The 72,089-nt window shown below is 43.7% G+C and overlaps 2 protein-coding genes and 1 long non-coding RNA gene across 3 annotated transcripts in view; all 3 read left to right on the top strand.

Moving 5' to 3' along the window:
• The window catches only part of CXCL14 (C-X-C motif chemokine ligand 14), a 12,583-nt gene extending 9,994 nt beyond the window's left edge, over positions 1-2,589 (top strand). Inside the window, exon 4 of the mRNA XM_006116033.5 lies at positions 1,452-2,589. Coding sequence (XP_006116095.1) covers positions 1,452-1,467 — 16 coding nt within the window. The 3' untranslated portion in view covers positions 1,468-2,589. The remainder of the gene's footprint in view (positions 1-1,451) is intronic.
• A 15,438-nt stretch (positions 2,590-18,027) lies between these two features.
• Positions 18,028-27,547, top strand: LOC142818736 (uncharacterized). The gene is made up of 3 exons (XR_012896371.2): positions 18,028-18,970; positions 24,128-24,508; positions 26,357-27,547. It is a non-coding gene; the product is annotated as an uncharacterized LOC142818736 (long non-coding RNA).
• Positions 27,548-38,910: 11,363 nt separating this feature from the next.
• NEUROG1 (neurogenin 1) lies at positions 38,911-41,655 on the top strand. The gene is made up of 2 exons (XM_075900002.2): positions 38,911-39,183; positions 39,473-41,655. The coding sequence occupies exon 2, from the start codon at positions 39,474-39,476 to the stop codon at positions 40,113-40,115; it is 642 nt and encodes a 213-aa protein (XP_075756117.1). The 5' UTR covers positions 38,911-39,183; position 39,473; the 3' UTR covers positions 40,116-41,655.
• Positions 41,656-72,089: the final 30,434 nt, after the last annotated feature.

Here is a 72,089-nt window from a genome sequence, read left to right on the forward strand (position 1 = left end):
AAGCTTTCATGGGCAAAGAGCCACTTTGTCAGATGCATGAATCAACACCACTTAAGAGGTGCCCTCCAGGAGGATCTCCAGAGAGTCATGATGCTTAGAGTGGCTCTGAATCTCCCTTGGAAATTTTTGAAAATTTTTTTAAAAAAAACCTTTCCTTTTGGCTACAATTTTCCATGGAATTTCCCATGTTTTCTGCCAAAAAAAAAAAATCAAAATCTATAGATTTGTTGGGAAAGTTTTGGATTTGAGCTGAAATATTTTGACAAAAAAATCAATGTTTCCATGACAGTAGACAAAAAAGATCATTGTGATACTTTTCCATCCAGGAACAGTTTGGATGGAAACATTTCCCCCAGTAGTCTGCAGAGCTTGCCTGGGAATAATCTGGCCATGAGGTAGATGTAAACTACAACTCCCAGGAGCAGCAGGGTTTAGTGAGCCCATCCACAAGAGTCGTAGAAAGAAGCAGCAGGAGCAGATGAACTTCTCAGCAACCAAGACCCTGATTTACTCCAATCTTCTCTTGTAATAAAAATGTAGGGAAGAGACAAAATGTTGGATGCTTGGAACCCAACCCCATTGCCGTCAAAGTCAGAGAGGGTTTTTCTAGTGACTTCACTGGGAACTAGACTAAGGCTCCAGCATGTTTTTTTCATGAGGTCTCAGTGGTTTTTAAAAGTCAAATGTAGTGTAAGAATGAACTCCTGCTTTGCCAAAATATCTCTGGGGCTAATTTTAATCATGCCACTGCAGATTGTTTTAATCTGTGGAGATAGCATGCCTGGAATGTTTTAGCAATATTACAGAGGGAAAGTTAAGTAATTCTTCTTTTAATATTTAAATTAGTAACTTATTTTCACATATTAACTTGTACTTTTCCCTTGGCAAAAACACTTTGTTGGGAATAACATCTCTAATTTCAAATGTCCTTTCAGTAGTAGATTTAACTTCTATTGGTGTATTTCGGTAAGGAAGTAGGGTGAAAAACTGAGGACTATATTCTGCTTTCAGTTGTGCTGATACAATTGATTCTGCTGAAGTTAGTAGCATTCTTCCTGATTTTCACCAGTGTAAACTAGTGCAGAATTTGGCTTCTGTTTAATCACCAGGGTCCATGTATAAACTACATGGAAGACGGACGCTGCCACCGTCGATCTTCTGGGGTTCGATTTAGTGGGTCTAGTGAAGACCTGCTAAATTTAACTGAGAGGACACCTCCATCAGTACCAATGGAGTAAGGGAAGCCGATAGGAGCATTTGCTCCCGTAAACCTCATGCTGTGTGGACGGGGATTTAAGATACATCGACTCCAGCTATGTAATTAACGCAGTTGGAGTTGCGTATCTTAGGTCAACCTTCCATGTTAGTGTAAACCAGGTCCATGAGAGTGGGGAAGGTATTAACTGCAATCAAAATGATTTAAATATCTAGCTCTCTGTTTTTATTTTCAGGGTTTATGAAGAATAAGAGGAAAACTCTTGGTAAAAGGAATGGAATTGCTTGGCTGACTTAAGGAATGGACTCTGCAAAGAATATTTCTCTCACACAGGCATAAGACACAAATTCTATATTATTATAAAGCACTTTTTATCAAGGGTCAGTTTTTACATTTTATAGCTCTGTGCAGAAGGCTCCCAGATTTGTCTCTTGCACGCTTCAAATTTCACACCTGCCTGCTTTATACGGAGATGGTGAAAACTCATGCTTTTTCATTTTAAATAAATGCTTTTTTTTATTCATTCATACATCACTATGATTGCAATCGGGCTTTATAAGCTCATTAAACAAACAATATTTGTACTGGTATTATATAACAGTGTCGCTTATCCTTTTGTATTGGGAAAGCTTCAGTGGTGTGCTTAGGGTTTCTAGTAATATCGTCCAACTATGGTAGAAGCTGCACAATGCAGGAACTGACAACTTGCTGTGTAACATGCCACTGAAGTGTAGTGGCATAGATAGCTGCAGAGATGAGGTTCCCTAGTGGCTCAGAAAATAGCTACATGCATCACTTTGTTCTTTAATGAATTGAGGTCTTGCTGAAAAGTGAAATGTATTACATCCCCTCGCTTCATTTTTTTACATACACTAGAAAACACTTCTAGAGCAGTTTTATTACTAAGAATGTGTTTAATGTCTTTTTTCACCTGTGGTTTTTTTTTGTGAGAAGTCTGTAGTTTCATCACTTTTCAGATACTTTACTTTTCAAGAATAGGGTGTATGAGCTTGTAGATTTGTAGCAGAAATCTTTGAAAGGTACCTTTCTATGAAATATCCGAGAGGGCAAACTTATAACAAATATGTATGTTTTAGTCACACAATGCAACATATTCATTATTTTGAATGTAATACATAAATATTAAGCAGTGCATTCCTCTTTTTAAGAATAAAATAACAGAACTACCTTTCCATGTGTAAATATACTACAGGGAGTCTCCCTATATTATCTTTCTGTATAACGTATTGTATTGCTAAATTATCATATACTATTTAAATGTTTGGACTATTTAGAAAGTTGCATGCAGATTTCCTATTTCTTTCTAAGACAAATGGAAAAATAAGTAATAAAATATATTTAAAAATGCCAAAGGCTGTTTTTCATCTTCATTAAGACATGAAACTTAACCCATTTGTGATGATTCTTATCCTGGTTGCGTTAATCCTGAAAGAGTTTAGGACAAAGAAGCAGTGAATATCCCAGGAATGTCATTTACTATAGCCAATTGAATTCTCAGTTACCTCAACAGAAGTTGTACTGGACCTTAATCTAGAGAACCTGCTTATATGAAAATGATGTAAATTCCCAGTGCAGTGAATGCCTTTGTATCATAATACTAGGGATTGCAGGATAAAGTACCTAAGTTCCAGTAATAGTGTACAGAAGAAAATAAAATACAGGGCTTCTTTCTAATAGAAAAGTAGAAAGTCACATGCCACTGAAGGTTGATGACAGTGATATTTGTGATACCTACAAAATATCAACCGTCCGCAGAACAGCCTAATGTTTTATTACACATTTATTACAAATATTGCTTGATTTGTTCATTTATTTATTTAAACCAATAGGACTCACACATGCAAGGTGAGTATGATTTAATTCAATAGGCAACCTATAACCTCTGTATTTCCTGACTTCAGGAGTGAAAGCCCTCATCATTGAAATCAAGGGACAGGACTTCACCCAGGGTACATCTACACTGCATGGCTATTTCAGCATACCGGTATCCCGAAATAGCTACCCCGTGTCTACACAAGCCGCCCATTATTTCAAAATATTTTTCAAAATAATGGGCATGCTATTTCGCCATCCTGGTAAAACTCATTGCACGAGGGATAAGGGATGGCTCAAAATAGTGTGTTATTTTGAAATTTGGTGCTGTGTAGACACGCCATATTTCAAAATAAGATATTTTGAAATAGCGCAAATTGCATATCTTATTTTCAGTTTAGGGTGCTGTATAGATGCAACCCCAGGTGGTTAAAGCTGTTCACATTAATGTAAACATTTGCATGTAATATGTCCATCTTCATTCAATACATACTGTAAGAAGAAGCACGTATATAAAAAATGAACAGACTAGTATAGCAGACAACCTGAATACATTAGCATGGCTAACAATGTCTATGTGATTTGAGGACTTGAATTATTATTATTTTAAGTCAATTATAGAGCTTATATATTTAATTAACAGCATTGTGAGCTGGCATCCTCTATTGAAAATACCATTATTGCCTGAGCAAATGCAATGGATATTTACCTTGCCATCTTTCTAATTTCATCAATGTGCCCTACCACTAAACCATCTGACTTTGTGTAAAACTGGTGCAAACAGATATAGTTTCAATGGCACTGGGAATTTTTCTATGGGTATGTAGAAAAACAGCTGCCCCACATCTGGCTCAGGCCATGTCCCATACATTGGCAGCTAAGAGGAAACCAGATCTACTCATAATCAAGCTGCACTGTAGTGCTGGGAGCTGGAGTGCAGAGTGAGGTCTGATCCACTGCCTGGAATGTTCTCCGCAGTAGATGAAAAATCATCGTAGCTGGCTTGTATGTGAAATAAAATGGGCTGTTGACCAGCTTAGGCAACTTGTCACTGACACTCCATCCAGCCACAGACACCACAGCATGTTCAGAAGTGCAGCTACAGTTCATGATGATGACAATCCAAGCATCTGGTTCTCCAGACCTTGCCCTGACATGTAACTTTATTTGTAGACTTAGGCCTAGTGTACACTAGACCTGGACAGTCGGCTTAAGGTACGCAACTCCAGCTACATAAAATACATAGCTGGAGTTGGTTTACCTTAAGCCGAGCTTGGCAGCGTCCGCACTGCGGGAGGCCAATGAGAGCAAATGCTCCCGTCTGCTCCCTTACTCCTTGTGACTGCAAGGAATACAGGCGACAGCTGGAGCTGCCCCCAGCAATTGATTTACAAGACCCGCTAGGTCAAACGCCAGAATGTCAATCTCTGGCATGCCAAGTGTAGACATACACCCAGAAAGCATAGGCAAGAGAACTAGAGGTGCAGGGCAGCCTCCTGCACCCCCACATTTTACATGCGTCCCAGCTGTTGGGCCCACACCCAGAGTCCCAGGTATCCGCTGACACCTTGTCAACAGGGCTCTGCTTCTGCCACTGAGCTGGGCATTATGGCTTCCTGCCCTGTGCCCGGATTCTGGCTGACACCCCATGCCCAGGGTTCCCCTGCTGGCCTCACAGCTGTACCCAGGACTCCACTCCCGGCCCTGCACCTGCCCCCAGCTGTGGTACCAACTGTGGCCCTCTTATCCTTGTCTGAGTCCCCCCCTCCTGGAGACATGACAGGGCCCAGCTGCAGGAGAAGAGAGGTGGCTTTCAGCACCCACATCATTAAAAATGTTCCCATGCCACTGTAAAAGAATGTGTGCTTTAAATGGCCTCCGTTACATTAAACTGAGTAACGATGGAAATCTCACAATAAAAACCTTAGGCTACATCTACATGACAGCTTATGTTGTCATGACGTACATCAATGCAGGGGTGTGAAAAAGCCACTCCCCTGAGCGACAAGCAGCACGATGACATAAGTGCTTGTGTGCACAGCACTATGGCAATGAGAGAGCTTTTACCACCAAAGTGGCTTCTGCTATTCGTGGAGGTGGTTTGATTATGCTAATGAAAGAGCTCTCTCCCAAACCAGGGTGGCAACAGATGTCACCAGGCACTGCCTGGAGCAGCAGGGGCGGGGCCTCAGCCAACCAGCCTTCAGTACTGCTTGAACCAGGCCACATATGACTCCAGCAATAATTTAAAGGACCCACAATTCCGGCCACTGCTCCTGCTGGTATCATAGAATCATAGAATACTAGGACTGGAACGGACCTCGAGAGGTCATCGAGCCCAGTCCCCTGCCCCCATGGCAGGACCAAATACTGTCTAGACCATCCCTGCTAGACATTTATCCAACCTACTCTTAAATATCTCCAGAGATGGGGATTCCAATTTATTCCAGTGTTTAATGACCCTGACAGTTAGGAACTTTTTCCTAATGTCCAACCTAAACCTCTCTTGCTGCAGTTTAAGCCCATTGCTTCTTGTTCTATCCTCAGAGGCCAAGATGAACAAGCTTTCTCCCTCCTCCTTATGACACCCTTTTAGATACCTGAAAACGGCTATCATGTCCCCCCTCAATCTTCTCTTTTCTAAACTAAACTAAACAAACTGGTAGTTACAGTGGTGGCCTGGAGCCCCAGATCCTTATAAATCAGCGGGCCCTGGGGCAACAGCTCTCTTTGTCCCCTGGCTCCATCGGTGGCCCTGCTCCCATCAGCATTGTCTTTGACAGACACGCTGCAATGACTCCATGCTGTACACGTGGACAGACGCCTGGATCCTTGTTCTCTCTGGGAATCTCTGTATCTCAGCGGAACAGTTGTTTCCACACAGAGCAGCAAGGCTGACAATGAAGCTTCACTGTGGTGGATTAGAGTCTCGTCTTCGTACTGTAGCTGTCGACAAGACAAGTTTTCCAGAATCTGGGCTAAATGCACAGCAGACGTAACCTCACCATACACTGTTCAGCGCAAAGAATATGCATAATCTGGATGGTAACTTCACAATAACTGTCACGTCAGCTGTCGTTTAGACACATCCAAATCACAGGGTGTTTTTAAATAGTCTCCCTTTCTATTCTTTCTTCTCGGCATCTAACAGGACTCAGCATAGATCGTGCATAACTCTCTTCCAGAAATGTATCAATATTCAAGAGGCAAAAGAGGCAGCCTGGGACTCCTGGACAATGCCACTACCTTGGCAGCGGCCAGAGTCCCATACTCTTTAAACCACCGCTGGTGCCCAGGGCAGCATGTGCCAGGCAGCACTGAAGGGCTGACTGGGGGAGGTTAGCCCTCAATGCTGCCCCTTCTGCCTGAGCCCCTCCTCCCCCGGGGGGCTGATGCTGCCCCAACCATCTTACCCAAGGTCCAGGCCCTTCTGTTGGCAGCCCTGTCTATATCAAATCACCAAGCAATGCCAGTTTTAGGCAAAGGACTTGGTCCGTTTCAGAGAGAATAAAATAGTTGGATGCTTCCACTTCCAAGTTCAGCAGAGAAGGGTGTCTGCGCTCAGTGCAGCATAGAACGAATGAGAGAATGGTCTCATCGTGTGCTGCACAGACTAAAGGAAGATGCTTCTCTTTCTCAAATCTCCTTTGGGCATGTAACTACCCTTATGACTTAGTCCACATGCTTTCAACGGGAGACCTTCCTCTCCACGCCAATGATAATCGCTTTCTACAAAAACTGTGTGATTTACCCAGTGCCGTTCATAATCCAAATGCAAACCAATTCTTTTTAAACACAGCCCCATGGAATTTGCCAAGGAAATTGCCAAGGAAATGACTGGTCATGAAAAGTCCTATGAATGTCTGGGGCTTAAAGTCCTCTCTCCATCCACAGAACAGGTCGATGTGGTTATATGCAGTATACTGTTATAAGGCTGTGTCAGTCCCAGGATATTAAAGAGAGAAGGTGGGTGAGGGATCATCTTTTATTGGGCTACCTTCTGTTGATGAGAAAGATGCTTTTGACACACACAGAGCTCTTTGGGAAATGGCATTTTTACTGACAATTCTATACCTTACAAAGACTTGTGTCAAACTAGCTTATGGAAAATTCCTCTAGCTTCTGTTATCTAGCACAGACTCGCCTTTTGCTTAAAAAAAAGAGATTGTTTGTTTGTTTGTTACTAGAAGCTCCCTTGAGAGTATTATTTGAATGATAGGGGAAAAGATTTGTGAGCTTGAACTAGTTTTGCAAGCCCCGGAAATCACATCTGTCATTTCCAGAGTTCGTAAGGCCTCCCAGGCTATGGCGTATGTCCATCTGTCCAAGTTAGCCTGCACTCATCATAAGAAATACTGTCTGTTAGTCACTAGAAACGCCAGCTAGTTCCCAGCCACTGAAACACTCCTTGTTGACATTTACAAAGAATAAAAATCAGGCCATTTAAAGCGGTTACATCCCCTGCTTTACTGGTCCAGTCTCCACTGCAGCGTTGTCCTCTCCTGTGCATGAAAGTACACAAACACAATCTGAATCCTCTGAAACGTATAGATTTGTAACTAATTTATCATCCATTGCTCCCAGGGATGACATCCTGGCCCCAACTGAATTCATGGCAAAAACTGCCATTAACTACAATGGGATCAAGGTTTCCCTGTTGACTTTAATGGGATTTCACAGGGTAATTAAAGGCAAGGTATAACCCATAGCACCTTTAGGAAACAAAATACCAATTGTGGGTAATGTTCATTTGAGAGCCACATCGTTCTGTTTTGGGAAGCCAAAGGGCACCTGCTGCATAAGCCACAGTAGGAAAACAATCTATAAAAATATAAAAATCAGGAAGGCTGAATGTGAAAACATTTGATTCTCCTTTATCAGAACGTGGTCCTGCAACTTCCATAGAGTCTGCTGTAAATTCTGACACCAACAGTGGTTGGAAAAACTTAAAAAACAACAAATAGTCTAGTAGCAGCTTAAACACTAACAAAACTTGTAGATGATATCATGAGCTTTTGTGGGTGAATGGAGTATTAAAAGTTCAGTTCCAAAATAAATAGGGGATGTATGGGGAGAAGGAAGGGAAAAAATAGTGAATTAAGAGTGTTCATGTTACATGAGCTGATAGAGAAGGGGCAAATAGTTCTTAAGTACCCATTGTTTGGTTTTTTAAGTCATTAGGATGTGGGAGGTAGTTTGCTAGCCAGTTAAAGTCTTTATTCATACCTTTGTGATGGGTCCCAAACCTATAAATAAAGTTAAGTTCCAACACTTTGCTGTGTATTTGGCTTGTGGAATTGGCCGGGAACAACACGGTGACTTTGAGATACATTAATGAGTGCCCAGGCAGGTTAAAGAGTTCTCCAACACGTTTCTGTGTGTTGCCTTTTCGGATATCCAATTTGTGTCCATTAATTCTTTCCTGTCAAGACTGTTCAGCTTGGCCAATATACATGGCAGTGAGGCTTTGCTGGCATAGATCACATTAGAGGATGTGCAGTTGAATAAGCCTCTGATGTGGTGGCTGATGTGGTTGTGGTTGATCCGCTTGTGTAGATGTGTGGGCAGAGTTGGCACCAGGGCTGATTGCAGATGCGGGCTCCTGGATGACTATGATGGAGGTGTGCTGTGTGATTACTGGAAAGAATTTGTTTGAGGTTAGGGGGTTGTCTGTAGCAGAGGATTGGCCTTCCACCCCTCCCCCTCCAAAGCCTGTGAGAGTGAGGGGTCATTTTCCAGGATAGGTTGTAGATTGTTGATAATGCGTTGGAGGGTTTTAAGGTGTGGGCTGTAGATCAGGGGTCTCCAACCTTTTTAAGCACAAGATCACTTCTTGAATTTAAGTCAGTCCAGGATCTACCTCAAACCCAAATACCCCTGCCCCCGCCACTTCTCCAAAACCCTGCCCCTGTCCCGCCCTTTCGCCAAGGCCCTGCCCCCTCACTCTGTGAAGATGGGATACAGGAGAGGGGGACAGAGTGATGTCAGCACTCCCCTGCCTCCATATCCCCCACCTTGCACAGCAAGCAGGAGGCTCCCAGGGGCAGCTTTGAGCAGGAGCAGCAGGGCAGTGTCGGGAGGGGCAGCTGAAGAGCCAACACTTGACAGCTTCCCAGCCAAACCTGTCAGGATCACCTGTCAGAGACTCCAAGATCTGCCAGTAGATCCCGATCGACTGGTTGGTGACCAGTGCTGTAGATGATGACAAGTGGAATTCTGTCATTTTCTCTTCTTGGCCTGTCTTGAAGTAGTTCATGTCTGGGTACTTTTCTGGCTCTGTCGATCTGTTTTTTCACTTCTCCAGGTGGGTAATTCAGTTTTAAGAATGCTCTATATAGGTCAAGTAGGTGTTTGTCTCTCTGTGTGGGATTGGAGCAAATCCGGTTGTATTTTAGGGCTTGGCTGTAAACAATAAATTGAGAAATGTGTCTTGGATGGAAGCTAGGGGCATGAAGATATCTGTGGCAGTCGGTAGGTTTCTGGTATTAGATGGTGGAAATGTGTCCATCATGTAATTGTACTGTAGTATCAAGGAAGTGAATCTCTCGTGTGGACTGATCCAGGCTGAGGTTGATGGTGGGGTGGAAGTTGTTGAAATCCCTGTGAAATTCTTCAAGAGTCATAAAAAAAATGGCTGCTATAAGTGTACTGAAAATAAAGAAGAGCGAGCTACTGCTAAAGCAGAAAGGGGAATTGGTTGAGACACAAATCCTTGGTCTGAATATTTACCAATCCAGCAGGATGTACAGCCAATGCATGTACAGAACATAATAAATACTACATGTAAAGCATAACATATGTCATATATACCTTATATATGCATGCACACACATATGTGTGGGCATGTGTGTACGCACTCTCTCATACAGGAGAACATCTAACAGGAATATTAAGCTACATGTTTTACCAATTTCAGTGCATTACCCTAACCTACCTGGATACATGGTCCTAAAATATAAACTATGAGCCAACCTCTATCCCCAGTTGCACTTGTGCAGCTTGAATGTCCCACAGCTGTGTGGAAAGCCGGTAGATGAACTGTCAGTGTTAAATAAACCCGTTGGAAGCAGATTTTAGAGACTGTAGACCCTACACACACAAAATATATATTAAAGAGCAGAAAGCTGAATTGCCTTGGTTAAAAGATTCTTAACGTAGATACATAGCCTTTAAGGCCAGAAAGGATCAGTAGATTACTTGGCCAATGTTGAACAAGTGGTTGGGCTTTAGATTTTCACCTATTTGCCCTCTTACTGAGCCCAATAACGCATGTTTAATGAAAGGATATCTTCCGGGAAGACACCCAGTCTTTCTTTGAAGACTTTAAGAGTTGAAAAATCTCTTCCCTTGGTAATTTGATCCAGTGGTTAATCACCTCGCTCCTTTTCTAATTTGAATTGGTCTCCTTTTAACTCTGTAGTCACCACTTAAATTAATTCCGTGCAAATTCTACAAACTGTACTCTTCCCATAGTGCTTTCAGTCAGCCCCTCTGGCAATTATTTGTAGAATATTCACCAGCCTGTAGCACAGAGATTACTTTGGCAAGACTGAAGCTAGAAGTGTGCAGGGACAAAAACCACCCCCACCATGCCCTGAGAACAAAGCTTTACAAGTTCATTATCCACTCTCCACTCATCTCTTTGGCCTTGGCGTATCAGCTGAGCTGCATTCATTCCGCACTTATGCTATCCAGTTCTGTTTTAATAAGAGCAGCAGTGTAAATCAAGCAGCTGCTCTGAAAGCACAAGCAACACAATACAGGAAAACCTGGCCTGGCCTTTTTTTCAGCGTGAGCACTACATGGGATTAGTAATGTTATATAGAGCCTTTCAACACTTGCATGTCACTTGTTCATATATGGGCTAGGTCAGTGATGGCCAAAAAGTTTATTAACAAGCGATAGTCTTTCAGTGACCTCTGGTAAATGAGTTGATGCTCTAAGTCCAAGTCTTAGCCTCCAGATGTCCACTATGCCCCGAGTTACTGGGGAGCTCTTTAAATCAAATCACCGAGACTCACTAGTGAGTGGTACTTAAATTCAGCCAAAGCCTAAAGGAACAGAGATCTGGTAAATATATGCAAACCCACAGGAGCCCAGCATTTCCCAGAAGCCTTGAACCCCCAATGTATACTGTGGGACAAGAGCCCTGAGCCCCAGCACCAGCTGCAGAGCTAAAGCCCTGAGCCCCACGTCCCAGTACCCTGTGGGGCTGAAGCCCCATGCCCCTGCATCTCCCCCATCACATGGCTAAAGCCCCAAGCTCCTTTGACTTCCCCCATAGGCCTAAAGCCCTGAAATCCCCACCCCACAAGCTCTGAGACACCCTCCCTGCATTTAAAGCCAAGGTCCCTGTACAGGGTATGTCTACACTACCCCGCTAGTTCAAACTAGCGGGGTAATGTAGGCATACCGCACTTGCAAATGAAGCCCGGGATTTGAATTTCCCGGGCTTCATTTGCATAAGCAGGGAGCCACCATTTTTAAAACCCCGCTGGTTCGAACCCCGTGCAGCGCGGCTACACGGGGCTCGAACTAGGTAGTTCGAACTACATAGTTCGAACTAGGATTCCTCGAACGAGGTGTACCGGTAGTTCGGAATAGGAATCCTAGTTTGAACTACCTAGTTCGAGCCCCGTGTAGCCGCGCTGCACGGGGTTCGAACCAGCGGGGTTTTAAAAATGGCGGCTCCCCGCTTATGCAAATGAAGCCCGGGAAATTCAAATCCCGGGCTTCATTTGCAAGTGCGGTATGCCTACATTACCCCGCTAGTTCGAACTAGCGGGGTAGTGTAGACATACCCTGTGACAGGTATTAAGGGTGCGACCACCCCCTCCCACCCAGAAGGGGGGTTCGGCAGACCCACCGCCTGACTAAAGTCTGGGTCTTGGGTCCCCTGTCCTTTGGGACAGGTCCCTCAGGTGCGATCTCCCTCCCCCGAGTCGTGGGGGAGGGGCTAAGAAGACCCGTCAATCCTCCTGCGGGAGGAAGGTTGTGATGGGGGCCCCAGCCCTGAAGTCTAGCCCGTGTTTGGGTGGGATCCAACAAACGTGTGCAGGGTCTGGAGTGGGGGTTTGGCTGACAGGTGCATCATGAACCCCTCAGATAGGAGTATGTAGGAGAAGGGGGACCCGGGCCCACCCTCTCCTCCGGGTCCCAGCCCAGGGCCCTAAGTGCAGGGTGTGATGCTCCCCTTGCACGGCAGATGGGGGTTACTCCCGAAACCCATCCACCCATGGGCGCCAGAGGCGCACCTCCCCGGGCTGCTTCCTTTCCCCCTCCCGGGTGATCTGGCCCGGGGAACCGCCGTGGGTCCTTACTCCTGCTTGGCCGGTTTCTGGTCCTCCTGGGTGGTCCGGCGGCCCACGGATCCCACGCTGCTTCCTCCAGAGCGGAGGCAGGTCCTCCCTCCCTCTTCCAGGATGGGGCCGCTTCCTCCAAGCATCCCCTTTTCGTCTCCGGTCCTGCCGCTTTTCAAACAGCCCGGGAGCAAACGCCGAGTGACGGCACCCCGCCACCTCCCCGTCGCCCCATACCGCGCCACTGAGCGGCACGGCAGAAGCCCCACCCCCTGAGCCTCCCGGCATTCGCTGGCTCATCCATTCTCCTGGCCTCACACCGGGGAGCGCCGGCGTAACTTGGTCCTGCCTCCGATGCAGCAGGGCTGCGCCGCTTCCCCGCTCATCCCTGGTCCCGCTGAGCCGGGAATCGGGGCTGCCACTGCCAGCCGTGTTGCCAGCTCGCCTTCTCCGTTTCCGGGGGGGCAGGTCCTCCTCCTCGGCAGTGCGGACCCTCGCGGGTCAGTCACAGTCCCCAATAAGGGTACGTCTAGTCTGGAGGGACCTCCGGTATCCCGGAAATACTCTGCCCTGTCCAGGGAATGCATTTGTTCGTCTGCTTTTTTTGCAGAAAGAGCAAACTCACTTTCAGGGAGCCTGGTATACCTTGTCCTATGAGGAATAAGGGCTCTGCCAAAAGAGAAGGCTTTTCCACCATTTGGCCCTGTCTAAATGGGGCCAAATGGCGGAAAAGACTGTTCCAGAAAAGCAATCGGGCAAAGTGCAATTTGTGTCGCTTTTTCCGATAAAAGAGTGTAGTCTAGACCTAGCCTGAGTGACGAGGGCTCTCTGGCAAATAATCTCTTCAAATTTAAGCCCTGCTAGTCGGAATTTATATAAAGTAAGAGCTTTACTGACCACATTTGTACTGTGCAACTATTCCCACAGCATTAACAACATTTCTCTCTCCCTGTCAGAGCAGACAGTGGCCTCCGTGTTCGCCTGGGGTGGCATCTGTAGGGGCATTCTTTTAATTGGTTGTTTCAAAGTCCAGGTCATGTATCTGGAGCTGGCATCCCCAGGATATTACAGTGCCCATTTCACAAAATAAATGCCACTGCTAATTGGGCACACCTTCTTCAGCAAAGGAGTTAAGCAGCAAATGTGAATGGAAAGCAAATTAACCTCATGGCCTGAGAGCTAGTCTGGCCTGGTCATACTTGGCTAATTGGTGGGGAGAGAGGATGTAAAGAAACTTGTACTGCCACTCAAAAGGCAGTATCTGTGGTGTGGAGAAACACAGAACCTTTCTACCAAAGGCCCAACTTTCAGAAGCATTCATATGTATTCACTGCTCTTTCAAAGCATCAGTTGTCCATGTTCAGGATTTCTGTGCTCCAAAATGTGCCTCCCACTACAGTACATTCTAAATAAATCTAGGCCACATTTTTCAAAGCTGGCTGGCTAGAGTTAAGCCTCTAAAGCCCAAAGGACTGAACACCCACAAATTACACTGAATTCAATGGGAGCTGTAGGTGTTCAGCACCTTTGACAATCAGGCCATTTTCAATTAGGGTACATCTGGACAGCGGGGCTAGCTACCCCACGTCTTTTAAATGCGCGGGTTATTCCAAAACATTTTTTGAAATAACGAGTACACTATTTCGACATCCATGTAACCCTTGTTCTATGAGGGTTAAGGGATGTGTCGAAATAGCACGTTATTTTAAAATGTGGTGCTGTGTAGATGCGCCAAATTTCAAAATATGCTATTTCGAAATACAATCAAAATAAGATAAGCTATTTACATAGTGCATATCTTATTTCAAGTTTAAGGTGCTGTGTAGATGCACCTTTAATCACCTATATGCTGATGGACCAGGGTCTTTGGCAGGCAGGATTGAACTTGGGACCTGAGGGGCTAAAGCCACAAGCCTCTACTGCATGAGAAAAAAAGCCAACTGGAGTTTAGCTAAAGCTGTAGAGAAGGTTTCACTCTCCCTTACACAGTGTCTCAGTTGCTCTGGGTTATACATGGATTTAGGAGCCTAATTCCCGGCTCTGAAAAATGCTGGCCAGACTGACTTTGGTAAAATGCTGGGTTTAGATTTTTGCATTCCATACTCCTCACACGGCCTGTTTACCACATTCCCATCCGTAGATTATTGCATGTGGTCAGACCAGAGCTTACCAGCATTTTCTGCCCTCATTTTGTGGCTCTCCATTTGCAGATCTAGTTGAGCATGAGGTTTGCTTCCATTGAAAAGATTCAAGGATCTACTAAAAATAACAACAACAAGTCCTGCGGTACCAGACTAAAAGAAATATTTGGGCACAAGCTTTTGTGGGTAAAAACCACTTCATCAAGATGCATGGAGTGGAAATCACAGAAGTGGGAATATATACATACTAGCATATCAAAAGAAGGAAATAACTTCTTGTGTGTAGGCCCAGTGTTAATGAAGTCAAAATAGTCAGGGGTCTACTATTCATTTCCCTAAGAATTCCAAACCTTCAAAGTATTGAGTTCTTCCTGGAAGGTGCTGACTTTACCTTGAGGGATTGGGCCCAGTGTGCACAGAAGTATTTTTGTAAACAGCCCGTGACTCTTTCTAGCAGACCACTCTGAAACAGACCTCCTAGAATTTTCTTTACTAGACATAACACAGACCAGAATAGAAACTGATTACCATTGCCCAAGAAATAAACAGTCTGCAGCTGCAAAAGCAAGCTCTAAACAGCTTATCGCAGGGATGTCTGACCAGATGGTGCAATATGTATAATAATCACCAGGAGTTTGGATAGCCTGTTCATGGCTGGCCGGCAATAACAAAATGTGTCATTTTTCTATAGAAACTTCAGGTGTAGGTGACATGAGGCTGCCTCAGAGAAAAGCATCTCAGAGTTTATCCCAGAGGCTCCAGCAGATATGTTTTGAAGATGTGTTTGTGAATTGGAGAGAAGGTTTTGCCTTCAAGTAACTGTTGTGCCATTAAAATAGTGGCTCTAAGTTTTATTACTTCAAAAATTCCCACTAAATCAAATGCTGGAAGATCAACCTCTAGAGCATCAATTTATGGGACTCTCAGACCTCACAGATCAGTGTAGATTCACTTTTTGAAAAATGGTATTTAGCATTCATAATGACCCAGAGTGGTCTGAGATGTCCAGGAACATGTAAAAATAAATTTTGAAATGACTCAGTTAGATGATCTCAAGCCCATATTGTATAGGCTCCAAGTTCATTAAATCCCAAACCATCTCTTTATTGCAGCAAACAAGTTGTATTGCTGAGGATTCATCTTTTGTTTTTCATGCTGTTAAATGTGGTGAGTAGTGACTGACATTTTTCAATAAATAAGGTTGCACAGAAGGGTAAATAATATTAAGAGATTTTTTTCTTGAGAAAAAAAGGGTTAAAGGGACATCTAGCGGTGACAATAAAAATCTGCATCCATTTTGGACAAGGTTTTGGAGCTACCCTTCGGACTCGTCTCTATAAACCAGATGGCCATTTCCTGTTTCTAATTAACTCTGGGCTAACTATCATGCACCAAATCTTCTATCTCTGTTTGATATCTAAGGGGCATCTCTTGGGGCCTGGAGAAGGAGCTGCAAACACAATGTAAATATGGCATTTGCACTGCATCACAAGGTACAGTTGAAAGCCATTCAGGGTACCACATACACAAACCTGGGGCACAAACAGCCAAGTGATCCCCTGGGACACAAACCTTCACAACAGGAGCTGCCAGTCCATTCCTACATGCTCTGCAGTGGTCATGATTTTGATGCTCTGGACATTACTGCATGTTGTGGGGCCGTTTCCTTTTCCAGCCACCATCTAGTTTCTCCAACCAAAGTCCTTTTACGGTAGCTTTGCTCATATACTAGGATCATGGCCGATACGCAGTAGCATAGGTATACTTGCAGCCAATGTTGACCCAGAAATTCCTGCACAATGTCCTCTTCTTACCACCTTCTCTTTCTCACAGCGATGACAGTCAGACTTCCCCACCCCAATCACTTTCAGCATTAGGATTTGGTAATTGTTACACTGTGGTAGTGCCCTGAAGCTATGCCTATCCTGTGAGCTAGGTCCATGATTCCAGCTGGTGTAGACATTCTCATGCTAGCTCTTATCTGTCCTGACATGCACTGGATTTGTACTGGCAGCAACTAGCCCACGCCACCACTAACCTTGTTACCATGGCTACTATTTTCAGTGTGCTCACTCAACAGGGATATGTCTACCCCAGACAGGAATCACCCCCTTAGCTCCAAGTGTAGAAACAGCCTGAGTTCCTGAGGGCAGAACATGCCCTTCTCCCATCACCCCTCCTCTCCTTCTCTTTAAATAGAAGAATCTGGTTTCACTTGTTAGGTATTACTATGTCTTGATTCAAGTACGAGGCAGAAACAAGGAGCAGGATGGGGAACATTTTAAAGGCATGAGAAGCTGCATGATCTAGGAGCTAGAACATTGACCATTGTGTCAGGAGACATGGGGTTTGTCCCCACCTTTGCCACCGACCTACTGTGTGACTTCAGACAAATCAGCTCATCTCTCCATACCTTGTTTCCCCTCCCATTGCCTGTTTTGACTGCAAGCTCATTGGGGCAGGGAATACCACTATGCGCCTATACAGTGCCTAGCACAATGAAGCTCTGATTTCTAGGAGCCACCATGAAGCAAATAATAATGCATTTCCTAGGGGAGGTTGAGATTTTTCCTAAAATTATAAACTTTTAAAAAAATGAAAGAGACTTCCACAAAAAAGGTAAGATCTGTGGAAGTCATTAGGCCAGTGCTGTTGTTTTCTTCTCACCATCATCAAAACAAAAGAGAAGAGTGGATTAGTATTGGATACACACCAGTCCCTCAGAGAACCTTTCTGATATTTGTTTTAGACTGATAATTATAGGCCTAATTATTATTTATTCCAGTTGTAAGCCTCAGAGGGAGAGAAATGGTTATCAAGGCTTGCAAAGAGTTGTTGATGACAGAGGTAAAACACAGCTCTAATTGCCCTTCTTTGTTGTGTTTAATTAAGGATTCAGAAGCAACCGATCTTTGTGTCTTTTCATGTTAGAAACCTACATGGAAAAGAAATCTTTCTGTAGAGCCACCAATCCATGCTTTGTTGGGTTACTAGGCACTAAATATGCTACATCTGAACACTTAGCACGCCAAGAAAAAGAAGCTTATGAAAAGGGAAGGACATTCAACAACAGGCTTTTTTCACTAGGCTTTGGTGATTTTGAGCTCACTTTTAATCCCGGAAGAAATGTAATTCCTTTATCCTTCAGCATTTTTGTTTTGTCACTGCCCATTACACAGTGCTTAGTGGGCATACCTCTTCATTCCTAGTACATTAGTAGTTGCACCCTTTACAGTTTCCCTTCGATTTATTTCAGCTTAGTTTTTACATACAATGTATCACTTGTATAAATATGCTTTAGTAAAACAAACCCATAATTAACTAGAACGAGGCTGATGGGGAAAAAATCCAAGGAACTTTCACCAGTACCTAGAAGGACTTTGAAGTATGGTTGTGCACTGTAAAAATGATATTATGAGTCCTCATGGCTATTGGTTCAGTGATTTCCATACCAATTGCAACGTTTGCAAATAAAACACATACTTTCAAACTGCTGCCTCTGCAAATTCAACCTGGAATGTTATTGTCAGACTGGTTTCTCTCCTTTCTGTGCATCGTCACCAGACACATAGGTCTTCAATTAAACCTGTGCAAGCTCATTTTCTTCAAGGCATGCCGTTGGTAACACTTGCACAACATTGGGCTTACAAAGGTAGAATTGATGATGAGAAGGACAAGAAAGATTGAAATCCTAGAGCTCTCCTCACACTTTGTTGGTTGGGCAGGGCTACCAGGAATAAAAAGGATCAAAACCATCTGAGAATGTGTGATGCTGAATAGACATAAGGAGCAGATATGCCAAGGAGGAAGATATAATTTATTACAGAGCTTCTTTCCAAAAAGGATTGCATTTTAGTCCAAAGCGGTTAGAAAGATCAAAGATTCAAGGAGCTATCTACACATAGTTAGGCTAAGCCATGACTCCGAGCTGACATGACACCGCCTGCTGATATCTGAAGGGCATAGATATCAAAGAAGGAAAAGGTAGCACAGTCATGGGACAAATGTTAAAAGAGAAGAGTATATCCTGTAAAAGCCCTGACGGTGAGAATTACGAAGCAGTGGAACAGTTTTTCAAGTGGTGGGCATGCCACGATGTGGGATGTTTAAACTACACCAAGGGAAGCACTAACCGAAAAATGGAGGTGGAGATAATGATCAAGAGAAGGAGAAGACCTTCACAGAGAAGGTGAAAGAGTTTGGCACATGGGTCGTATTCTCTTCAATCCTTCCTGTCAAAGGTAGAAACCCAGGCAGAACAAGTGCATCTTAGAGGTGAATGCCTGGCTGCAAAGGTGGTGTCGCCAGGAGGGCTTTGGCTTCCTTGACCACAGGATGCTGTTCCAAGAAGAAGAACTGGTAAGCAGGGACGGGATTCACCTTTCGAGGAAGGGGAAGAAAGCATTTGGATTCAGACTGGCTAACCTATTTAGGAAGGCTTTAAATTAGGTTCGACAGGGGCAGATGACCAAAGTCCACAGGTAAGTGAACAACACAGGGACTTGGAGATGCATCGGAAATGGGAGGGAGACTGGGTTATAATAGAGATACGGGAGGGATCTCCCAGAACTGGGGGGCAAAATCAAATCAGTATCTTAGATGCTTCTATACAATGCAAAATGCATGGGAAATAAGCAAGAAGAACGTGAAGTGTGCTAATAAATAAACCCAACTGTGACATAGCTGGTATCACAGAGAGTTGGTGGGATAATACACACAACTGGAATATTGGCATAGAAGGGTACATCTTTCCAGAGGTATAGCGAGGGTGTTATGCACCCTGGGGCAAAGGAAAAATGTCTGCCCCCTTCTCCCCTCCCCCCCCCCCCCCCCCGCGTGCTTCCCCTCACTACACCACTGCAGCTTGCTCATGAAGAATAGACAGGGGGGAAAAGGAGGAGGTGTTGCCTTGTAGATTAAAAATGAATACACTTGGAGTGAAGTGGAGATGGACATAGGAGACAGACTTGTTGAGAGTCTCTGGGTTAGGTTAAATGGGGTAAACAAACAAGGGTGGTGTCATACTAAGGGTCTACTACAGACCACCTACCCAGGCAGAAGAAGTGAATGAGGCTTTTATTTAACAAACAAAATCATCCAAAGCACAGGATTTGATGGTGATAGGGGACTTCAACTATCCAGAGATATGTTGGGAAACTAACACAGCAGGGCAAAAAGGAAATGTCCATTCTGCTTATTTTTGTGCAAAACCCCCTTGCGCAAAAATGGCTTGAATAGACTATGCAAATGAAGCACAACAAAATGCTAATCAGTGCTTCATTTGCATACTCTCTGCCAGAAAAAGCAGACAGTGTAGACATAGCCTCAGGCTCTGAGCCTGCAAAAACTGTATGTCCTATTTATAGTCCCATTCATTTCTCTCCGTGGCTCGGTTTGCCCAGCCATACAATAGCAATGATACTACAAGGGTCATACATTCTTAAGGCCAAAAAGGACCGTAGTGATGATCTAGCATCTGTCCATCTTGTCTTCTTAATAAGGGTCTCTTTCTTACTGTATGTATGTGTATACTATGTGTATGTACAGCACCCTGACACAATAGGGCTTCATCCCAGTTGGGGTTGCTCGGTGATACCACCCCACAAATAATAACATTAGCCCTAGCAAAGGAAAAACAACAGTAAAATAACCCATTGTCAACTCTTTGACAAAAATGAAAGGATTTTCATCATATAGCTTCCACAAAACCCTACGATCTTGGCCTCATGCCCAACAAATGGCTGACCAAATTAACTATCTTTCTGCTTCAGTGATGGATGAGATTTGAGGTTCCTGGCTCCGATCAGAATGGTGACAAAGGTTGCCATCTTGTGGCTGATTTTGCTACTTACAAGTTGCCAATGGTTGGTTAGTTGTTGTTTTGGTTTGTTTGTTTGTTTTTGTTTGAATTTAAGCACTAAACCCCAAAACTTATGGCCATGCAAAAAACTCAACAGTAACTAGCAACTACAATATATACAGATGGACTTCTTTTAATCTATAAACAAAGGCGCTGATGATATTTTTGGGTGTGTTTCTTCTGCCTCTGTCAGTTCAGATTTCTATTCAGAACTACACAAAGCTTTTCATTACCACAGATTAACATTGTTCAACCACTTTTCTATCCATGTAGCCACTAAAAGCCAGGACAGTCACTATTTTCAACTTAAGCCTCAGTTAACATGCCCTACTTCCAATACAACAATCTTCAAACCCACTCATTGCAAGCTCCAGAGCTCCCTAACAAACATCCTTGTGTGTCCATTTTATAGCCAGATCCAAAGCACACAGTTTCTCTCAGTCACACTCAAATGCACAACCTGAATCCTAACCTCAGTTACATTAAGACAAATTCCCTAAAGATATCTATGTAGTGATTAAGAATTATTTGTGGAGGAAAAATTTTGAAGTCAGAGACAATGTTCCTTCTATTTTTTTCATTCATGTGCAGAATAAATTTTATGTATACCAAGGCATGTGCATATGTGCACCACCAATAGAAAAACCAGCTGTAGGTGGTTGTAGGCACTCTACTAATCACCTGGGCAGCATTTGAATCTCTTCTGGGTGGCCACCCAAATGCTCAGCTTGCAGGGAACATGGTTCAGAGTCTGATATAATTTCAGACAATTTTATAAAGAGTCCACTGCTCAGAGGATTTATGGGGTTGTGCGGATGTTGACAGAGGGCAGAATGGATAGGGTAAGTGATTCATGATGGGAGAGCCAAAGCACAACCAAAATACATATAAAAATAAGAAGAAAAGGAAGATTGTGAGAGCTGCAATATTTATTTCTAACTCTACAGCCTGACCTGATCTCACACCAGTTTTATGTGGCTGGTTTTATGTTCCAATGGGCCTAAGTCCCACTGATATAGATCCCTAACTCACTTAGGTGTTTTGAAAATGTTAGACTGTGCAACTCCACTGACTTCAGGGAACCTCTACCGAATCTACACTGGCATAATGGGATAAGAATCATGCCCACTGGAATTGCATCACTTTAAACCAGAGATGGACTGCCTAGACTAGTGAGTGAACTATATAAGTGGCCCCCTTCATTTTGGTAGACTGCAAGATTATTGTAACCAAGACGATCTTCTGGAATAGGGTGGTTTTGCTAAATGTGCTTGTGTACCTAGAATTTGTGGGGGGTACCGATTGAACCGTAACAGTGCTTTGATTGGATGCAGAGGGAGCGCACAGCTCTCCGATTCAATGTTGTGTGCAATCAGCATGCACCTCACTTCATGTGCCCTTGCTTTACTTGAGTGTCAGTTGAGTAATATTGGTAGGGAGAAAAAAAACTCACGTGGAAGGAAACCAGCAAAATCTGGCAACCCTGCTCATGGGCAATTGTCAATGAAATCATAGAATCATAGAATACTAGAACTGGAAGGGACCTTGAGAGGTCATCGAGTCCAGTCCCCTGCCCACATAGCAGGACCAAGCACCGTCTAGAGTAGACCATCCCTGATAGAAGTAATGTCTAACCTGCACTGAAATATCTCCAGAGATGCAGATTCCACAACCCCGTAGGCAATTTATTCTGGTATTTAACCACCCTGACAGTTCAGAATTTTTCCTAATGTCCAACCTAAACCTCCCTTGCTGGAGCTCAAGCTCATTGCTTCTTGTCCTATCCTCAGAGGCCAAGGAGAACATTTTGTCTCCCTCCTCCTCATAGTTGTGTTTATTTATTAGCACTTCAAGTTTTTCCTGCTTATTCCCCACACTTCTTGCATTTGTATATAGGCATCTCAGATACTGGTTTGATTTTGCCTCCCAGTTCTGCCTTGTCCCTCCTTTTTCTTATAGGAAAACGTCTTGCAGGCCACAAGTAGAATCCTGATCGGCACATGGGGCTGCAGGTTGCTCACCTTGCTTTAAACTGTTGAGAAGAGATTCAGATCCTGTGGCTTTTATCTGAGAGGACAACTGCTAAAAGTCAGGTCGTTATAAAGCTATCGTGGGGAAGAATCCATTTCCTTACCACTCACAAATTATCTTTTTTTTTTTCTGTTTATCCAAGAGCACAGAATTTAAGGGAGACATGTTTTTTGTATTTACAAATTGAAAAAGAGAGAAATATTTTTGCAGCACAGGCTAACTGCTGATGTATTAATCAAGCCTTCCTCTTATCAGTAAACAAGATTCTAAGGTAATTCATTATTGTAAAGGATTTAAAGTACTTTATAGCCCTGAAGAAAACAAGCACCTGTAGAACAGCATTTGCTTTACTTGGGAATACCTTCAAGAGAAGCATTTTCTATCTACTGGCTGCTAAAACTAACACTTTGCATTAACTGAGCATTTTACATTTCATACCAGTCCCAGCAGTTTGGTCCTAAACCCACTGAAGTCCATGGAAAGTCTCTCATTGACTTCAGTAGACTTGGATAAGGTCTCACTTGCATTGACGGTTCATTTTTTACTGTCTTGCTAGTACAGTTCACTGGCCACTAATCTACCGCCACTGGGATTACTTCTAACATGCCAAACTTCTGAGCAGTTCCAGAGGGCCACGTTTTACAAGAAAATTACCTGATAGAGAAAAGTTCCTTTTCTTTTCTTAAGCCTTAATTTTTCCCTTCCAACACATTTTGACCTGAAGCTCAGTCCGCGCAATATTCAGTTATGGCCCAAAGACAGTTTAATGTCCAGTATCTTGTCAATGCTAGGAATGATTTCCAATGGGATGTGCAGCATTTATATTTAGCTTTGGAAGAACCCAATTTTGGGATCTTAAAAACATAAGGTCATTATATATAAAATACTATTTTAGATGATTGGGGAAGATAAATTCACTATCATTTTTCTCTCCACTGAGGCCTGTACAGTTGGCCTTAAGATAACTAGGCTTTAAGATTTAGTGGCATAGCTATTTGATTAAAGGTGTTGTATTTTTACTGGCATAGTTATCCCAGTGGGGGTACATCTACCCAGCAGCATTATTTCGAAATAACTGACGTTATTCTGAAATAATATAGTGTATCTGCAGTACAAGCCTTTATTTCGAAATAATGTCAAGTTGGAGAATTTCTTACTCTGACTCCTGTAACCCTCATTTCATGAGGAGTAAGGGAAGTCAAAGGAAGAGTATTCTTCCTGCTGTGTCGACAGCACCAAAAGCTGAATTAAGCTATTTCGACTTCAGCTATGCAAGTGACGTAGCTGATGTTATGCATCTTAATTTGACTTTTGCCTTGTAGTGTAGATGTGCCCTAAAAGTACTAGTGTGGACACAGTTGTACTAACATAAAGTGTTTCATAACAAGTTTCGCTTAACAAGCTCTACTTGTATAAGTTCGTTTATCCTGGCATAACTGCATCAACACTAGAGGGGAGCTGCTGCTTTAGGTATTGCAGCAAAACTTGGAAGTGTAGACATGGCCTAGAGGTTTTCAGTGTTATGCCTTGCATTGAAACTCCCAACTCCTTTTATCTGCAGGGGCAATCAGGGAAAGACACCAAAAATATTCACTTATTGTTAGATGCAATGCAGAACAGAAGTTTCACCAGACGTTTTTATAACCCATCTGTTATAACTGTGTCAAGATTATAGACGGGAGGAGGCTGTTTATTTTAACAGCTCGACTTCACAACTGTGTCTTTAAATTCTTCCTTTTGTTTATAGGTTCATGGAGTATATGCAGGTGTTTGTAGCTCTGGATCCAGTTTTTATGTCTCTTTCTGACTGAATGCACCTGTTTTTAGTATACAATGACACCTTCCCGTTCGCCCCGTTGGCAGCTGCCCAGGTTGGGAGCTATCCCTCTCAGTTGCACAGAACATAGACATCTGTACATGCACAGTGAGTGTCTGTGAACAGCAGGGAGGATTTGAAGAAACAGGCACATAACAATGAGAAGTTAACCAGCCCACTGTCACTTCTCTTAACACTATTTTCACAGATGAATTACACCTCCATCCTCCATGAAGGGATTTCCACAGCATGGGTAACACATCAGTGTTGAATACAATGCATCTGCTGAAGATCTGGTCATCAGGCCAAAAGGTGTGTGGTTAAGTCCTTTGCACTACTAATATGGATTTTACAGTCTCAGCCTTTTTTTATGAGAGCGCTCATGTCAAATTCTTCATCACTGCTGTAAAAAAGTTTCTTCTGGTGTGGAGATACTAGACATATGGATGGACACATGTTTATGGTCATTTATACAGCTGCCAAAGATAAAGTCAAAAGAAATCATGATCTAGATGGAACATTAAGTAGGCTGCAGAATTTTACAGATGAATAGAATTCTTTGCCAAAGGATATTGTGAAGTCCAGGATTCTAACAGGGTCCAAAAAGAACTTGATACATTCCTGGAGGATAGGTCCATCAATAGCTATTAGCCAGGATGCATAGGAATGGTGTCCCTAGCCTCTTTTTGTCAGAGGCTGGGAATGGGTAAACAGAGAGGGATCACTTGCTGATTTCCTGTTCTGTTCACTCCATCACTGGCCACTGATGGAAGACAGGATACTGGGCTAGATGAACCTTAGGTATGACCCAATATGGCCGTTTTTATGTTCTTATTTTCTTACATGAATAATAGACCCAGTTTAAATAAAAATTTAAAAATTTTCGCAAGAAATTCTGCTCTAAAATGTGAGACTCAGAATCTGAGATGAGGTTGTGTGATATAAATGTTTTTGCATTTTATTAACATTCCTTCAGTATGGCCTTGCATTTGACTTCCCCTCCCAATATGTGCATTCATGCACATACACACACCAATATAGATACATACACACACCTGCAAATTATGAATTATTATTTGGATGAATAATATGTAAGCCCCCAAGGCATCCAGAATCCCATTGTGCCAGCTGCTGCACCATGACCGAAGGAAAACATGCACACCTGTAGAATTAGTGTGTAATGCTGAAAATTATGATTACTTTAAAAAATATTTACACTAGGTATATCATACATATTAAAAATTTAGTTTCTTAATTCTCTCTGTACAGTAGATCATAAATTAAACATGGTGTGCCATATTTGATCCATGTGTTCCTTTTCTACTTTTTTGACACAGTATCAGCTGTCTCAAAGCCAGGCCCCAAGTGAAATGGCCTTCTTAGTGAAATGTATTCAAAGAGAATGATTTTTTTTTTATTAAGAGTATCTTAACCATTTCTTAAGTGCTTATGGCCAAAAATGTCAAATGTGGGTCCCTAAAGACACACTGGAAAATCCATAGTTAGGGAGCTAATTAAAATTAAATGATTTTCTGAAGTGCCAAGGACTTCCAACCCTCAGTGACTTGTGGGGTATTTGGCACTTCAAAAATCAGGCATCTTTATATAAAATGTTTCAATATGGATTGAGTAGACAGTCTTTTGGCAGCCAGATATGGACATGTTTGCTTATGTTCCTAAAATGTACTACATGCAGTTTGGATAAGTGGATATTAAATGCAGGATGATTTATCCACTAGTTAAACTGAGTTGGGTTGAAACAAGATCAGCTACACATAATCATTTACATCCAGGGAGAGGAGAATGTCAGTGCTAGATATTATTCAAGCTATTTTTCAACTATTTGGGATGTTTCGCCCTTTAACTGTAGTGAGTTTGGGTAGCAGAATTATGCAACATTTCTTAATTAATTTACAATTGATGTCAAACCAACAGATGGCGCTATTATCTGCAGTTGGTTATTTAGAGAACTCCAAACTCCAGTAAATCCAAGTAAAATTTGGAACAATAATGACACAAAGTCCAATAACAATTTTCTCATAGTGGTGTAAATATCTTGCATGGTTAATGAAATTTCTATAGTTAAAAGATGGAAAATTAAAACCGTAAAATTAATTTAGTAGTGCATTAGATTTTTGTGAACTTTTAACTTTTTTACAGAAAACCAAGATCCTGGGTCCTTTTTTCATTCCAATCTTACACTGAAATCAAGGAAAAAGTTTTGCATGAAAGGAGTGAAGTATCTGCTGGCTAAAGTTTAGAAATGTATTTTTTACTTTATAGTTCTCACATGCATGAGTTTAAACTCACTTCCTAATCCCAGAAAATCACCAGCAAGGAGAATTATGTTGAATCTGGTGTGGTATATACAGGGAGAAAGAAATATTTGGAGGAGTCCAAAATGCTGTGTGGATATTAAACATTCCTAACCTCAGCATAGAGTTTTACTATGCTGCTGCTTTAAATCCAACATTAAAATAAATTAAATGAGTTGTCAGTTCCTTTGTGCTACTGCTATATACACTTAGTTTAATGGAATTTTTCAGATATGGGACACAGAGGCTTGATAAAGTGTAGCAGATAGCTATCGTTGGTATAATATGTGAGTGAAAGGAACAATATGTGGCACATTAACAACAGGGATATATGTATATGAAAAGTGCTGCACAGGAAACTTCACTAAACTGGGTAGATGGGTAGGTGTTACACCCAGCGACAAATACACCCAGACACCCAGCTAAAGTTACCAAACCTGGTTCAGAACCAGCCCAGAAAGCTCAGGTGAACCATCTAAAATGACCCTCTCCCTTTCCCTTGATGTGTGGGCAGGATGGGTTCTTAATCAGTGCCTGCATTGGCACCTGCCAAATGGAATTAGTGGATGATCTAATCCGCTGTAAACATGAGCAACACAATGCCTCCCTCCCCTTACCTCTGCAGTGCAAATGGAGAGGGGGCGTTTTCTGTGGGAAGGGTGGAAGCAGCTTGTTTTCCCCGTTTAAAGGGAACACCTTCCTGGGTGAGGAGCACAAAGCAAGTCCTGCAGCTGGGATGGCTCTCCCATGCTAGGGGTTAAACTTGGCTTCTCACAAAGCAGAGAACCAAAGGTGGATTTGGGTCTGAGCTAACAGAACCTCATCCAGATCTGGCATCATACTGATCAGTGCACCCCGCAGGTTAAAGAGAACCACTCACACTTCTGTGTTAGTGTTCAGGTGACTTTCTTTCCACTGTTGCCTTTACAGGCAGTCCCCGAGTTACGCGGATCCGACTTATGTCGGATCCACAGTTACGAATGGGGTTTTTCTCGCCCCGGAGGACGGGAGTGGCGGGACGCCCAGATGCGCCACGGTCCCGCTGCCAGCATCCTATGGGGCGAGAAAAGCTGCTCCGCGTCTCCCTAGTCTGCTGGGGGGGAGAAGGCCCCCCCCAGCAGACCAGGGAGACGCGGAACAAAGCCGCGGAGCAAAGCCGCGGAGCACGCAGGCAGCGGGACAGCCCAGACGCGCTGCGGCTGTCCTGCTGCTGGCGCCTCCGAGGCTTTGCTCCCCGTCTCCCTGGTCTGCGCCAGGGAGACAGGGAGCAAAGCCTCAAAAGACGCCGGCAACGGGACAGCCGCAGTGCATCTGGGCTGTTCCGCTGCCCGCGTGCTCCGCAGCTTTGCTCCGTGTCTCCCTGGTCTGCTGGGGAGGGCGCAGCTAGTGCACCCTTCCCCCCCCCCCCAGAAGACCAGGCTTTTCTCCGGACCCCTGTGGTAGAGCAGCTGGGGCGCTGCCAGTTGGTCCCGCAGCGCCGCTCTGGGCGCTACTGGACCAACCCGGCAGCACCCCAGCTGCTCTGCTTCAGGTGTCCCAAAGTCAGCCACTGCTGAAACTGACCAGCGCTGACTACAGGAAGCCTGAGGCAGAGTTGCTCTGCCCCAGGCTTCCTGGAATCAGCCGCCGATCAGTTTCAGCAGCAGCTGACTTGGGGACACCTGGGGTTCTTAAGTTGAATGTAAGTTGGAACTGGCATCCAGATTCAACCTGTTGAAACTGATCAGCGGCTGATTCCAGGAATCCCGGGGCAGAGCAACTCTGCCTCAGGCTTCCTGTAGTCAGCCGCTGGTCAGTTTCAGCAGTGGCTGAATCTGGATGCCAGTTCCGACTTACATACAGATTCAACTTAAGAACAAACCTACAGTCCCTATCTTGTACGTAACCCGGGGACTGCCTGTACTAACTGTTCTCTTTTCCTTCCAGTTCCCCCTATGTTTATCTCCTCTTGACTGGTGGAGGATACTGCATACAGATGCAGTCACCTCGTCTCAAAAAAGATATCTTAACATTGGAAAAAATTCAGCTAAAATGATTAGGGGTTTGGAATGACTGCCATATGAAGGGAGATTAAAAAGACTGGGCTTTTTCAGCTTAGAAAAGATTTATCTAAGGGGGGATATGACAGAGATCTATAAAATCATGACTGGTGTGGAGTAAGTGAGTAAGGAAAAGTTATGTACTTGTTCCCATAAGAACTGAGGGTCACCAAATAAAATTAATAGGTAGCAGATTTAAAACAAACAAAAGGAACTACTTTTTTACCCATTGCTCAGTTATCCTGTGGAACTCCTTGCCAGAGGATGTTGTAAAGGCCAGGCATTTAACAGGGTTAAAAAAAACCTGGATAAATTCCTGGAGGATAGGTCAATGGCTATTAGCCATGATGAGTATTAATGGTGTCCCTAGCCTCTGTTTGTCAGAGGCTAAGAAAAGGTGACAGGAGCTGGATCACTTGATGATTACCTGTTCTGTTCACTCCCTTGCAAGGCACTTGCCATTGGTCACTGTCAGAAGACAGGATACTGGGCAAGATGAACCTTTGCTCTGACCCAGTATGGCCTCTTATGTTCTTATGATGCAACTCCCACATAACTATGCTAGATTTCCATGGCACTGAATTATCTCAAAACCAATCACTCAGCTTTTGTGCTGCCAATAATCCCTGGCCAGGCCTGATAAATACAGACAATTGTTTCCTTCACACTAATGGGTCACCCTGCCTTAGGAATTGCAAAATGGGGGCATCTTGCCAAGGCAACAGGTCGTGGGGCTTGTGCTGGATTTTGTGTTGAGGGCCCGATCCTGTTCTCCTTGTAAAGGAACCTTCCCTCTCCCATACACAGGCAACTGGTATCTGCAGGGAGAGCCACCTAGAGGAACAAGATCCGGTACCCCATTTACCAATTAGATTTTGCCAGTTGCACAGGGGACATATCACCAGTCCGCTATGCCTCTGTGACTTCAGTGGTCCAGGAGAGGGGCCACTCTCCTATTCAAAGTCTCAGAGGCGTAGCTGTGTTAGTCTGTAGCTTTCAAAAGAACCAGTCGTCCTGTGGCGCCATCTATGAGCTTTCGTGGGCACAGCCCGCTGGTTGCGTTGCCTCCTGCCAGCCGCAGGGCGAGGTTCAGAAAGGGGGCTGAAAGCTTTGGAGTCCAGCAGCTCCTCCGAGCGCGGAAAGGGAGCCCGAGTGGGACGCATCCCCGACTCTCTCACACTCCCCGCGGCCCTGCAGCTGCCCATCTGGGCTCCTCCACCTCGCAGGGGCGGCTCCGCCCTGGCGGATTCGGATCGTCGGACAAATCGCGTTCCCGGCTCTCGCCCCCCCGGCGAAGCGGGGGTGCGGCGCGTGCATCATTACCCGCAGACAACAGCTTCATTAGCCTGAAAGGGCCGGGCTCGCTCCCCGGCCGGCTCCGCCGCTGACCTCTCCGTCTCCATTTCCCCATTGTCTGCGCGCGGCTGCTCTCCCACCCCACTGCTCCCGCTGAACTTCTCAAAACCCAAGCGCCACGGTGGGGGGCGGCGGGAGCGGGGGGGGGGGGAGCGCCAGGACTTGATGGGGCAGCAAACGCATTTGCCGCTCAGCAGCTCTGCTTTGAGAAGCGAGGACGGTTCATCCGCCCCATTGGCTCGGTTCTGGGCCAGCCCACGGGACACGCGTCCACGGCGCAGCCAGGCAGGGGGCATGATGCTAAAACAAACCTGGCACGCACTGCGTTGGACCGACAACGCTGGGAGCGGGACTGGTTCCAGGCACTCACTCCTTACAAGCCAACACGCTGGCATTGCCTTGCCATAGGGAGCCGTGTAGCGGGGCTACCCCGTGCAACAGCCCTGCCCACTGGGCATCGAACCGGTTTCCCATCAATACTCTGGTGTGTACTGGGCAACCCGATTGCTGGGCATCTCAGTCTGGACACACCTGCCGAGGTGAATGAAGTGGGGAGGCTTCCCTGCATTTCTAAAGGGCCTGGCCCCCTCCTGGCGTGAGGCCATGCAGCGGCACATGTTTCTTAAAGAGGCGAGTCCCTAGTTACGTTTTGCAGGGCGCCCGCATGGTGTCATTTCTGCACAGAGCCTCATAGAAAGGTGGAGACACGTTTCTCTGGAGAATGGAGTCAAAAGAGCCATGGAGGGAGGGGCTGCCTTCGCCTCAAGGAGTAGAATGCATTTGTAAAGGGGGGGGGTGGAGAGGAGAAATGTTCTCTCTTTAGGAAGCCAGTTTGCTTCGAGTTTTTCAAGCAGAAGGAATGAGGCACGAGATCCGAAAAGCTAATGCCTGAGCAGCTACAAAGGAATCGGTTTCCATAGCTGTTGTAAGCATGAGCTTTCTGGTTTGCTTAAAAGTAAAATTCCGACCAAGAGGAAGGGGGCAGCCCTCGCAGCATCGCGAACTGCGATGGGACACAATTGAAGCACCGAAGTAGGGAATTCATTATCATGCACAAGTAATAGGCCTATTTTGCCTTGCCTGATTCGCCCCTCCCCCTTTACAACCAGTAGGGTGAAAATAAGAAAAAACTCTTGTGGCCGCAGCACTTGTACAATACCAAAGGGGGGATTATACCAAGGATTAGCATTTTAAACTCCCTTACCAGACTTTCTGACTCAGAAAAGATCCTTGGGCCAGTAATCGTATTACTGGTCTTCCGATTATTGCTTTGCCAGACCCAAACGGGAATGTAAAATCAATTTGATGAAAGTTCCTTCCCTTCCGCACCTCTAGAAACAACTGGGGGGGGGGGGGGGAAGGGAGCTGTTCTGTTTTGTTTCACATTCTGCTTTCTCCCCTCCGAGTTAGCTATTAAGACTACATCGTCCCATCTCGTGTCCCCTGCTTCCTCCTAATTCCTGGCAATTTATCCCGTATTAAAACTTCTTTAAGTAAGAATGGACAAGAATCAAACACCTGCTATGCAAATTGTAGCAAATCCATCCTTACTTCTGATAGGGGGTTAGGGGAGACGTGGCAATTTGCATTCACCCTGCTCTAAGGGTTTGCGGGCTGTTCATATGTAAACGTGGTTGAAGTCCTGACAGATTGTAGCTGCTCAAAAAAATGCTGATATTAGAGGACATTCTCCTGAACTGGAATAAAATTATTCCTTCAGTTAAAGCAGGAGATATTTACCCCTCATCTCATTCAGTAATTGTGAATAAAGTGGTCTTTCCTACTTTTTGGAAATTCTTATTTTAACTGGATGTATTTTTATCCAACAAAAAATGACCAGCTTTAAAGTTGTATCAAGTTTCTACCTGTGATATTTACAGAATGGCCATCACCCTGGGTCAATCTGTAAAAAAAATGTACAATAAATCCCGTTTCTTTCCTTTCGGATAAATCTTGTAGATTGGTTATTTGGTTCTTAAGTCAATGTAAAGATTCTCGAGAGGGAGAAAGAAAGAAACCCCCACTTCTTATAAAAAAGGAAAAGGGGCAAGAGGGATCCATTATTTACTAAATACAAAAGTTAGTTTCAGTTTTTCATAGTCTGAGCTTCAGTGAGTTGTAACTGCAGAACTAGGGGAAAGGATGCAGTGGGGTATTACAAACAGGGATTTTTTTCCCCTATTGGTTAACACGGATTAGTTTTGTTGGAACCTTAGAAATAGTTTCATTTTCTCACGTGGCTCTCCATTGAACTGCAATCCTATCTCGTGCAGGTCTAATCCCATCGGTTTATCTCCTTGCAAAATCCTCTCACTGGTCACTTTCATCCCTAGGCAGGAATGCCAGCCAAGAGTTCTTCAAACCAAGCAGTCTCGTGTTCCTCTGTGAGACGGAACTCCAGCCATCTTGTAAAAAATAATGTTATTTTATCACTTTATGGGGGTAATAAGGTTAAATTGCACCCATTGTCAACGCCACCGGAGACCCCATCAGCATTCTTTACAAACATTCTCCTCAAATGTGATGTCCTTTAACATGATCATATATTTTCCAGAGGTGAGAGTCTGACATTTATGCTATTATTCTGAGAGAGAGATTGTTTGGGCTGAAAATGCATTGTTTGGGCCGTTCATAAAAGAAACAAGTTAAATCCCAAAGCAACCACAGACACGAGTGAGTGTCCATAGCCATAAAACTAGTTGGATGGGGAAGTCAAACATATAATCGATGCCCAAAAAGTTGTTTGGAGTTATAATGTGTGCAGAATCCTCTCTTAGGTGCCTCAAAACCATAGAAAATGAGACTTTAAAAAAAATCTTCCCTTCAATTCAGGAGCATAATACACCGTGAGCACTAATTGATGTATGTTATAATTCTTCACTGCCCCATCAGTAGTCTGGGAACACTGGAAGAAAAGAAAATGCCAGAAAGTTATGGCAAAACTTAAGATGCAACAGAAGTAGCTTTCTTTGCTCACGCTGTGAGTGTTTGAATAAGAAGAATGTCCCTGCACTGTAACAAGCTAAAAGAATGAGGAAGACAAAGGATTTCAAGAAAAAGATTTAGATAGAAGACAAGGCAAGTGAAACTGAAAGGAAAGGGGGAACCCATTTACAATGGAACAATGCATGTACTAATCGCTTTGATATATTATACAAACCCAAAGACCCAAAACATTGTGTAATTATTTATAAATGACTTCTTCACTCCTGTGTATAATACCAAAGAAAGAATAAAACTGCAGGCTACTCTCTAAACTATTTCTAAATAGACCTGGCTCAAAAGGAAGCAGAAGTATTCTAAAAAAAATAATTAATGGTTGATTTTATGGTTGTCTCATTAAAACATTTTAATTACGACACACAAAATACATTTGTACTCACAGGGAACAATTTACTTAGGTCTCTGTATCCCCAACAAAAATGTTAAATCACATTTTTTTAAAACGGGGGGGGGGGGAAGAAATCATGTTATTTCTGCATAACACATAGAAAGGAATTTTTTCATTCCAATGTGTGCTCAAATACAGATGTTTAACAGGTATTTCTGAATGGATTTCCGGGCCTGGTATAAAAATACTGCACTCCCAACCCGTCAGAATCTCTGTTTTGTCAGTGGACATTTTGTAGCACTCTTGTTTTATGCATATCATCCCAATTATGAAATGTTAATGCTTTACTGAAGAAAGAATCAGTCCTATATTTCATGCACACGTTAAACTCCATGGGAAGTTTCAGCCACAAAAATAAGGCCTGAAATTGACCAAAGCACCCATGATGCTTAGGAAGGAGTGAGATTAGGATCATTCCTTTTATAAATGAATCCTAACGCCATTTCAAAAATAATTCCTGATTCAGAAAATCTGCAAATGCTCTAAAACAGTAGAAAAATAAGTTTCTGTCAGGTATCTCTCTCTAAAATATTTAACTTCCAAGATTGTCCATTAGTCAATAGCTCTGGGCAAATGCATGAACCTCTGAACCTTTCTGTGGCTTCTGTTGAACTGTTAAAGAGTTGTGTGTCCATTGGGAAAAGTACCTTATGTCCATCATTAAGTTTTACAATTCAGTGCTGTAACACATGCTCTAACTACACAGCTGTATACAAAGCATTCATCTTCTCTACAAGCATTTAAACAAATAACTGTATATATAAGCTTTTTCACTTCAATGCATCATGATAAACACAGAAAGGGCAATGTTCTGTGCTGTGGAATTGTCCTATAAGTAATTAACGACAAATTCATTCACAAATCCCTGCAGATAACATTTTTCTTATCCTCATCTTCCCCTTCCCCCAAAACTACTACTAAATATTCAGCTGTAAAAATCTTCTGTCATTTAAATATCTATTGGACCATTCATCTATGTGAAGCATTTTTACTGCACTCCTTCCCATATTATTTTTGAGGGAAATAGAACAATGTGTCAAACAGCTGGATTATGTGGGCCTGATTCAACACCCATTAAAGTCAATAAAAAATATTCCCACTGATTCCAATGAGCTGATGCAAGTCAGCATCCTTCTGTACTTCATTTGAAGGTTCAAGAAAATTACTATGTATCAACCCAAAACAAAAAGGAGTAATCTAAAGACATATGTCTACCATCCAACTTTTGGCCATGTTCTTAAACTCTCTGTTGTATACATAAAACGTAAATATTTCTCAAATACCTACCAAGAATCATCTAATTAATACGTATTCCTACTTTGAATGTAGTGATCTGGACCAGATGACCTCCCCCAAGGCCTCTTCCAGTCCTACACACTATTATTATGTTTCCTGGCTTTTATTTCATTTTTACACTCATCTATATACTGGCTTAAGTCTCCAAATATCCTAACTGATTGTGTAAATACTCAGTTATTTTAAGTCACATATTACATGCCATATACGTAAATTTACAAATAATCTCGCTGAGACAAAATCCCATGTTACGGGGGTGATGTTATTGTTAATTAATCATTTTCATACAATTGAAGGAAACACTAAAACACATCTTCTTCTGCCCCTGATATTTAACTTAGTCTTGTCATTTTTCAATAATAAATTTAAAAAAATATTTTTAGAACAGATGTGTTTTGTTTTAAAGATGTCATTCTCTTGGGCACTAATCTTTTTTATGCTGTAAAAAATTAAAATCATTATATGCGGTAGGTACAAAAAATATAAAATGAAAAAAAATTACAAATAGAATTGTGTTTAAAAGGACATAGTCAAAGCTGAGTGTTAGCAAGAAGCCAGATAGTGAGGACTGTCATTCAGAGACAGAACTTTTCACTTCTAGGTTCCTGGCACTTGCAACACACATCACCACGGTACAAAGTTGATTTTGTGAAGTCTGATATTTATTTTTAGCTGCATACTTTGAAACACATTATCTCAAACACCGTCAATTTGCTGGCTATGTGATTTCTAAATTGAAAATTATGATCCCCCAGTTCTATGCCCGGTGAGTTGTATGATCCATTTCCTTGATCTTTTCCTAAAAGTTCTGTCACTTGATAAAAACTCTCAATTTCCCATTATATTTATTTATTTATAGATTTTTGAAACACATCCATCAAACATTGTTGGGGCTCCTGTAGAGAATTTAAAATTAACATGCAATATTCAGTACAATATTAGCATTACAACATCTATTCAACTGAGGCCTAATTCAAAGTCCACTGAATGGAAATAGTCCCCACGATTTAATGAAGTTTTGAATTATCAAACTATTGAAAATTGTGGCTCACCATAATGCCAGTTGTGTCTATTGAAAATTCAAACCAATAATTTTGCTTATTGTGCCACAAGATCTTTCTATGCTATATTTTGATTCAAATTGGACCCAGAATTCAGTAGCTAAAATCATAATGGAATGGAATGTTAGAACTACCGCAAGTATTTTTGTAAATAGGGTAAAGTTTGCCAAGGCAACGTTTTCCAAAAAAATACATGCATATGCCAAGCCTTCTTAAAGCTCATAATATGTAACTAAAGAAAAACAAATATTCAAAGATTAGTTGCATTTAAATCTGAAGAGTGAAGGCTACTACCAAATACATGCATTAGAATCAAATAGCCAGAAAGATACTAGGAATATACTTAGTGATAGAAATGTAGCCGTGTTAGTCTGGGGTAGTTGAAGCAAAATGCAGGACAATGTAGCACTTTAAAGACTAACAAGATGGTTTATTAGATGATGAGCTTTCGTGGGCCAGACCCACTTCCTCAGATCAAGGAAGATCTGAGGAAGTGGGTCTGGCCCACGAAAGCTCATCATCTAATAAACCATCTTGTTAGTCTTTAAAGTGCTACATTGTCCTGCATTTTGCTTCAGGAATATACATGGTATTTTGTCAAGTCAAAGGCCTATCCTTGATCTCCAAAAAGTCAATGAAACATTTACAATCAACTTTTATGGGCACAGGTTCAAAAGTTGTATTATTTTTCTTGGCTGCATAATTTATTTGCAAAATTAGTAGATGGTCTTCAACTGAATGGGTTGAATTATTCACTGCGAATAAATTATCCAAAAAATTTAGGCCCTCTTTCTACTGGCAAATGGTTCATGAACCATTCTGTGAATGCATTCCTTATTCAAAGTACTAAGAGAATGAATTATGCAAACAAATTTCAGCCTATGGGTTGTTTGTGAAACATTCACATCGACTATTTACTGTTCATGGTATGTGACTAATGCATAAGTCACATGATATTCTCTCTGCTCTCTGATTGGATGATAAACTGCTCAATGGGGCAGTGAGCCTAAACTCAGTCGGATGATAAACTTGTCAAACAAGAGAATAACAAATGACAAACTGCAAATGATGAATAAGGATTAATGAACAATGAACTTCCACTGTAAATGTTCAGACAAATGATCATTACGTTAAAAATCCATGAAAATCCAAGGATCATAAATATTTGTGACAAATAACTCAGCAGTCATTTGAATACACACAAACAATGAATAGCGGTGGAGCAAATGAAATATAGTACATTATTAGCAAAAATACAAACAAATCTTTTTATTATTTTATCACCTCTAATCTGCATGATTTCCTGACTTTCTTCTACTAAAACTGGAAACATTGTTGAAGATATCCAACTGCTAGCTATGTCTCAGTCCTGCAAACATTTACAAACCTTAGTAATTTGATGCAGTAATGCTAATCATGTGCATAATATTATTTTTGTGTAAGGGTTTTTAGGACAACCGCTTAAAATTGTCCTGATGGCAGATCCAATTATGCTTCACCCCAAAACTAGATCTATGTTTTCATCAAGGCAAGACCAATGGTCTTACTTTATATTACATTATATATGTAACTTATCTCACAAGAAAAACAAACTGCACTGTATGAAGAGCTGCCTATAGATTGAGGCTAATTTTTATCACCTAAAGCTTTGGTTTGTAATTTTTTTTAAAGTTTGAAGCATATCTTTTGTGACATTTTGCTGGTTGTCCACTGATAATCTCAAAAGAAAAAGCAGAAACTGCAGAAGGAATAGCCCAGTAAACAGCAGAAACATCTTTCATTTTTTGGACTAGAAAATATTTGCTTTGAACACATATTTGATAAAGAGTACAAGTAGAAAATTACTTGGGTTTGTCTGTTTTTCCTGATTTCCAAAGATATAGAAGCAAATAACAATAAGAAGATTCTAAATTTAAAATGTAGGGGAAATTATTATGTGAATGATTTGTAACGTGAATTAACGCTTAAAAAAGGCCTAAAAGTGACTAACCATTTGGTGTTTGTAAAACACAAAAACAACGGCCTAAAAGTGACTAATCATTTGGGGGGTGTAAAACGCAGAAAAAAAAGTGACTAATCATTTGGGGTGTGTAAAATGCAAAAAAGAAATCCGATTTTCTGCCAGTGCTGACTACCTGCCATCTGAAAACCTAGCCTCTTTAAAGGCAATTAAATTGGGCAAGAAAAAACACACCCAATGTGAAAATTCAGAACCAAAATTATGTGTTTTTGTAGAAAATAGGTATTTAATAGAAGTACATAGTGTATGAGGGTCTGAGAGATAGCTAAGGAGATAAAAATAACTCTGTGTTAAAAGAAATATTCTCTGTAGTCAGAAAAAATAGGTTGATACGTCTACATGCACATAGGTTTATAAGATAAATGGAATCTGAGCTCCTTAATCAAATACTGATTATAACAAAAATAAAGTGCACATGTAAACTCAAATCTAAAGTAAAGAAGAAACTACTACTTCAAGATAGTGAAAGTTTATCACTTCAGAATATTTTCACTTGATTGAGGTTTATGGAAGAGAATGCTAATCTCTGCTTCAGCACAGGAACATTAAAAAAAACCAAACCCCTCAACAACCTCTCAACAAAAGCTTGTCAGATTTAAACCTGGATCTCACTGAAAACCACACAAGTTGAATCCCTTCACAACTGAGACAAATCCATGCTGCCCATTTCCTTTCAAACCATTAAACGGTTGCAGTTTACTCCAAACCCTTGAATGTGAAAACCCAGGCCAAGCACCCTAAATCAGGAAATGTGAGAAATTGACTTAGTTTATACACCTTCGCTTCACTGTCTTTTATAGGGAGAGCTTTGTCTTGCCTTATCTCCAATGGCATTGTCTTGTTTCACTGTCTTATTCACTTTCCCTTAACACATGGGAATAGGCTCCAAGAAAGATTAGCAGAAATCCATCCACCCTATAGTAGCTGCTGGGGATGTCCTGGAACATTATGTTTGAACCAGAAGGTATCAGCTCCCCCCACTGTCAAAGGAGCCTTTCGGGACTGTGCCTCTGCCCCTAAGGCTAATCACTTTGTTCCTCCTTTTTCCTTTTAATAGACTAATGAAGCTCAAACAAGTAGGCTTAGCCTAGTGATAGCTCACGTGTCTCAGATGCAGCTCTCTCTTGCCATTGGCCAGCAGTAATTATAGGCACACTCCAGGGAGAGAACAGACACTTGGAGCATAAATTATGCAAATGCCGGAGAGTGCAGCACGGGGCAGACCTGATGCCTCGATTCATTCATGCCGCAAGGCCTGGGGGGGCTCGGGGTTCGCTATTGTTTTACAGGGTATATAAGGGGTCTGAGGCCAGTCGTGTGCCAAACTCACGGCTCGCACGAGCTAATAGCAGCAGAGATCACTTCAAAGACAAGAGCAGTCGCGTGCCCCCCACCCCTCCCACCCCTCCTTTGGTAGGGAGCCTCCAAGAGCTGGAAGTTTGTCCTGACTTCACTTACACTGGGAAACTTTTTTTCCTCCCCTTGGATTGCACCTCTGAGCCTTTGCACGTGAGTATGTGGGAAACGCAGACACGCCTCTCTCTAAATCCAGCTGTCCCCATCCCACACCGACACCAGAGAGCTGCTGCGCCTAGGCAGAGCCCGTTTAACTTCTCCCCCTAGTCAATTGGTTTATTTCCCCCCTCTCGCTATATATATATTTTTTTTCAGCCTTCTTTTGGGGTCCGGGGCTCGCCCCGCCCCGATTACACCTTGTTGCTGCTCACGCTTTGACCTGTCCCTCTGCTCCTGCCCCCAGTGCCAGGCGCTCATGGCGGCCCGTGTTCTCTCCCCGCAGGATGCCCTCCGCCCCGGAGCCTCGCTACTCCGCCGCGGAGAACAGCGGCGACGTGTCCTCCTGCCTGGACAGCAGCCTCCTCGCCCCGTCCTCGCCCCCCTCCCCGCAGGAGGGGCCGGGCAGGAGGCGGCGGCGGGGCCGCTGCCGGGCGAGGAACGAAGCCGCCCTGCACAGCCTGCGCAAGAGCCGGCGGGTGAAGGCGAACGACCGGGAGCGGAACCGCATGCACCACCTCAACGCCGCCCTGGACGAGCTGCGCAGCGTCCTGCCCAGCTTCCCCGAGGACACCAAGCTGACCAAGATCGAGACGCTGCGCTTCGCCTACAACTACATCTGGGCCCTCTCCGAAACCCTGCGCCTGGCCGACCAGCGCCTCCACGCCGCCCCGCGGGAGCGGCTGCTGCCCGGCTACCTGAGCCCCGCCGCCCCGCCCAGCCCCGGCAGCGACGCGGGCTCCTGGAGGTCCGCGGGCTCCTCCTTCTCCGCCTGCGCCTCCAACCCCAGCAGCCCGGCCACCTCCGAGGACTATGGCTACGGGCCCACGGAGCCCCTCTTCGCCGCCTGCCACCGCCTGCCCCCCGGGGAGCTGCTGCCCAGCGGCCCCTGCTGCGCTCGGTTCCCCCAGGCGGATGCTGCCGTGTGAACCAACCCATGCGCAGGCCGCCTGGACCGCCTCCTAGCGTCGCGCTTTCGGTGGGGGCGGGCAGGCGGCGCCCCCTAGGACCGGGGGCGAGCGGTGTGTGACCGCCCAGGAGCACCGCTGGGCGCTGGAGGCAGAGAGCCCTGCCCCTCTGCAACCATCGGGCTATAATCCTTGGGTAGGGCAGGGCGTGAGCTGGACGCTGCTCGCCTTCCCAAGCCGCCCCCAGCCTCCAAGGGCAACAGGAGCCAGCTCATGGTGGGGTGGGGATGGGTTTTTTGTCCTTCTCCTCCCCCCTTTGCACTTTTCTGAACTCCACAAACTCGCCTTTGTTGCTTCCCTTCCCACTGATCGGCGCCCCCGCTTCAATATGATTTAGAAAGGGGAAGAAAAGGGACAGATTTGCTGCTGCAGACGAGGTGAAAAGTCAATTTTACAATTTGTAGAACTCAAATGAAGAAAAATGAGCATGAAAATTTGGTTTGAACGCCCTGACAATACAATGAAAAGGCTTAAGGAGTTGATCCTGCCGGGTGCACAGCACTCCCTGCCGGGCGCTCAGCGCGTGTAACTCCCTTTGACTCCAATAACAGAGGAGAGGGCTCAGCCTGTCCCCCAGGGCGTGTTCAGCTGAGCACCTGGCAGGATCAGACCCGAAAGACAAGGCGCTAGATTCATGCATTATGGATCTCTGACCTCCAGCACTGCTGTCTTGCTTTAAGAGCAGGACTAAACGGAGTATTCAGGAACTGGGCCTGGCATTCGTTTAATTTATTCGAGATGTTTCATTCATATGAAAATTGTATTTTTGTACAGAAAGAGCTTTATTCTGTTGTCTGTGAGTTTTTATAAATACATTTGTACTTGTAAATACAATTTTTAACGTTTATACTTAATTTCTCCAGTGCATTTATTTGACTCTTTTCAGGTCTTTTATTTCCACAAAAGAAGCTGCATTGGGGAGGAGGGAAGGAAATGATTTCATGGCCATTTAAAATATGTCTACAACAGTAATTATCACAACTAAATGTTCAGCTATATGCTCCATCCAGCAATTATAGATAGGAGAATTTGTGTACACCTCCCTGTATTTAACACAAATATCCCTTAAAGTTCATGCTAAGCCAAATTAAAAATTGATTGCATTGGTTTAGCTTCTAGTAAACCACTACCTGCAGAGGTGCAGGCACTGGAAGGAGAATTTCCTTTGTGTAATGAAACATCAGCTGGCAACAGAGTTTCAAAGAAAAGGGATTAAAAGGATCAATAATATGTGACAGTTGGGCAGAACGCAGAAAATGACAGGTGGATGCCTGAAGCAGTGGGTTTGAAGGCTCTGTTTTCTGCAGTATAACAGAAGAGCTTTAAGCTCTTAGGGGATTTGCACCTTTTTTTTTTTTTTTGTCCAATGTGAAGTCTCCAAAATTTGTAATATGGAAGACAGACACATTCTTATTGCTATATATATCCATAAGGGGTGTGTGTTCCATTTGGCTTTCCAAAGAAAACAGAATTCTTATTTGTCCCAACAAAGAAAAAGCTATATTCCCTTTTTCAATCAGTCATCTTGACTCTGCAGGATGCTTTTTAGCTGACACATGTTCATTCTGAAATGACATAAGTAATTTCAAATAGATTTGGTCATGAGACTATTTTTTACATGTTTAAATTGGAGCAGTCAGGATATCTGACATACCGTTATCCCTATGGAATTCACGATAAGAGGGTTACAGATGAACTTTATAAAAATCCTTCCTTATATTGCACTTTTCACCCATCTTTATGGATCTCAAAGCCCGTTATGAACATTAAACGTCACAATATATTTAAGAAACAAGGAAGTATTCATATCACTATAATATAGTGCAGAGGTGGGGAACCTGAGGACTGGATGTGGCTTCTTAGGGTTGGGGCTCTCCCGGGAGCATTGGGGAGCCCACACTGGAGCTCAAGCCCCCACCCCGCTGCCCGCCACCATCCCACGAGCAGGCTAGAGCACACAAAATCTACTAAACTGTGCTTCCTAGGCTCTGGGGTATACAGGGAATATTGGAAGTGTCATTCTCCTCAGTCGGAGGCCGTGTTAGTGAGGGTTTATTTTTCCTTTTTTGCTTCTCACTGGTGTGCGTTCCCTGACTGATTTTTCTGTGGGTCAGCAGCCCCCGACCCCAAAAAAGTTCCCCATCCCTGGCAGAGTTGGATAAATACAGACTCCGAGATATTAAGGACCAGATTTTTCACAAGGGCTTGAGCATATACTGTTGAAGCCACATTTTCAAAAGAACGGAGCCCACTGAATGAAAATCTGGCCATAGTATTACAATGGGAGCTTCTAGGTGCCACTGCCAAACATTTTGGAAAGCCTGGATATTATGGAGGAGTAACCCCAACTGTGGATGCTGAGCACCAGAAAATCTGGCTCTCTTGACCCAAGTGGGCACACACAGTCAGAGGAAGAGAGTGGAGTACAATAAAGAGACATTCTATTATAAAGAAGTGCCAATACTTTACAATATTTTGTTTTGATTCTGCAATTTCCACTGAGTAAACCCACCATTTAAAACAGTGGTATGCAATTTTTATTACGGCACTGCTTGGAATATTGGATCATGCACAATTTAGTGGATAAGTACTGATATTTTTACTATGAATTTATTTGAGCAAAATTAAAATAGTTAATGGGCAAGTTTCATTTTCCTTTGTTTTCTTACAGACAGTGTAAGAAGACTGTGTTTGGAAATTGATCAAATTAAAGTTTGGCCCTTGGATTTGAGTCTAAAATGGAACAACTCCTACTTGCAGACCCATGGAATAAGTTTATGGGTTTGAAAATTATTTCCCCTTTCCCCCTCTATTTGCTTTAATAGCAAACATAGGGTGTGCATGGCCGGATAGTCAGCTCTCATTATGCAGAAGGGCTCTTGGAAGGGAGTCAGCCTCAGTCTTTTGCTTTGGGAGCTTATTCCATTTCTATAGGCAAGGGTAAATCCTCTATTTGTGACTCCAGCAAGGGGTCTCTCCAATCCTGCTGTAGGTGCACGTGTCTGGGATAGAACACTGGCTTTTCTTCCTCTAAGCCCTCAGGAGACGCACCAGGAAACAAATTCCAAAAACACACTAGCATCCTGCTCCAAGCAGCATGCAAGGCGATTGCTTTTCAGTAGACAGCTGTATGCAGCACTGAATGAAACAGGGAGACCAAGTTGATTATTGCCATTGCATAGAAGGAAGTATTCAAATATAGCTATTCTTAAGTGTATCATAACAACAGACTCGCAGCTCTGTTTAGATGTGATGATGCTAAACCCATAGCTTAAGGAAAGCTTTACTGGCATTACATGTCACTTTTTCTGTCGTTAAGACTAAATCAACCAAAAGAGGTGGAAAAGATCCCTCTTCTGTGCAGCATGAAAGGAGAAACAATATATTCAGCTGATTCTGCAACAGCAGATGCAGAACTATTGTGCTCTGAGCTAGAGACAGTTTGATACTGAGTGAGGTTGTTCCCCCTCCACAATCTCTGCTCCACTGAGGTGTGGAGATAATTAGCTGTGCAAATCCACTCTTTGCTACTCCAGTATTTGTGAGTGTATGGAGGTGGGGTAGAGAGGAAGGAAGAATGGAGATTTCCAGATGAGGGACTGTAATCTAAAACTCTGGTTGCTGACCTGTTTCTTTTTATCATGCTTTAAGTCTTGAATAATAATAAAGATACTCCTGAGCACTTATACTCACTTTGAACAGATCCCCAACCTGACGTGATCTCATGATTCCCATGTTACCGAAGGGGAAGTTGAGACGACTTGCCCAAGGACAATCACTAACAAGGAGTAGAACGCTGGTCTTCTATGTGCAACTCTGTGCTGTAATCACAGCCCAGCATCCTCTGTCTGCTGGGCTCAGGGAGAAGATGGGAATTCCCTAGCTGGAATTGTTTCTCTTATGAATAGAATTATTTGGGGTGTATTTAGTTAGTCAGCCACCTGGTGCCACATGGTATTGGTTCTGGTATTTCAGTTAAGTCTAGCCTCTCCATTAAAGAGTGCTCTCATAAAGTCATTTTTACTCATTGGAATAGATTCTCCATTGTATTAGTGTCCTTTTTTGCTCAGAATGGCTCCAGAATTATGATTTCTCTGTGCCTCATTTCCCTATCTATAAATTGGAGCTAATGCCATGCCTTTGCCTCAGAGAGGAGTTGGAAAAATAAACTAAATTCATCAAAGTCTGTGGAACACTCACATAGTATAGTAATGAGCACCATAAAAAAAGCCCATAAAATTAATAATTCCACCTTCAGAGAAGGATCTGAATAGTGCGCAGTAACCAAGGCATAGGGCCACATATTGAACAAGGATAAAACAAAATATTAAATAGCTCATTAAAGAAGCACCATCCATCTTGTGCACTGAACAGGGCAAAGGTCCTGTGAGGAAAAACATATGTCTAATAATTAAAGACTGTCATAAAGCATAAACAAGCTGGACAAATTAAAGCAACACGTGCAACCTTAATTCTGCCATTTCCTAACTTCGGAGTGCTTGATTTTGCAATTTAAATAATGTTCTTTTAATGTATGTTTTGTGTGTATGTGTGTGTATTTATATATATATATATATATATATATACACACACACATATAAATAAATAGAAGTATTTGTATTCATGTACACACACAAATAATGTATCTTTTTGGAAATACCAATACTTATTTTTAATATAAGCATACGGTATATGCAAGTCCCTATATGATGTAAATAGAAAGGTTGTGCAAAATACAATTCTGGAGGCAGTAACAGGTCTTTTCTATGAAGCAGTGAAGATTTTTTTTGCACCTGCCCTTATAAGCTACAAGGTTTTGTATGGAGTAGCCTCTGGGGACTGAAATTTAGTACAACTCATGGAGATGGGAGGTCATCTAAAGTCACTGAGTCCCAAGACACAGAACTTCAATCTCAAAGAAAAAAGATAAAACTTCAAAACGCTACTATTCCTTTGTATTTTTGTAACTATGAGCAGACATTATGGACGTTATGCAATATAGAAAGGCCATATAGCCACCAGAGTTCAGTCTGTGATGTTAATGTTCCTAATGACTAGTAATGGAACCTACATACTGCAAGAAAATTCAATTAGGTTTACATATTAGCATGAATCAGAGAATGGTTCTTTCTAGAGTATTAATAGGTTTGGATATACCTGAAAAAAATCTATAGATCTACCAAACTATATGCCTATATTGAGAAACTGGCTTTTACGAGTTGCCTTTACAATAGCAGTCATTGTATAGATTACACTTGAACCTCTTGAATCAGGCAAGCTTGGGAAACAGGGTATGTTGGTTACAATTTGCCAGGCCAGGGAGGGTGTTGCAGGGTCTGGACATGAGGGGGACGGAATGAGGGCTCTTACGTGATGCTCTGCTCCAGGGGACACGTGGCTCTGTGCTTCCTGCTGCTCCCAGGCACCACCCCTTGCCACTATGGCAACAGCTGCGAATACCCTCAGAAGAAGCGTTTCACTGCACCATCATTCCCCTGGCTGGGGAGATGGAGCGTAAGTATTGAGAACTGCTTCCTCCTCCACCTGCTAGGGTCTGTACCATGGGGCTACGTCTACACTGGCAGCTTCTTGCAAAAGAACAGCTGTTCTTCTGCAAAAACTTGCCGGCTGACTACACTGCACGAGCGTTCTTCCAGATGTAAATTTACAGTACAGCTTTGTAAAACAGGGCTTCTTCCGGAAGAGTTATTCCTCTCCCCACGAGGAATAAGCCCTCTTGCGCAAGAGCTCTTCCAGAAGAGGGCAGTGTAGACAGGCAACATGAATTTCTTGCGCAAGAAGCCCCTATGGCCATCAGAGCTTTCTTGCGGAAGAGAGCGTCTACACTGCCATGGATGCTCTTGCGCAAAAGCCCATCTCTTGTGCAAACGCATATGGCAGTGTAGACGCTCTCTTGTGGAAGAGTGTTTGCACAAGAACTCTTCCGCAAAAGAGTTCTTGTGCAAGAAGCTGCCAGTGTAGACGTAGCCTGGATGCTCCTGGATTAGGGACACCTGAAGTACAGAGGTTCATGTGTATTATGAAGTTAGCAGTATGGAGAACGGATAAAGAGTTGGATGATAACGTCCCAACTTACAGCAGGTAATTGGTGATCATAACATTGTAAATAAAATAAAAGAACCTCCTTCCTGAAAGGAAGAGAAAATGTTTCATATTAACATTTAAAAGTTGAGCTGGTAAAATATTTTGTAAAAGTAATTTGCTTATGTTTTCACCATTAAGGGACTGATCTATCTCTTGGTCGAGTCCATTGAAAACCCCCCCATTGATTTCACTTGGAGTTAGGTCTGAAGATCACTGAGAGAGAATGGATTTTCAACCCCTTATTTACCTTTTCACATGTATCCAGATGACTCCTGGTGAACCACTTTGCTCATTAGATCAAAGGTAGTTTAAACTTCAGGGTTCAGTGCCCTGACTAGCTGTGTCCCCTCAGTCTTCATGTTAGTCAGCAGTATTTAATGAGGAAAAGAGAAAGGATGGTTCAATGCAGAGGTGGGCAGTAATTTTTGAAGGGGAGCCACTGCACACATTTCTGAAGTGATCACGGGCTGCCCTAAAAGGTACGGGGCCTCAGGTGGAAGGGCCAGGAAGCTTCTCATGCTCCCTTGCTCACAGACCCTGATTGACCTGGGGGTGGGGAGAGGGCGGGAAGTCTTTGGCTCCTGCCTTTTGCCCCTCAGGGCCTAGAGAGAACTGCCAGCAGTTCAAAATATTTGGCAGGTTCCTCTAGGCGCTGTGTGCAACTGGCGGCGGGGGGGGATACTTTGCATGCTTGCCCCGCCTCCAGGCCAGTCAGGGCCTGGGGGAACACGTGAAGTCTTTGCCCCTCCACCCCCGCCCTGCCAGGGGTGCACGGTGCCTAGAGAGAACCGCCAGCTGTTGTGTTTCCTCCCTCTGGACAACTGGCATTGGCCACTGTTGGCAGACAGGATACTGAGCTAGGTGGACTGTTGGTCTGACCCAGTATGGCCGTTGTTAAATTATTATGTTCTTAGTACCTTCTCTATCAGCTTCATGTAGCATGGACACACAAGGGCTATGTCTACACTCGCGGCTTCTTACGCGAGTAAGCTGCAAATGAGGCTAAGCGTGGAATATCGCTGAGCCTCATTTGCATACCTAATGAGCCACCATTTTTTTTCAGAAGAGGCTCTTGCGCAAGAAGGAGTGTCTACATGGCCCCTTCTTTCGCAAGAAAAACCCTCTTGCGCAATGCCGTTCTTCCTGAAAAGTAATAGGTGTAATGCCATTGCGCAAGAGGGTTTTTCTCGCACAAGAAGGGGCAGTGTAGACACTCCTTCTTGCGCAAGATCCTCTTCTGAAAAAAATGGTGGCTCGTAGGTATGCAAATGAGGCACAGCGATATTCCACGCTTAGCCCTCATTTGCATATTACTCGCGCAAAAAGCCGCAAGTGTCAACATAACTTAAGGGTATGTCTACACAGCAAAGTTATTTCAAAATAACTTTCCGAGAATCTACACAGCCAAACCGCTATTTCGAAATTCTTTCGAAATACCAGAGCGCTTATTTCGAATTTGGTAAACCTCATTCCACAAGGAATAACGCCAAATTCAAAATAGCTACTTCGAAATAAGTGCTGTGTAGACACTTATTTCAAAATAGGGGGCTCCAGCCTTCCCAGGGTGCTCTGGTGGCCACTCCAGCCTCAACCAAGAACACTCCTCTCCCTCCCCCCTCCTTGGAGCCCTTAAAACTCCAAGCCTGCCAGCCCAGTGTTAGCAGTCACTGCCCCTGACCCAATGGCCCCAAAACATGAGCCAGCAAGCCACTGGCAGCCAGCCCTACAACGCTCCCCAGGAGCAGTCTGCCAGCTCCCAGGAGCCTGACAGGGCCCGGAGAAGGCAGGCACCTTCCTGGTCCAGGGTGGAGATCATGCCCCCAAGTCCATGATCTCCGCACTAGATGGAGGAACGCAGCCATCTATGGCAGGATAGCTGCCAGCCTGGCCACCAAAGGCCACATGCGAACCCAGGAGGAGGTTTGCATGAAATTCAGGTTGGTCCGGCGAGACCCTCAAACCTGAGCCCTGAGCTTCCCTTCCCCCTTCTTCTCCTTGCTTCCCCCTTCCAGCTCCCTCCTCCCAGGTTTCCCCCTCCCCTCTCCCATCCTTTCTTCTCCCCTCTCCCGCCTCCTTTCCCCAGTTTCAACAGAGTTTCATTCCCCACCTCCAGTTTTGTTAAATAAAGAGAGTTTGTGTTCATGAAAATACATGTATTTTATCTGACATCAGGAAGGGGGGTTAGGGTGGGGTTAGTGGAAGGACGTGAGGGAGGAATGAGGCACAAGCCCTCAGTGGGGCAGACCAGGGAGGCTCTTAGTGCTCCTCAGGGTGGAAGCTCTCCCGCAGGGCCTCCTGGATACTGACAGCCCCCTGATGGACCTCCCGGATGGCAGCCTGCAGAAAGCGCAGCCAGGCTCGCAGCAACGCATCCACGAGAAGCACCAGGGTGCCCAGGGGCAGCTCTGGCTCCATGTTGCAGAGTGTCTTGATGTCCTGAGTGAGGGCAAACAGAGCACACAGAGACAAAATGCTTTGCTGTCCCTCATCATTTTCTAACCTCTCTTTTTGGGCATTTTTCAACATGAAAACCTTTGGATTATTTTGTTACCAAAAATACAAGAATCAAGGGAGAAGAGAATATGATTTTAGAAATATTGTATTTGCTTAACATCTTCATTTTATACCTTTCTGGACAGAATGTCAGATATAAAATAAGAATTTTGGCAAGTGGATTTAGTCAGTCATCATTTATGGAAAATTATTGCATAGTTCACTTGAGATAATTCACATGCCACATTTCACCTTTATAAAAGAACATCTGTGCCATCACTGAATCTAAAACTACATCTAGGTTTTATATAACAACATTTTCTGTAATTCCTATGTTTCCTGGTGCCAACTGGTATGCTGCTTGCTAACCTGGTGCATCTTTATGGCCTGAATCTTGAACAATGCTTGGTTTTCAGCCATTAACAAGAACATCTTTATAAAGACTTTTTATTGAATGCTAATCTGCTGTAGATTTGATTTTTTTCTGTCGACATTATCTGCGAAATACAGTCTGCTTTAGTACCAGTAAGCACATGAAATTTAACTCTATAATTATAGATCTCAGGTGCTCTAATGATCCATTAAGACTGATTTGAATAGTAGGTAGAGATTATAAGGACAGAAGCAGGTGGGAGCTAATTTTCAGCATCATAAGCTCTCTCATTGGTGGCATATGCTGTCCAAAAGAAATCATATGTAGGGATAAAACCACTAAAGCCTGGAAAGTTTTACTGCTCTGTAGAGTCATTAAAACTTTCCAGTCTTTAGTGGCTTTACCCTCACAGATGATTTCTTTTGGACAGCATATGCCACCAAATGAGAATGCTCATGATGCTGAAAATTAGCTCCCACCTGCTTCTGTTCTTATAATCTCTACCTTCTATTCAAATCAGTTTTACTCATATCAGACCATACAGTGCAGTATGGTAGTTTGGGGATGCAAAAAAACCCCAATCTTTTAGATTGTTATACTTTGCTGGAATTTTTGTTTTATCATCATTTTCCCAGACCATTAGTGAAACATGCACTGATTTTCACTGATTTGATAAAGCCAAAAAAGTCTATCGCCCTGATAATAGTGACCATTATTCATTAATCCCTTTTCTACTTCCCGCCGCAACTAAATGGCAAAAATATTCTTTCTGAGCCACTGGCGACATAAAACAAGCTGGCCTTTCTTGCTTAAATTGGAACAGATTCTTTTAAAATAAAAGTTCACTCCATTTGTAACTCAGCTTTCTGGCTTATTCATCTAGTACTCTTTCTAATCCAAACAACATTTCTACCCTAAAAAGATAGAAGTATCAAATCCCAGGGCTGTGTCTAGACTGGCAAGTTTTTCCGCAAAATCATCTGCTTTTGCGGAAAAACTTGCCAGCTGTCTACACTGGCCGCTTGAATTTCCGCAAGAACACTGACGATCTCATGTAAGATCATCAGTGTTCTTGCAGAAATACTGTGCTGCTCCCGTTCGGGCAAAAGCCCTCTTGCGCAAATCATTTGCGCAAGAGGGCCAGTGTAGACAGCACAGTACTGTTTTGTGCAAAAATGCCCCAATGGCTAAAATGGCGATTGGAGCTTTTTTGCGCAAAAGCGCGTCTAGATTGGCATGGACGCTTTTCCACAAAAAGTGCTTTTGCGGAAAAGCATCCGTGCCAATCTAGATGCTCTTTTCCGAAAATGCTTTTAACGGAAAACTTTTCCATTAAAAGCATTTCTGGAAAATCATGCCAGTGTAGATGTAGCCCAGGAGATCTACTAAGGTCTTTTTTATTGCTCCTGATTTTACATGGAAGGTGCTTAGGACAAGATTTTTAAAGCATTGCAGAGGCTAAGTAACAGACAGATGAATCCCAAGTCTCACAGGGCACATATACTCTATGGGGAAGACCTTCTGGGTTTGATTTAGCACAGTGTTTCTTAAACTGTGTTTAAGGCAGTCAGAGGTCTGCCACGGAGAGCAAAAGTGTTCAAAATGGCCGCCCTTAAAGGAGCAGGTGACTTTTTTTTTGCTCAACAAAAAATCCTTGGTGTTCCTCATAAAAAAAATTGTTTGGTGTTCCTCGGTCTTAAAAAGTTTAAGAAACACTGATTTAGCAGGTCTAGTGAAGACGCACTAAATTTAACTCAGAAGGTGTCCCCACTGGTACAGATACTCTTGCTCCTCACAAGGAGTTAGGGAAGCCGACAGGAGTGTTTGCTCCCATCGACCTCCTGCTGTGTGGACGGGGATTTAAGATACATCAACTCTAGCTACACATAGCTGAAGTTGCATATCTTAGGCTGACCTTCTGCTCCAGGCCACAGAAAGTCCCAAAGCTTTACTCAGACAAGTAGTCCTTGCTCATTCAGTGTCCCATTTAATGTTGATTTCAGTAGGGCTACGTCTACACTGGCCCCTTTTCCGGAAGGGGCATGTAAATTTCACTAGTCGTCGTAGGGAAATCCGCGGGGGATTTAAATATCCCCCGCGGCATTTAAATAAAAATGTCCGCCGCTTTTTTCCGGCTTTTAAAAAAGCCGGAAAAGAGCGTCTAGACTGGCCCCGATCCTCCGGAAAAAGTGCCCTTTTCCGGAGGCTCTTATTCTTACTTCAAAGTAAGAATAAGAGCCTCCGGAAAAGAGCACTTTTTCCGGAGGATCGGGGCCAGTCTAGACGCTCTTTTCCGGCTTTTTTAAAAGCCGGAAAAAAGCGGCGGACATTTTTATTTAAATGCCGCGGGGGATATTTAAATCCCCCGCGGATTTCCCTACGACGACTAGTGAAATTTACATGCCCCTTCCGGAAAAGGGGCCAGTGTAGACGTAGCCTAGGTGTTTTGCCTACAAAAGCAGGGTAGGACAGAGTTATGGTTCTGGGATTTGGGTGGGTGTATATATATATTTTGATGTAGTGATTATTAATTTCAACAAATTAGCATATTATTTTAAGACAACAGAGCTATAAGAGATGTTTAGTTTGGTCCTTGATTCTTACTGAATATGCACACACTACATACATTGTAGTGAATGAGGATATTTTCATCAGCAGTATTCCATAAGCCAGATTCAGCATTCCATAAAAGATAATGGTAATCTTTCCATTGACTTCTGTGGGTGCTGATCACACCCTGTTTCTTTGACTTTTATGAGTATGCTTTATTTTAAGACCAGCTAGGTTCCCTTTTTATCCATGCAGTGCCTTAAAACTGCTCATGTGCACTTATAAAACACAGACCTTTCAAAAAAGTAGCCCAGATTCCAGGTGAAGAAGAGACACACCAAAAAAGAAGATCAGGACATTTGAAATACCTGGCGGAGAAGAGGGGGGAGTTTAAATGTTTTCCGTAGCCTGCTTCATGATCCCACATTTATGATTGCCATAAAAGTATATAACAGAACAGCTGAAAAACAATGAGCCTCCATGGGCTAATGGAGAATATGGGACTAAGACAGAAGCTATGTCTCAATCATAAACTCACACTGTGATCTCTCAGGACTGGGACTACATTCCAGGTACATGTTTCTAGCACGAGGCCCTAATTATTGATTGGGCCCACGGAGGCTACCAGAGTACAAATAATAAGTAATAATAATGGTATAGCACATGAATAAGGAGCTTTCTAATATTCTCCATCTGCTGCAGCAAGAAAAGCCACTGCTGCATAAACTGCAGTGTAGCTCCTGAAATACCGCATAGGCCTCTCTGCCTGGAGCTCATTCAGTTAGATGCATCAGTTAATTTCCATCCCTACTCAGATGACCCTTTATGGATCAGGAGAAGAAATGGCCCATATCTCTACATGGCTTCCTGTGACAACCATGTAGGGTTACTTACACTTGCAGAATGTTGTTAATTATTCATTTAAGATTATAAGTCTGCTTATGTCTGTGAATATTTCCCCAAACACAGATTTGGCAGACTGGTCAAGACCTCACTAGCTTTTTCTTGGATTATGACATTCTAAACATTCCAGGTGATTTTTACCTGAAGATTTCACAACATTGCCTTCTAAGAAAACATTTAAAGCCACCTAATGGCAATCCCAGGCTATTATGGACTATAATGATTTGTTGCATAAATAATGGATTAAGTTCCATCTGTATGAGTTAATTGGACTAATTCATACAAACAACTTACTTTACTTCTCTCCGCCTGGCAGATGTCAGACATTAGCTTTCATTATACACACCTTCTTTGCCACTAGCACCAGCAGAAATGTTTGCAACAGCTACTTTGATTCTAAAGCTAGAGCAACAGTCATTTGGTCAGGCATTTCATTCCTTCATCTTACATGTTTTTAATTAGTTTTCCATTTGGAATCCAATACGAATTAATGTGTTCATACACAGCCTTCCTGGGCAGATAGAGTGGGATTTTCAGAAGAACTGAGCATTGATCTAATTGTGCTTCTGCTGAAGTTCATGTCTTGCTTACATTTTAGATTGGCTATTCTTCAGGAAACATCTCATGTACAGTCTACTGAGTATGTAACAATCACAAAAATGCTCAAATATGTATACAAAGTTGGATGGTCTCACTTCCTACTAAGGACACCTGTGGAATTCCATGGGCGGAGGATGATTCTTTACTCTTACCTAGTATCTTCACCTAAGGTGCTCAGATCACTTTACAAATATCAGTTAACTAAACTCAGGAGCTGGGAGGGCAAAGGGGGCAGCTTCCCTGGCATCTGGAGATTTAAAAGGCCCAGGGCTCCTGTCCGCTGCACTGCTATTGAGGCAAAGGTGGGAGCCAGAGGCCTGGATCCTTTAAATCACCACTGGAGCTCTGGGCAGCACTGAAGGACTGGCTGGAGGTGACTAGCCACTAGTCCCAGCCCTTCCACCCAAACCCTTCTGAGGGCATGGAGCCATGGTTAGGGTTGGCAGATGGTTTAACCAAAAATACCAAACACACCCCCACCGAAAAAAAATAAAACCACTGGGGAAAAAAATGTGTTGAGAAAAAAAAAGGGGGGAGGCCAAAGTTGTTAAGCAAAAAATAATAATTACAAAAATGGCCCCTTTAAGAAATGCTTTTGAGGCTTTTTGGCCCTAACAGGCTGCCGGCGGCCATCCGCCATCTTGTTTTCCTGCTCCGGGCCAGACAACTCCCCTGCGGAATCAGGTAAGCAGCTGGTATTTTTGCCCCCTGGACCGGAAAAAAACAGAAAATACAGGACATTTTAGGTGTCCGGTATTTTCTGAATTTTTTTACCAGACAAGAGGCGAAAATACCAGACTGTCCGGGTCAATACCGGACACCTGGCAACTCTCGCCATGGTCCCCCCACCTTGCCCATGGGCCTAGCAATTCTGTTGGACACCTTGTTCCCTGTCATTCCTGGAATGATCTTAGGACTGTTTGGCCATCGGCCTCCCAGGTCTGGCCATGTGACCCCTAAAGCTCTTCTTCCAGACAAAGAATTAGGGTTGTCACCGAGCCCACCACATGCCAGACATCTCTGGTGAGTTTCAAAATTCCTGTGGCTTTAATAACAATGTGTTGGGTTGTGACTAAGTGCTTCTTACTTTTATAGAGATCTATGGATACACCCCAACCCACAGCCATGATGCAAAGAAAACTATTGCCATCTGGAATACCCAAAATAGGGACTTAGAGTAAAGTAGATTATGTATTTATTCAGGAGTCTTGTGCTCTAACTTACTTCATAGGGTGCGTCTACACTGCACCCGTAGCTTGAAATAAGATACGCAACAAAATCTTATTTCGATTTTGTTTCAAAATAGGCTATTTTGAAATTTGGTGTGTCTACACAGCGCCAAATTTCAAAATAACACACTATTTTGAGACATCCCTTATCCCTCGAGCAATGAGATTTACAGGGATGCCCAAATAGCGCATCCGCTGTATTTCACAATAGCAGCTGCATTCAAAAGATGCAGGGTAGCTATTTCAGGATACCTCTGGTATCCCGAAATAGCACTGCAGTGTAGACATACCCATACTCCAAATATATGATTTCCCACCAGGGGACATGGGGGAAGTAAAGGAGGAAGATTTCCTTTTAGTAAAAAGTAAAAAGACTAGGGAGAGACAGATGGAGATGGAAGAGCTGGGGGCTCACCACACAGGGATTGATAGGCTGTTCCATGTGCAGGGCAGCAGCACAAAAAAAGGCACAAAACAGGTGGAAATAAACAGTGCGTCAAGACTGGAATAGATTAAAGAGCAAGGCAGAGGAGAAGAAATGTAAGGGTGTGTCTACATAGCACCCTTACCTTGAAATAAGCTATGCAATAAGTTGTATAGCTTATTTTGAGTTTATTGCAAAATAGCTTATTTTGAAATTTGGCACTGTCTACACAGCACCAAATTTTGAAATAAAGCACTATTCTGACAAGACTCTTAGGCTACGTCTAGACTGTCATGATTTTCCGCAAATGCTTTTAACGGAAAAGTTTTCCATTAAAAGCATTTGCGGAAAAGAGCGTCTAGATTGGCATGGACACTTTTCCGCAAAAGCACTTTTTGCAGAAAAGCGTCCGTGCCAATCTAGACGCGCTTTTCCGCAAAAAAGCTCCGATCGCCATTTTAGCCATCGGGGCTTTTTTGCGCAAAACAATACTGTGCTGTCTACACTGGCCCTCTTGCGCAAATGATTTGTGCAAGAGGGCTTTTGCCTGAATGGGAGCAGCATGGTATTTCTGCAAGAAGCACTGATTTCTTACAGTAGGAAGTCAGTGTTCTTGCGGAAATTCAAGCGGCCAGTGTAGACAGCTGGCAAGTTTTTCCGCAAAAGCAGCTGCTTTTGCGGAAAAACTTGCCAGTCTAGACACAGCCTTAGTGTTACAGGTATGCCAGAATAGCAGGCCTGTTATTTCAAAATATATATCAATATATATATATTGAAATAATAGGCATGTTTAAAGACACAGAATTGCTATTTCGGGATACTTCCAGTGTCCCAAAATAACCCTGCTCTCTAGAAGTAGCCTAAGGGACAAGATCCTAGATACTGAGAAGGGTGGGGCTGCATAGGACAAGGAGGAGAGGTTTAACCCCAAACACAGCAGTCAAAGGGAAGCCAGCAGAAGGATTACAAGGGCAGTGGTGATGCATCCTCATCAATAAGTAAAGATGATCATTTCAGCAGCAGCATTTTGAGCAATGAAGGGGGCTGATACAGGTAATAAGAAAACCAGAGAAGAAGAGGCTGCAGAAATTGAGTAAGTAGATCATCAGGACACAGACTAGTGTTTTGGCCAATGGGAAAGAAAGGGTGAGATTTTTCTGTATTTGCTTAAGAGGATGAAGAAGAGAAATCTGGCCTCAGCCTGGGAGCGTGGAAAGGAAAAAGTCAAAGGCAACACAAAGGTTGCTGACCCCACTGATAGGAAGGATAGGACACATATTTGAGTCTCTTAAGAGCCGTGATACATTGGTAGGTTGTTAGGTTGAGGCCTTGTCTACACTAACCCCCCATTGTTGATGGAATCTATGTAACTTCATCTATGCCAGGCGTGTCCAAAGTCCGGCCCGCGGGCCAATTGTGGCCCGTGTTCCAGTTTAATACGGCCCCACAGGTAATTTGGCAATATCTATCTTTTATGGCCCCCAACGAATCCATATGTATTGAGATGAATACATTGTAAAATCTCAGTTAATGTCAGTTGGTCTAAATCAGTTATAAATATATTTGGACACAACATGTATACTTGGTGTTATGTTCCTGTTCATATTTTTTGAACTTAAAAGTTGACAGACAACCTTTATTACCAATAATATGTAATGTATTTACAATGTTCCTGACATATATTTCAGCTTCCTGGATTTTTTTTTCATCTGGCCTTCAGATATGAAAGGCAGAGTGATTTAACACCTGTTTAGATTGGTCATCCATGTGACGAAATGAAAAGTATGCCGTTTGCAATAAACTTTGCATAAAATAGTTAATTTGCATTTAATTTTAATGGTTCAAAGAATGTCAGGCAAAATGGTCAGCCCTCACGCATGTTCACTTCATCAAATCTGGCCCTCTTTGAAAAAAGTTTGGACACCCCTGATCTATGCAAATAGAGTAGCTGAAATCAACGTACTTACCACAGCATCTTGTGTGTGGTATAGTCAATGGTGGACTGCTCTCATGGGACAGCATTTGGAGATTGATTTATTGTGTCTAAGCAGACATGATAAATAGACGGCTGGTGGATTGATCATTGCAGTGTCGATCTCTGGCACGGCGTAGTGGACACAAGCCGTTAGTGTGAGGGTGTTAATGGCCTGTAATACATAGGAGTCAAATTAGACAATCTGGTGGTCTCTTTTGGCCTAACGTTCTAAGACTCTTAGGAGGAAAAAAAGAAAAAGAGCTCAGTTTGGCCATGTTAATTGTGTATTTCCAGCATCTAATCCAGCCGGGATCATTTGGGAGAGCATCTGAAAGGTAGGACCAATAATAATGAAAATTATCTACCACATATGAAAGAAGAACTGATTTTACTGAAATGCCCTTTGTCATTTAAATTTCCACATAAAATATTTCCTTTAGAATAAAGCAAAAATATTTTTCATTGGACGTTGGTATTGCCCGTTTACAAGATAATGAATGAAAAGCAGCCTCTATTCTTGACTCCATTAATAGGTCTAAATATGAAACAGAAAAGACAAATCTCACTTTCACCTCTGTCACTTTGCTGTTTGTACCCTGGAATTCAAAGGAAACAATTTAAATTTGCAAATTAGTTTGCTTAGATACAATGGCACTGTGATGTGTTAGGGTATGTTTACACTACCACCCTAGTTCGAACTAGGGTGGTTAATGTAGTCAATCGAAGTTGCAAATGAAGCCCAGGATTTAAATATCCCGGGCTTCATTTGCATCTTGCCGGGCACCGCCATTTTTTAATCCCCGGTAGTTCGGACTCCGTGCTACCGTGTAGCTGCGGGCACGGAGTCCGAACTACCGGGGATTTAAAAATGGCGGCGTCCGGCAAGATGCAAATGAAGCCCGGGATATTTAAATCCCGGGCTTCATTTGCAACTTCGATTGACTACATTAACCACCCTAGTTTGAACTAGGGTGGTAGTGTAGACATACCCTTAGAGACAGGCACCTGTAAGTAGCTGGATATAAATTCTTCCCCAGATAGACAAAATAGTTTATTTTTCTCTCTGTGGCTGTCGCTTGGTGTTACCCAGTACAAGCTATTCACATAGTTCATTGGCCTCAATATTCAAGCTTGGGTGTCTAAGTTGCTTGTATAAAATCATATGACAACAAATTATATTTTTCCTAACTAGATATCAGTTTCCCTCTCTCTATAGAACCGTCCTTCGCAGTTTTAAGAGTTAAAAATTCCCTGTCACATTGGTACTAATAGATATTCCTTTTAAATTACCCATTTCTGAACCAGGAGAGCAAGTAACACCCAAATTGTCCAAACTGCGGAAGTTCTTCAATAGGTTAAGAAAGCAAGGAGTTAGCGCTTAATCAATCTTTTCACATAACATAGTTTCCTTCCCTCCCATTTGTAATGAAAATAGACGTATGTTTCCAAGAAATATACTGTTGCCATGAAGCAACAATGACCTCTTAATAAGTCAAGTGGCAGCTAATTAGGCCTGAGTGGTTCTGGAGAGGAAGGATCCGTGTAACCTGAATTGATGTGGATCGTCACCTGCGGCACTCTCTCTGTCACATACTAAACGGGAAGCTCTGGCTCAAATGCTTGGAGGCTCACAGGAGCGTGTCAGACGCATCTGCCTGGCAGAGAGAATTGTCAATCAAGCCAAAGCTGGAGCTGCTGCACACATTCAGATTGGGCTGGGGGATGCACTATGTGTGTTCTGCTCCAGGAGCTTCAGAGAGGAATGAGATAAATAGCATGGAAATTCTAGATGCCCAGGCTCCAGAGATAAACAGATGTGATTTGATTTTAACAGTAAAGATAAACCAGTAGATACTCCTGCACCTGCATGGGGCAGCAGTATCTGAATCCCTTGGACTTACAATAAGATGAACTTTACAGAGTCAATCACACTATTTGGTAAAGCATATTGATAATAATAGATGGCAGCCTTTTTAGAATAAACCCGTGGGAAATGATAAAGTTTCAATTCATTATGTAACATGTTTATTAGATCTTTTCTGCAAAACACCTTTATAAAAGAAAATCTCTCTCATCTTCTGCCATTACAGGAGTCCTACTAGATGCTTCGACACAGAAAGGTAAATTACACCAATGTTACTTCACAGATTAGACAAATCCCCCAAAGCAAGAAGGATCTGAGTTCCGTACACAGTTGCAGCAGCACATGTTCCCTTTATAAACTGGGCCTTTTTGTGATGTTGCAAACATTATGTAACTGTTAATACAAATAATGACACATCCACTCACCTGCTTGACACATTTTTGATAGGAAGACATTCTTTCAGTGGCATGTAACATTTTCTATGTTCTGGAACTCCTTGATAGAGGACCCATGTCGCTGTGGAACACGTAGGAACAATAGGAGAGAGTCGAGTGCACCATGACAGTGCAGATTCTGTCTTTCTTTCCCCAACTTTGGGCCTAATTTAAAACCCACTGAAGTCAACAGGAGAATTTCCAATTAATTTCAGTGGCCTTTGGATCAGGCCCATTCTCGTCAATGGAGTTCTGTGTCACTAAAGTTTCTCTGTAATGTGGTCCTTCCACATTGTCTTCAGATACCTTTGGGCAGCCCTGAAGTTAACACATGTTATGAAATAATTTTGCATACATGTAGCAAACAAAGGGCAGTGAAGGAAGAAACTCTGGACCAACTCAGATCTTAGTTACATCAGCAGAAATCAGTAGCAATTCCCTTGACTACATTAGCTGAGATCAGACACTTGCCCATGGTGGTATAATTTTATTTTATTTTTTTTATGTAGCAAAGACTCAGCTAAATTGAACTATCATTTGAGCAGCTGTTATCTTTTTTGTGCATTTGGCATTCCTGGAACGGCCTCCTGTTTAGTACATACGTAGAAGTTGACATGTTGATAAAGTTTGATGAAACTCTGGGCTGGCTTAGGAAGCCAAATGTGGCTTATGGGAAAGATGGATTGGTACCCTCTTGTTCCCAGTCACCCCCAAAGTCTCTGAAAGATATAAGAATCCATTTGCAGCTAAAAACAATGGAAAATGATGATAAACTTAGAAGAAAATCTTTCTGGTTCCTCCCACCCACTTAAATACTTTCACAACATTCACAGGATAAAACTGTGGATAAAGAGAACTGGGGTATAAATGTTATCCAAAAATAGCATTCTGCACATCTTAACAGCACTCCCGTTATTTCAAAATACATGTGAAATAATGGGCTTCTTATTCCAGCTTCCTGTAAACCTCATTGCACGAGGAGTAAGGAAGATGCTGAAATAGTAATTTATTTCAAAATTAGCACTGTGTAGACAGTGCCAGATTTCAAAATAAGCTATGCAATTTGTATAGCTCAAATTGTGTAGCTTATTTCGAGGTATGCACTACTGTGTAAATGTGCTCTAATGGCATTCCTACATTAGGAAATTGTTTCAAAATAATTTATTTCAAAATAATAACTCCCGAAATAACTATTTTAAAATAGCGTATCCACACTACAGAGACTCCTCAAAATTAGACCAAGGCAGGCTCCCTTGGCCCTAGTCTACACTAGGGTATGTCTACACTACCCTCCTAGTTCGAACTAGGAGGGTAATGTATGCATACCGCACTTGCTAATGAAGCCCGGGATTTGAATTTCCCGGGCTTCATTAGCATAAGCGGGGAGCCGCCATTTTTAAATCCCCGCTGCTTCGAACCCCGTGTAGCGCGGCTACACGGGGCTCGAACTAGGTAGTTCGGACTAGGGTGCCTATTCCGAACTACCGGTACACCTCGTTTCACAAGGAGTACCGGTAGTTCGGAATAGGACCCTAGTCCGAACTACCTAGTTCGAGCCCCGTGTAGCCGCGCTACACGGGGTTCGAAGCAGCGGGGATTTAAAAATGGCGGCTCCCCGCTTATGCTAATGAAGCCCGGGAAATTCAAATCCCGGGCTTCATTAGCAAGTGCGGTATGCATACATTACCCCGCTAGTTCGAACTAGCGGGGTAGTGTAGACATACCCCTAGGGAGTTATTCAGAATAACAAGTGGAGCATCCACACTACCAAGCCCATTATTTCAAAAAACAGGCTTGCTATTTCAAAATAACAACTCTCACTTTCCATGAGGAATAATGCTTAATTCAAAATAGCGGCCGTGTGGACACTCTACTGCTGGTTTTTCTAAATAACTACTCCCCAGAGTCATTCAAAGTAATTACTCCCCAATGCTTCCTGGGGCTCTAAGTTGAGGTAGTGCTTCAAGGCTTTCCTGTAGTGTGGCCACGCTATTTCAAAATAGTTATTTTGGGAGTTATTATTTCAAAATAATTTCCTAGTGGAGATATGCCCTTAATGTGGATGTGCTATCTTGACTCAGAGCCCCAGGAAGCACTGGGGAGTAATTACTTTGAATGATTCTGGGGAGTAGTTATTCCGAAATACCAGCAGTGGAACGTCCACACTACAACTATTTCAAATTAAGTATTATTCCTCATGGAAAGCAGGAGTTATTATTTCAAAATAACCAGCCCATATTTCAAAACAACGGGCTTGACAGTGTGGATGCTCTGCTTGTTATTTCAAAATAAGGGGAGTTATTTTGAAATAAATCCCTAGTCTAGACCAAGGCTTAGGTGCCATAGGACTACTCATTATTTTTAAAGTTACAGACTAAAACGGCTACCCCTTTGAGACTATAAAACTCCAGTTTATTATGATTAAAACTGCCAGCAAGATCGAAGCATTCAGATGGCATTTCCAAGACGCAAACAGGAATGAATTCCGCTGTTGAGTTGAACAAACTTTGGTTCAACAAAAATGAGTATGAATGGAAAGACTTTGGCCTTCCTGACTTTGAAGCAGACCTGCCTGAGGAAGATGCAGCTGTGATACAAGACAGACTTCAATGGATCAGTTGTGCCACCCTGGGGGCAGCAGAGTGAGGAGAAAGTGCCTCACAAGGAGACACAATCTTTGTCTGGTTTCTTAACATGCAGGTAGACTGACAGCAGTAGAACCCTTCCCATGCACATCTATTGGAGCTGAGAGTCCTCAGGACCTCTGTACATCAGGTAACTTATTGAAGTGCCAAAATATGAATTTAGTGTTAACTTTTGACACTTCAAGCCTGAAAATGTGGATCTCAGCTCAGAGATAGACCAACCTCTCTCTTTCTCAGATGCAACCAAAAAAACACCTGAGCTACCTGATAACACTATCGAACTGATGTTTCAGCACAATATTTGCCTGATTAAATGGCTAGCAACAAGCCCCACAAAGCTGGAAATGGAAATGTCAAATTGGCTGCACAGTGAAAGGAGAAGCGAGCCTTCAGCATTATTTCTCCTGACATGGTGAATGTTTCTTCCTCGCATTATAAATCAGAGATGGCCACGCACAAGTCCGCTTTTCAGAGGCATTCAGAAACAATGACATTTCCCTCTCCTTACTTTTGAAAACACTGAATTACTGCCTTTGAATCCTGGTCCATTTTTCTCTAAAGTGACCATGAAGAGAAAAGTATAAATCACACTTCTAAGTGGGCCTGACACTCTGCTCACATACACACACACACACAAAAAAGAGAGAGAGAGAGGTAATGCCATAATGTAAAATAGTTAAAAGCTTATTAGAGCCCTTCAGAGCAGTATGATTTCCACTTTGTTTCAGAACACCCCAAGCCCGTCCTTTCATGCTATTGTGAAGGCAGCAATTCAAATCTCCCTTTGTCAGTATGAATGGCCCCTCTTAAAGCTCTTTTATGCTAACATATTCCCTACAGGCATATCCCCTTTAGCTCTATTACTGATTTACCCAAGTATTCAGCCTATACCTTCTGCTTTTCTTTTTCACTTACTAAAGTTCCAAATGACACCAGCTCCGGCCTCTCTTTAGTTCCTCCCCGCCCCCCCCCCCCCAGCTGAAATGTGTAGCCCCCAACACAGGATGCTGCTGCTGTCATTGCTCTATATCTTACCAGGGATAAATAGAAGAGACTTTTCAAATGATTGATTTTTTCCTTCCTTCTCCTGTCCTTTCTAGACCTGCATTTGTTGGCACAAATAACTGAACCAGGGTGCATCTTACCTACCCCCTCACCCTTACCAACCCCAGAAAGAGACTTGCAGTCTTGGAGGGAGGGGGAAATCAGAGTGAATAAACCCAAGTGGGCCTATTACTTCTACTTATCCTAATTAGACTTGCTTTGAAGGGCTATTCAGGGACCCTGAAAGGCTGTACTCTCCCTGAATGGCATTGTGTAATGTTTGCAGAGACATTTGCATCTGTTTGTGGTTCTGAAAATAGCAATGGATGCTTTCAAGGAAGCAAAGCCACCAATTTTCTTCCCCCCCTCCCTTTCCCTTCACTCTGGTGCCAGCCCCCTCTGTGCAAAGTCAAATTATGCAGCCGGAGCAGGGTTTCGGTATGTGACGCTAGAGCGGGGTTCAAAGATTTGGAAGCTTCTATGCTGGTCCAAATTTAAACAATTGCTGTTAACAATGCAATTTTAGGCATAAAATCTTCTAACTCGATTAAATCCGGATGACACAGGAACAGAAAAAAAAATCAGCCTTTAAGTAAACGGTAGGCACCCTAACAGGATAGAAAGTGTGAAATCCCTGCAGAGGTAGAGAGAATAGCAGGCAACACAACCATGCTTTCATACGCATATGACCCTGATCATTTGACTCTGGATCCATTGAGGTGATCAGCTGGAGGCATGAATGGCCCCGCAGTCGAAATACACCAGTCACATTTGCGCTTAAAAAACCCCTACAAAATGCAGCTGCCTCCAAGGGATCAATAGCAAATACTTTGTGTATTTTGGGGGCTAAACTCTAGGCCAATCCAGGGGACCCTGGTTATGACTGGGGGCCTCTTGGCACTACCAGGATGCAAATAAATCAGGATAATCGTATCTGTGGGGTCACTGCTGGCCCATCCGCGCTATGCGCTCAAGACAGGGGATGTGAATGGGACAAAAGGGCTCATTTGAATATGTGCTGAAAAGAAAAGCTAGAGTGGGGAAAGATGCTGTGAATACAAGTGCTGCTTCAGGAGTCGTGGGCAAAGCGGTTTCCTAACTGCATAGGGAGACCAGAGACAATATTTGTGAAGCACGCTTTGCGGGGGGGGGGGGGGGGGGGGAGGGGAGTTTAGCCCAGTCTGGTTCTTTCTTACATTGCCCTTGGCTATGCTCAGAGGAGCACTTCAGATGGATTAATCACAGTGAGAAACAATGGGATAAAAGTGTTCTTATGCTGAAAAGTGCTTCAGTCTATCTTCAGAAACAGAGGGGACTCTGCTGCTCTTTCCCTACTCTCTCCGTGGATGTCTGAGATCTGATTCCTGCCTCAGCAGCCAAAGGGTCTGTTCAGGGTATAAACTCAGCCGTGGCAACACAGGGAAGAGCGGGGAGCTTTTTTTCCTAACTCCCCACAGTATTTTGTGAAATCCAGGAGTGTATCCCTAAGGTTGCCTTTCATAGAGTCTCCTGATTTTGCTACATAGAAACTGACAATTTTAGCAGATAATCCCCCAAAATGCTAGTAGGAAAATAGACTAGACCCCTCTGGTGGGTTCTCCCCTCAGCCCCATGTGGTTTTTTTATTATTATTTTGTCTTTTTAACATTTGTAAATATACAATACGCTCTAAAATGCTGGCATGCATGGACTGCAGGGGGGTTAAGGAGAATTGCTATTAGGATATTTCTGTACCTTCTGAGACATAGGGGTGAATACCGGGAGGATCTGAACAGCAGGACCTGAAGCTGTTGGAAGCAAAACTGGTGTTTTAAGAAAGGAATTAGTCATCTAAACTCAGTTTTGCCAATTTTACTCTAATTTTTACTCATTTTATCACAAATTTTACTCTATTTGGTGTTTGTATTAAAGCCTCAACTTGCTGCAAGCTAATATTGCAAGAGAAGCTCAGTTTTCGTTAGTTACCATCCTCAAGGCAAATGCCAAAGGGATCTAGCCTTCTTGCAGATCAAGCACCACCCAGTTCAGTTGTTAGCTAGGTCCTTCAGATGGTCTGGTTGGATGTTCAGTTTATGTCCATCACTGGCAACCTTCCCACACCCCCCAAAAGTTTTGGTGTCCAATGACTGCTGGCCATGTAGCAGCATTTTTTGGTATGTAATAATTATAGCATTTCTGCTTTTTGTTTTGGTTTTTTTATAATCTCATGAGATCAGTTTAAAAACCATGAATTGGAATGTGGGAAGGGGCTGACCGGGGACTTTTTCAGGTCAACAATGTGCTTGGAGCTGTACACACAGGAAAAGATGCTATTCCTGCTCTGAAGGGCTCATATGCTGAGCACTAGATTAGGTCATTTAGAGCCCTACAGCCCCAGAAGGAAAACAGGCAGGAAGCGTATCTTCTCTTCTGCTCCCCAATACACAATGCATGCAGCAAGCCATTTGCAGTGCTTCATTTTATTGAACCTTCTAATTTATAGGCTCTGTATATTCTTATGTGCCGACAGATAAAGCTCTTTCTATGAACTACCTGCACATGCACAGACAGAACTCTTATAGCGCCTTCTCATAACACCAGGTAGAGGAGTAACAGCAGTACCTCGAGGCCAAATTCAGAGCCCTCAGTATTAGAGACACAATTTTATAAAGACGTCTCAGAGGGGTAGCCAGGTTAGTCTATGGCTACGTCTAGACTACATGCCTCTGGCGACAGAGGCATGTAGATGAGGCTACCAGGCATAGGAAAATGAAGCGGCGATTTAAATAATCGCCGCTTCATTTAAATTTACATGGCTGCCGCACTAAGCCGACAAACAGCTGATCAGCTGTTTGTCGGCTCAGTGCTGTAGTCTGGACGTGAGGGTGTTGACATCAAAGGCATTTGTCGACCACCCAGGTATGCCTCCTGGGATGAGAACATCCCAGGGACATTGGAATAAGAAGCCCATTATTTTGAATGGATTTAGAAATAATGGGCTTGCTGTTAAGACATGCAGAACGCTATTTTGGAATAACGGATGTTATCCCGATATAGCACCACTGTGAAGATGTACCCTTAGAGACTAACAGATTTATTAGGACATATGCTTCCATGGGTAAAACCCACTTCATCAGATGAATTGGTGTGGAAGTTACAGAAGCGGGAGTATATATAAGGAAGAAGTTGCTCGTGTTAATGAAGGTAATCAAGTCAGGATGGAAGTAGCCCATTCTTAGCATTTAATCTGGAGATGTGAATACCCAGGGAGGGGAGAGGAGAATATACACCTTATATATACTCCTGTTTCTGTAACTTCCTCTCCAGTTCTTCTGATGAAGTGGGTTTTACCCATGAAAGCTTATGCTCTTATAAATTGGTTAGTCTCTAAGCCCGTGGTCCCCAACACGGTGCCCGCGGGCGCCATGGCGCCCGCGGGGGCATTTCAATGCGCCCACCAGGTGCTCGGGGCTGGCCTGGCCCCGGGCACATGGCGCATGGGTGCTTGCGGGGGGAGCGCGCTTGGCAGGGGGAGCGCCGGGCGCGCGGCACTCGGCGGGGGCGGGCGCCGACCCCGGGCACTTGGCGGGGGGAGCACCGGCCCCGGGCGCGTGGCGGGGGGAGCGCCGGGCGCGCGGCACTCGGCGGGAGGGGGGGAGCGCCGGGCGCGCAGCACTCGGCGGGGCGGGGAGCGCCAGCACTCGGCGGGGGGGGGAGGAGAGCGCCGGCCCCGGGCGCGCGGCACTCAGCGGGGGGAGCGCCGGCCCCGGGCGCCTTGGAGGGGGCCCTGCCCCCGGGCGCGCGGCTATGGGGGGGCCCCCGCCCCTGGGCATGCGGCAAGGGGGGGCCGCCCCCGGGCTCGCTAGTGTCCCCGCCCCCTGGCACCCGGCGGGCAAATGGCCACGCCCCCTGGCGCCCGACAACCTCAAAAGGTTGGGGACCACTGCTCTAAGCCTTGGCCTACACTACAGAGTTACTTTGAAATAATTCCCCTTATTTCAAAGCAAGCAGAATATCCACGCTATTAAGCCCGTTACTTTGAAATTAGGATCTGGTTATTTCAAAATAATAACGCCTGCTTGTCATGAGGAATAACACTTATTTTGAAAGAGTTATTTTGGAACTTATTGTTTCAAAATAATTTCCTAGTATAGACAAGCCCTAAGGTGCCACAGGACTCCCTATCATAGAATCATAGAACCATAGAGCTGGAAGAGACCTTAGAAGGCCATCAAGTCCAGCCCCCTGCTCTAGGCAGGACCAATCCCAACTAAATCAACCCGGCCAGGGCTTTGTCAAGCTGAGACTTAAACACCTCTAGGGATGGAGACTCCACTACTTCTCTAGGTAACCCAATCCAGTGCTTCATCACCCTCCTAGTGAATTAGTTTTTCCTAATATCCAACCTGGATCTCTCCCACCGCAACTTGAGACCATTGTTCCTTGTTCTGCCCTCCATCACTACTTTGAACAGCCTTTCTCCAGCCTCTTTGGAACCTCCCTTCAGGAAGTTGAAGGCTGATATCAAATCCCCCCTCACACTTCTCTTCTGAAGACTAAATAGACCCAACGCCCTGAGCCTCTCCTCATAGGTCATATGATCCAGCTCCCTAATCATTTTGGTTGCCCTCCACTGTATCCTCTCCAATGCATCCACATCCTTCCTGTAATTGGGGGCCCAGAACTGGACACAATACTCCAGATGTGGCCTCACCAGAGCCGAGTAAAGATTAATAATCACATCTCTGGATCAACTGGCAATGCTCCTCTTATTGCAAACTAATATGCCATTGGCCTTCTTGGCTACAAGGGCACACTGTTGACTCATGTCCAGCTTTTCATCCACTGTTATCCCCAGGTCCTTTTCTATAGAACTGCTACTTAGCCAGTCAGTCCCCAGCCTGTAACAATGCTTGGGATTCTTCCGTCCCAAGTGCAGGACTCTACACTTGTCCTTGTTGAACCTCATCAGATTTCTTGTGGCCCAGTCCTCCAATTTGTCCCTGTTGTTTTATTTAACAAAGGTGATTCATCAGTCTAAGAAGCCAACTAAGTTCCTGGTTCAGTTCCCATGGGGTATGTCTAGACTACATGGCTCCGTCGGTGGAGCCATGTAAAGTAGTTTACTTGGCATAGTCAAAGAAGCGGGGATTTAAATGATCCCCGCTTAGTTAAAATAAAAATGGCCGCCGTGCTGTGCCGACGATCAGCTGATCTGGCACAGTGTGGCAGTCTAGACGTGGCGTGGTCAACAAGGGAAGCCTTTGTCGACTGCTCCGGTAAACCTCGTTTCACAAGGCATACCAGAGCGGTTGACAAAAGCTTCCCTTGTCGACCATGCTGCGTCTAGACTGCTGCGCTGTGCCGGATCAGCTGATTGTCAGCACAGTGCGGCGGCCATTTTTATTTTAATGAAGAGGGGATTATTTAAATCCCTGCTTCTTTGACTATGCCAAGTAAACTACTTTACATGGCTCTGTCGATGGAGCCATGTAGTCTAGACGTACCCTAAGTGGAGGGAAGCCTGCCTGGGGTGTCTCCAACAGCATGTGATGTGCTAAATGTTCATTGATTCCTTGTTTTACTAGAAACCAGAGTTGAAATTATTGTGATAACACACGGTAGCCTGGTGACAATGCTGAGGAGTCTTTTCCTGTTATCACTGAATGAGGAACTTGATTAGAATGAGGAAGTGTGTTGGACCAGATTCATCCCTGCACTGGGCTGAGCTTGGGGTCCAACACACTTCCTCATTCTAATCAAGTTCCTCGTTCAGTGTTACCAGGAAAAGACTCCTCAGAATTGTCACCAGGCTACCGTGTGTTATCACAATCATTTCAACTCTGTGTATGGAGTACAGGTGTCTTTATTAATATTTATTAGTTTTATTACAGCCATACCTATAGGCCCAGACTGGGATCAGGACCCCACTGCAGTACATGCTGCCTCCACATCTCCTGTCTAGGTTATAGGCCTTGCAAAGCTCCTCAGTACAGGAGACAGATGTGAGCAGCTGATCTGAGCAAAGCAATGGGAGCCACCAACTCCTAAGTGCTATGGCACATTGGGACAAGTCTGTGGCCTTCCCACGTACTTCACCTGTCTCAGCTGCCACATGGGATAATTCCATATCTCCCCCTGAGGGTTGCTGTGGAGCTAATTACTTAGGGCTGGACTGAGGCCTTGTCTAAACGTAAACGTTTTTCTGGCATATGGTTGTCAGAACACAAGGGAGTGATTTTTTTTCCCCAACTTAGCTCAGCCGCTTTACTGCTGAGTGTGTCTAACCATCTGCAAAAGCCACGAGAATCCACATGCTTTTCCCAGCTAAGAGATGCAGAACCACTAGTGAATGGTCATTTTCAATGAAGGAGCCAAAACTTCCCAATGTGTTTTATAAGCCTGCAAATATAATAGTCATCCAGCAAGAGAGAGAACTTCAGAAAAGAGACCGTTTGCGAAAAATCTTAACATTTATTAGTGCGCACATGTGCATGTCCCCTCCCCCTTCCCAAACTTTGGAAGGGCTATTTCCATTTCATTTTGTTTCCCTTGAGAACACACCATGTTTGTGTTCCTCTTTCTCTAAAACACAATGGACCTCTCCATTTCCTAGGACTCTGGTCACACAACCTTCAGATCTTTACAGAGTGAAGTTGCCGGGGTCAGAGGTCACCCAAGGGCATCGGTAACAGACAAAGTCTCTTCAGCTGCTAATGTAAGCCGTGGTAGCAGGGTTCTCAAAGCACATCCACTTGAGACTAGCTACAAACCACTCAGACATCTCTAAAGGCTTATAATGTTGACTCTTCTGTCATTGGATCCAACCTGACTATAAGCCCCGAAGGTATGGGGAGCTTAGAGACATTCATTCAGAAAATTAAATCCCCCTGCTACCATTTTCTCCATGAAGATAAATACACTACAAACAGAAGAAAGAAAAATGCTGCACTCCTCCTCCCCATTCAGTCACTGAAAATCATTTATGTTATTACAAACAATATCTATACATATTTGTTAGACTTCCTGCTTTCAGCAATAGTTTTGTCAAATAAATAAATATATTGTATGCTCACCGTACCTTTCCAACAGAAAGGGTAGCAAAAAAAGAAAAAGAAAAAAGGGAGGTCTTTATATTTTGACCCATTGTTCCCTGTGACAGAAGAGCGATGCTATTTTAGCCTTTCCAGCAACGATTGTATGAGTACTTCTGCATGATAAACTTCTTTTATAACACAACTATAAAATGTCTCTTAGGATTGGTAACTGATGTGCAAGTTCTCTGCTTGGGAATTACTTCATTTCAATGACTTAGATGGGGGATTTGTAATTAAACAATAAATCTGTGTTATACGTAGAACTGTAGCATCTCCTATGCCAGGGAAGGGGAACCTTTTTTGGGTTGGGAGCTGCTGACCCACAGAAAAATCAGTCGGGGCTGCACACACACGAGAAGTGCAAATACACCAGTGGCCCTTGACTAAGGAGGAGAAGGACATTCCCCTCACACACCAGAGCCTTGAGGTCATTGTTCCCAACCTTTTTTATGCTGCAAACTGGCAAACCCGTTTACAAACTTTTGGCAGACCAGTAATATGTTATTTGTATATTTGAATATTCATTATGCAAATAATGAATAAGTAAATATGCAAATAAAATATTTTCTGTCCACCTAGCCCTAACCCATCCCCTTGCTCCCCAGTACCTAATACCCTTTGATCCCATGCCCCGTGCCCTTTGACCCTGTGACCCCTACAGAGCATGCTAACACCCTCTTGCCCCATGACCCCACCATGCCCTCACCCAAAACCCCTTTGTCCCCACCCCACTCCCCTCTAGGGAGCATGGTCATTACTGCCATGCACGCAGGGGGAGCGGATGTTGGAAGCTCATGCACTCCCTCCTCTTTTTCAGCCTTTCCCTCCCCAAGCATGTCCAACTCCTCCTCCAGGCAGCAGAAAGATGCCCATGGAGTTGGATTCCCTGTCTTGCCACAAACTTCCTGAATGTCCTTTGGCAAGTCACTTAGGGTAAAATTTTCACAAGTGACGGAGGCACCAACCTACTGACTCTCAATGACTTACATTCCTCAGTAACTTCCGTGCTTGTGACTGTGTGTTCCTCTGCAGTAGAGGCGGAGAGAGATGGGGAGCATGGAGCCCCGGTTGGGCCACCATCTTACTCGTGTGGGAGGGAGAAAGGAAGGAGGCAAAATCGACCGTGTGCACAGGGGGAGTGGCCGTTGGTGGCGCATGCAATCCCTCCTCCTTTGTGCCCCCTCCATCCCCAAGTTTGTCTCATGCCCCCATGGGTAGAGACGGGGGAGGGGGGAAGCATGGAGCCCTGGCCAGGCTGCCATCTTTCCTGGGTGGGAGAGGGGAGAAGGGACAGAGGGCCCTCCTGCTCTGCCTTCTCCTGCCGCCGCCTCAGCCCCAGCTCCACCGCCGGGCAAAATCTCCAGCAGCCAACAGTTTGTGAACCCGCACCAGTCCACGGACCGGCAGTTGGGAACTGCTGCTTTGGGGGGCCCAGGGTAATAGATTCTGTGTGTTCCAGCCCCATGAAGGGATGGGGAGGTTGGGGAACCAACTTCCTAAGCGTCCTTTGGCAAGTCACTTAGGGTAAAATTTTCACAAGTGACGGAGGCACCAACCTACTGACTCTCAATGACTTACATTCCTCAGTAACCTCCGTGCTTGTGACTGTGTCCCCCTCTGTGGTAGAGGCAGAGGGAGAGGGGGAGCACAGAGCCTTGGGGGGGCAGATCTGGGCCTTAGGTTCCTCATCTGTCCTATATATACAGTTTTACAACATGTGCCATTATAACATCTGTTTTCAGTTGCTTAAAACTTTGCCAAATTTCTTCTGTACACTGAATGAGGCAGAAGACCTATGGAAAAAATGGAATGTGATCATGTTATTAAAGACTGTATCATAATGTAAACACACAAGAGGACCAAATCAAAGCAGCACACACAACCTTAAGTCTGGCATTTCCTCACTTTTGAGTGCTTGGCTTTGCAAACTTAATGCTCTTTTAACTTAGACTTATTTTATGAAACACACAATATGTAGAACAGGATCTATGCATGTACTTTGCTATGTTCAGCTTTAGCTGCATTTTTATGTTCTGATTCTTCAACAGAACTTACCTCCTCTGAAGTGAAAGGTCACTGTCCTTCGCTTATTAGTGATCCAGCTGACCAGTTTTGTTTTTTTTAAATGAGCAAATTGGACCCGGTAAGTTGCAAAGGGGAGTGTAGTGGTTTCAAGTACACGGATCAATCGTTTTTCATCACAGCTTTTCACTCACGTCA

The sequence above is a fragment of the Pelodiscus sinensis genome, chromosome 16, assembly GCF_052426305.1.
Source record: "Pelodiscus sinensis isolate ZL-2025 chromosome 16, ASM5242630v1, whole genome shotgun sequence".
NCBI classification, from domain to species: domain Eukaryota; kingdom Metazoa; phylum Chordata; order Testudines; family Trionychidae; genus Pelodiscus; species Pelodiscus sinensis.

Coding starts and splice junctions, on each gene's coding strand:
- NEUROG1 (XM_075900002.2), top strand. CDS start 39,474: ATGCCCTCCGCCCCGGAGCCTCGCTACTCCGCCGCGGAGAACAGCGGC.